This window comes from Mustela putorius, unplaced genomic scaffold (assembly GCF_011764305.1).
Source record: "Mustela putorius furo isolate JIRA1106 unplaced genomic scaffold, ASM1176430v1.1 tig00537350_pilon_pilon_pilon, whole genome shotgun sequence".
Classification (NCBI taxonomy): domain Eukaryota; kingdom Metazoa; phylum Chordata; class Mammalia; order Carnivora; family Mustelidae; genus Mustela; species Mustela putorius.
Genome location: NW_025422471.1, coordinates 5,420,271 through 5,492,359, shown reverse-complemented (window position 1 = coordinate 5,492,359; position 72,089 = coordinate 5,420,271). Strand labels below are relative to the sequence as shown.

The window sequence follows — 72,089 nt, the reverse complement described above, 5'->3', positions numbered from 1 at the left end:
AGTTAGGCTGCTTCCATATATTGGCTATTGTAAATAATGGTGCAATAAACATAGGAGTGCACATACCTTTTTGAATTAGTATTTTTTTTCCTTTGAGTTAATATCCAGTAGTGGAATTACTGGGTTATATGGTATTTCTATTTTTAATTTTTTTGAGGAAACTCCATACTGTTTTCCATAGATGCTGCACTAGTTTGCTTTCCCACCAACAGTGCCCAAAGCTTTCCTTTTCTCTACATCCTCACCAACATTTGTTATTTCTTGTCTTTTTGATATTGGCCACAGGACAATTTCTTTTTCTTTTTTTTTTTTTTTAAGATTTTATTTATTTATTTAACAGAAGGAGAGAGAGAGAGAGCAAGCGAGAGCACAGGCAGAGGGAGTGGCAGGCAGAGGGAGAAGCAGAATCCCCACTGAGCAGGGAGCCCAACGTGGGGCTTGATCCCAGAACTCTGAGATTATGACCTGAGACAAAGGCAGAGGCTTAACTGACTGAGCCACCCAGGAGCCCCCTAGACAGAGTTTCTTAACCTGAAATTCATATACCCCAAGGAACCCATAATTAAAATTTAGAGTGTCCACAAATTTAGAAGGGAAAAAATGCATTTTTATTTTCAGTTATTTCCAACTAAACCTCAGCATTAAAAAAATTGTAAATGTAAGCAAGGAGCCATAGAAATAAGAGTGGTTCCTCTAACCTTATCATCAGTAGAAAACATATATTTTCATATCACATTAGAATTGTTGCAAATATCTTGAAATAATTGTTTATAACCATCACTACTCTGAAATTATGGTAGTTATTAGATTGCCATTAGATCTTATTTGATGAAGAAAAATACATACTACTCTAAAATTAAATTAAAAAAACATTTTGATAACTATGCCTCAATAAAATTTGGTTCTTTCAAGATTTTACATATTTTTAATGCATTTAAAAATTATTATGAGAGAAATTCCATAATTACACTAAAATGTGAAAAAGTGCATGGCACAAAATTTAAGAACCTTAGTGTACGGAAGTCTGCTTATTGAGACATAGTAGAGGTATATTGCTCAATTCTGTGAAGAAGAAAAGTGCACAAGTACTTACACAATAAGAGACTCTTGGCCCAGCCCCCACACCTCATTTTCACCTAAGTATTTCTTCTCATTTTCTCCACATGTCTGATTTGTTTACTACTCCTTAATGATTGAATGACTCTATTTTCCATCAAGGAAAACAGATTTTAATCTCAGATCTCAAGCCCATTATGAACATTAATTAATGCCTGACATCTCTTAATTAAGTAGGTAGAAACTACAATCATTTCATAGATGGGAAAATCGGGTCTAGGCAAGTTTGTTGACTCTATCTTAGGCCATCCAAGGAATTGCTGCTAATTTCTAGAATCATTGATTCTTCTTCTCATATGCAAACTGTTTTTTTACTCATCATATACCAATATGTTGTAGAATCAAACAATGTATTTTGTAAAATATTTCATTGATATAGGTATAGAAATAATCTTAAGGTAGAAACATTTGCTGGTATCAGTCATACTATACCAATACCAATAATTTATTTGTTGGGTTGTTTTTTGAAAACTAATAGATGGGGGCACCTGGGTGGCTCAGTGGGTTAAAGCCTCTGCCTTCGGCTCAGGTCATGATCCCAGGGTTCTTGGATCGAGCCCCACATTGGGCTTTTTGCTCAGCAGGGAGCCTGCTTCCTCCTCTCTCTCTGCCTGCTTCTCTGCCTACTTGTGATCTCTGTCTGTCAAATAAATAAAATCTTAAAAAAAAAGAAAACTAATAGATGTCCTGGTAGGAAAGAAAAAAGTCCCAACCCCAAAAAACTGTTAAGAACTACTATCCATTTTGTAATGAAACAGTTTGTTTTTTCTTCTGTCTAGAAGTTTAGCAGTAAGAGAAACAGAGAAAAACAAAATGAACATCAGTCAACAAAAAGCATTAACTTGGGGCCCTTGGGCATCCAACTCTTGGATTTGGCTCAGGTCAGGATCTCTTGGGTTATGAGATTGAGCCCCGCATTGGGATCTGTGCTCAGCAGGGAGTTTGCTTGAAGTTTCTCTCCCTCTGCCCTTCCCCTCACCCCAAGTAAGTAAATAAATCATTTTAAAAAATGCATTGACTTAACTTTTGCTCTTAAGACACCACACACTCGGTGAGTAAGGACATTTTTTTTTTGTCTTTTCGTGGTCAATTCTTTTCTTGTGGATTCATGTTGCTTTGATCAATGGTGTTTGCATGTCTGATCTTAATCTAACCTTTTTGTTGTTTGACTAGTCCTTCTGGTTTGACAGGATACTGTAAAAAGTTTGGAGATTCTTTGTGAATCATCTTTTTTTAAGTGATACTTAGTTTTATCTTTTGCTTTCCTAAATTCCTCTTGGCCTGGCAAGGAAGGGAAACAGAAGGACATACAAGTGAAAATGAAGGACACAGGTCAATTCATAAATAACTGAGAGAGAAGAGATAGTTTCTCCTTATTAAAAAAAATTCCCTTTTTTGTATGTGTAGAGGGAATGAGGTTAAATCTAATATCTTTATTAAAACAAACACCTTAGTGCTAATTATCATAGCCAAAAAACATTGAAGGATGCTAAAATTAGTGGACAAAATTTGAGAAACAGGATATTTGCATGATCTTCAAACTATCTCCCCTAAGACATTTATTAATGACAAGAGAAAGGGAATGATTACATAGAGAAATTTGGCAGATACCAACCACAACATCTCCTGGTATGTACTAAGAAGGGCACAATGCTGTTTCTGTCCTATTCCTGCCCAAAATGCAAAACCTTGATATAAAGCATCAGACAAACCCAAATTGAGGGATATCTGATAAAATAAGTTCTCCAGGACTCTTCCAGAGTGTCAAAGTCATGAAAGTTAAGGAAAGACCAAGGAACTGTGACAGATTGAATACTGAGTAGACATGACAACTAAATGCACTGTGGATCCTGGATTAGATATGGAGCAGAAAATGGACTATAGTAGAAAAATGGTCACCAGTTTAAAATCTATAGTTTAGTCCCAGTAGTGTACCAGTATTAACTACCTGGTTTTGATGACTATACTATAGTATGCAAAATGTTAACATGGAGGAAGCTGGATGAATAATTTGGTCATTTTCTGTCATTCTGAAATTATTTTATTTTAAGATTTTATTTATTTATTTATTTGACAGAGAGAGAGACACAGCGAGAGAGGGAACACAAGCAGGGGGAGTGGGAGAGGGAGAAGCAGGTTTCCTGCTGAGCAGGGAGCCCGATGTAGGGCTGGATTCCAGGACCCACTTAATGACTGAGCCACCCAGGTGCCCCTGAAATTATTTTAAATTAAAATTTTAAAAATCAAGAAGTCTTGTGTGGTAGTTTTCTAAATAACTCTCCTTTGGTGATGGGGAAAAAAGAAGATTGTGGTACCCTTGAAATATCTGGGTGTCTCCACAACTTAGTCCTGGGTTAGATAGGCAGTAACGCCTTTTCTGTGCATATACAGTTTGATAACTTTACTTCCTTCATTGCATAGAAGATTATAGCTCTTTCCTCTATGAAGTCCTCTACTTTTTTCTTGAATGGCACTCAAAAAATAGTTATATAAGATGGGAATAATGATTGTTGTCCTGTTTACCGTGCTGAACTTACAGGGTTGTCATAAAGCATAAAAACAGATAAAGGAAATGGAAAGTATTTGCTAAGTCGTAAACATTATATAAATGTAAGATGTTATTTTGATTATTGATGGAAAATTGTCTAAGGTATTCTTATGATTTGTATATACATTGAGTCAGTTTCTACTCTTGCCTTCCCTGTACTCTAATGATATCCTACTTGTTTATCAGGCTTATGAATTCAAAATTGCCCTTGAAAATGAGAACTGAAGGAGAGGGAGATGGGTATCAGTTACCCATGACTCCAGCTAGCATCTTAAAACATGTTCTTCACTTTTGTACCAGGCTTTTATTTTTTGTTTAAGATTATTTATTTATTTTAAAGAGAATGTGTGTGAGCTGGGGGAAGGGCAGAAGAAGAGAGAGAAAGAGAATCCTCAAGAATCCTCAAGCAGCCCCCCAGCTGAGCACAAAGCCTGACATGGGGCTTGATTCCTGGACCCTGAGATCATGACCTGAGCCAAAATCTAGAGCCTGCTGCTTGACTGGGCCACCCAGGTCTACATGTCCCACACTTTTATTCTCTTCTATGACATATGAAATTGTAGACCAAAAAAGAGGAAATTTTAGAGCAGAATTTATTTTTAAAGGTTTTATTTATTTATTTGCCAGAAAGAGAAAGAGAGAGAGAGAGCGAGTGTACTAGCAGGGACAGCAGCAGACAGACAGAGAAGCAGGCTCCTCATGGAGCCAGAATTCTGACAGATGGACTTGATCCCAGGATCCTGGGATCGTGACCTGAGCTTAAGAGATGCTGAACAGATGCTTAACTGATGCTATACAGACTGAGCCATGCAGGTGTCCCTAGAATCTCTCTCTATATATTTTTTAAGATTTTATTTATTTATTTGACAGAGATCACAAGTAGGCAGAGAGACGGGGAGAGAGAGAGAGGAGGAAGTAGGCACTCTGCTGAGCAGAGAGCCCGATGTGGGGCTCGATCCCAGGATTCTGAGATCATGACCTGAGCTAAAGTCAGAGGTTTAACCCACTGAGCCACCCAGGCGCCCCACTAGAATCTATATTTTAAATATGCATTTCACCCGGTTATTATTGACAGGCAAATTTAGAAGCACTCTTTCTTTATAGATGAATTGAGAGAAAATGAACAAATTTACGTAAAAAATTTATACCCTATCTTTGGTAAATATTGATTTGGGGGATATAGTCTAGAATAGGAAGCAATGATATAAACATTGTGGTATATACTTTATTAGGGGACTAAACAAAGCTGAATCAGGGAGATTACATCAAAATCAACATATTATCTCTCATGTACTAGGATAGACATTATATATATAAATATTATATATATATATAAAAGACAAGTGATGATGAGGATGTGGAAAAATTGGAACATTTGTACACTATTGATGGGAGTGTAAAATGGTCCAGCCACTATTGAATGCAGGATGGAGTTCCTCAGAAGAATTAAAAGTATAATCTATTATGACCCAGCAATCCCACTTATTTATCCAAAAGAATTAAAAACAGGATCTCCAAGAGATGTTTTCATTCCTGTGTTCTTTGCAGTTATTCTCAGCAGCCAAGAGGTGAAAACAACCTGAATGTCCATTGATGAATGAGTGGGTAAAGAGAATGTAATACACACACACAAACACACACACATATGCAGAGGACTTTTTTTTCAGCTTTAGAAGAGAAGTAAATAGTATGATATCCTGTAATATGGATAAACCTTAAAAAATTATGCTCACTGAAGTGACTCAGTCACAGGACAAATACTGCAGTATTCCACTCATATAAGGTATCTAAAGTAATCAAACTCAGAGAAACAGAAAGTGGAATGCTGTTTGCCAGGGGACAAAGAAGGGGAAGTGGGAGTTGCTATTCAATCCTGTATTTTCTATTTCCATTTAAATGATAACAATTAGCCACTTTATTGAACTTAAACTCAGAATAATCTTTGACCTATTCTTCAAGATTTTCCCTTCCTTCCTTCTTTTCTTTCTTCCTTCCTACTTTCCCATAATTATTGCCAGGCATTGTATTAGTCATTGACAGTACTAGTGAGAAAGCTGGCACAGCTCCCATCTCTCATGGAGCTTATAATATAGTGGGGAATACATATAATAAACATAATAAATGAATAAATAATTAACCAAGTAATGTGATAAAAATTTACTGAGATAGAGGGGTTGGAGGAGCCAATTCAGCTAGGCCTCCTGAAACTGAGACCCAAAGGATGAGAAAGTCAATGTCAAATTCTGCTAAAAGGTGAGCATTTATAAACATTAAAGTGTTTCATTCTGTAGCAGTCATTTTTAGGAGATGGGAGGCAAGTCCACTGACTGAGCCACCCAGACACCCCTCAGTTACACTTCTTTTTAAAACTATTTTTAGTTGTTGCCCTAGAATTTAAAATATAAATTAACAACTAATCCAAGTCCATTTTTAAATAACATTATACTGCTGTATGGGTAGTATGAATACCTTATAATAACAAAGTAATCCTAATTCCTTCCTCCCATTCCTCCTATCATTGCTGCCATTCATTTCACATATATAAGCAAACATAAGATATATTCATAGGAATACATAATAAAATTCATTGTTACTATTATTATTTTGAATTAACATTTATCTGCCTAAACATTTAGGAATAAGAATAATGAGAGGCACCTGGGTGGCTCAACTAGTTAAGCAGCCAACCCTTGATAGGTCATGATCTCAAGGTTGTGAGATTGAGCCCTCTGTTGTTGACTCTACCTCAAGCATGGATCTCTACTAAAAAAAAGAAAGAAAGAAAGAATAAGAGAAATGAATTTTTATTTTACCTTCACTTATTTCTTCTTCAGAACTTTTCCTTTCTTTACGTGGATCTGAGATTCTGACCCATATTATTTACCTTCTCTCTAAAAAACTTTTTAACATTTCTTGCAAATCAGGTCTACTGACAACATAATATCTTAGTTTTTGTTTGCCTGAGAAAGTGTTTATTTCTCTTTAATATTTGAAGGATAATTTAACAAGGTATAGAATTCTAGGTTGGTGGTTTTTTCCCCTTTGAACACTTAAATAAATATTTTACTCTAGTCTCTTTTTGCTTGTATGGTTTCCAAGAGGTTGGATATAATTCTTATCTTGGCTCCTGTATAGGTAAGGTGTTTTAATGATCTGGCTTTTTTCAGGATTTTTCCTCTATCTCTGATTTTCTATAATCTGACTATGATAGACTAAGTGTAGTGATTGATTGATTGATTGATTGATTTAATACTGCTTGGTATTCTCTGAGCTCTCTAGATCTGTGGTTTTGGGTCTGACATTAATTTGGGAAAATTAATTTGGGGAAATTCTCGATCATTATTGTTTCAAATATTTCTTCTGTTCCTTTCTCTTTCTACTCTTTCTGGTACTCCTATTATGTGTATGTTACACCTTTTGTAGTTAGGTCATAGTCCTTGGATATTCTGTTCCTTCCCCTGCCCTACCCCCACTCCACTCCCCCACCCCCATCTTTGTTCTTTTTCAAAGATTCTGTTGATATAGCCTCTGGCTCAGAGATTCTTTTCCTTAGCTATGTCCAGGGTACTAATCAGTCACCAAAGATGTTCTTCATTTCTGTACAGTGATTTTCATCTCTAGCATTTCCTTTGATCCTTACTTATAATTTCCATCTATCTGTTATATTATCCATCTGTTCTTCTTGCATTCTATCTCCTTTATCCATTAGATCCCTTAGTCTATTAGTCATAATAGTTTTACATCCTCAGTCTGATAATTCTAATATTCCATTGTCTGGTTTTGATATTTGCTCTGTCCCTTCAAATATGCTTTTTGCCTTTTACTTTTATGCCTGGTAATTTTTCTTGATATTTGGACATAATGTACTCGATAAAATGAACTGTTATAAATAGGCCTTTAGTGATGTGGTGTTGAGGTGTGGGCAGAGGAAAAACATTCTATAGTCCTGTGATTAAGTCTCAATCTTTTGGTGAGATTGTGTTTCTGGACTATGAACTTCTCAAGATTTTCTCAGTTTTTAATCAGCCCCCTTAGGTGAGTCAAGACAGCTAGAGTGGGCAGGAGTTGGGTATTTCCCTTCCCATAGGTCAGTTAGGAGGTTCTGCTAATACTCCAACAGACTAAGCTCTGTTCAACTAGTTTCCCCTAAGGGCAGGCTCTGTTTAAAAGAACAGAATGCTCTAGAGTTACTTAAAAATGGTTCTTTTTTCCCTTTCCCTGCCAGAAACACAAGGGGATTTTAATCAGATACTTAGTGTGAGAAACGAGATAAATCTCACAATATTTGTTTTTAACTCTCAGAGTTGTCCATTTTGGGCCTCTAGCAATTTGTCAGTTGCAGTTCAGAGATTCTTTCCTGTTCTTTCAATGGTTCCCAGGCAGTTTCTTCTCTTGAGTTTCTGGCCTACTAAGGAGCTGCGCCCTACATTCACCTGTCTCTCTCATCTTGGGGGCAGCAATTTGCTCTGTGTTCTCTCTTCTCTATATAGCCAAAAAGAGTTGTCAGTTTTTCAGTTTGTTGAGCTTTTTATTGTCATTAAGATGGAGTGGCAACTTCTAAGCTCCTTACATGCAGAATTGGAAATTTGAAGTAAAACCATGTAAATTTTTTAAAAACCAAAAAAGATAAGTGTCAACACAAAGCTTTTGGATTTTTTAGCTTATATATATCATTAGTGACTGAGAAGTTTTGATAAAGTCTGGCTCATTGAATCCAAATTACTTTATGTTTAAGAGGAAATGAGGTGAGTAAATATAAAATGTCATGTGGATAACATAAGAAGCTGTGTTATAAAGGGGAAAAAGAAGGTAGCTGGATGAGAATATGAGTCCATAAAAGTTTTAAATTTATTATGTGAGACCAATTAGAAATAAAACTAATAAAAATGTATAAGTCTTCTCCTGATAAAATTATAGAATTTAATAAAAGATATAAAATATCCAAATAAGTAGCTATATCATGTTCACTGATGTGATAACTTGATGTCATATAAAAGTTTCAATGTTCCCTGAATTAATTTATAAATCCAAACAATCTCAATAATAATGCTAATAGATTTTTTGTATGTGGGCTTTGCAAAATGGATTCCAAAATTCATTAAGACAAGCAAATGTATAAGACTGCCAAAATAATCTCTGAAGAAATTGGGAATTGCCTCATTAGTTTTCAAGACACATTATGAAACTGTATTGATAGAAACAGTTTGGTACCGGTGTAGAAATAGAAATTGGCCTGAGTGGTAGAGGAATTTTATAAACTTAATCAGGTGGTGAATCCTAAATGCTGCTACTTTTATCAATATAGTCTCCTTACTGAAGCAAACATCACAATTTCTGACAAGTGGTATGTAGCTAGTACACTGGCAAATGTTTTGTTCTCTCTGTATCAATCAAGAAGCAATTTGCTTTTGATGGCTGCATAGTATTCCATTGTGTATATAAACCACATCTTCTTCTTTTTTTTTTTTATTAAAGATTTTATTTTTTTAACAGAGAGATTAAAGGAGGCAGAGAGGGGAGGAAGCAGGCTCCCTGCCGAGCAGAGAGCCCAATGTGGGGCTCGATCCCAGGACCCTGAGATCATGACCTGAGCCGAAGGCAGAGGCTTAACCCATTGAGCCACCCAGGTGCCCCACCACATCTTCTTTATCCATTCATCTGTTGATGGAAATCTAGGTTCTTTCCATAGTTTGGCTATTGTGGACATTGCTGCTAGAAATCTTGCCATTTGCGACAACGTGGATGGAACTAGAGCGTATCATGCTTAGCGAAATAAGTCAAGCGGAGAAAGACAACTATCATATGATCTCCCTGATATGAGAAAGTGGTGATGCAACATGGGGGCTTAAGTGGGTAGGAGAAGAATAAATGAAACAAGATGGGATTGGGAGGGAGACAAACCATAAGAGACTCTTAATCTCACAAAACAAACTGAGGGTTGCTGGGGTAGGGGGTTTGGGAGAAGAGGGGTGGGGTTATGGACATTGGGGAGGGTATGTGCTTTGGTGAGTGCTGTAAAGTGTGTAAACCTGGTGATTCACAGACCTGTACCCCTGGGGATAAAAATATATATTTATAAAAAATAAAAAATTAAAAAAAAAAGCAATTTTTGCTTTCACATGGTCAAATCAACAAAAAATACTCACTTTTTTGCTTTCAGCACTAGCGCTCTCTGTCATAATCAGACTACAGCATCTATGAAATCTTGCTAAGAGATCTATTGGACAGGATGTAGCAAATTTTTGCACCAGAAGGTAAGAGATAAATCCCATGGAAACTTGGGGGGGGGTGGTTCTAGGTCTCTAGAGATTCCAAATGTATTGAGATCTTTCCTTTAAAGTAAAAGTTAAGTTGATCTATCTCCTACCAACTAATGGTAAGAAAGAGATCTAATGCTTTGTGGGCTTCCTTGGGTTCTGGGGCCAGTATGTGCTTTATCTGAATGACTTAATTTGCATATTTACTGAGTTTCACATGGGGCTCAGAGAAAAAGAAGGCTCTGAAACTGGTCTAGGGCACAGTACATGCTCATCTACCAATTAGACCATATGAATTAGCAGGTCTATGGCTTTGAGACCTGTTCAATGAAGCTTCTGGCAAACCTTGTAAGAGAATGACAATGCATGCACATAGAAGGAAAAACCAGCAGATATCCATTGTCTTTTTGAGAAATGGTACCTTTCTTACTACTAGTACCACTTCGTACTAGCTGGGACTAAATACCTAATCATGCATGGGATACCAAGTGACCAGGCAATCAGAGATGACTGTTATGAGCTGGATATTATCTAATCCACAAAGCCCTAAAGCTGAATATGAACAGCAGTACTCCATCATAGTGGTGAGAGACCAAATTCGAAGAAATACGAAATACGTAATTTGCATCAGCTGAGGTTCAGACCCTCATGGCACTTTCTCCTACTGCTCCTTCAACTCACATCTGTGACGTCTTTGGAAGTTCCCTGAGACCAGATGACTGAGGAAGAAGAAATTCAGGCCCAGTTTACAGATGATTCTTCATGATATAGTACCATAGATGGAAGTGAATTACAGCATAATTATGGCCCAGTTCAGGGGTGGTCTGAACAGAGAGTAAGGAAATGAAATACTTTCACTGAGCAGAGCTTCAGGCTGTATATATGCTTACCCACTGTGCCTGAAAGAAGAGATGGCCAGAAGTGTGGATCACATGAATAGTGTGGCTCATGCTTGGTGGTGGGTATTCAACAACTTGTGAAATACAAGATCAGAGGATTGGAGACAAAGATATCTGGGCAAGAAGAATGTAGATGTACCCTTTAGAATGAGGACAGAATAGGAAGGTTTGTCACATGTGAATTCCTATGTAAAGTCACAAACTGGAGTCTGGCAATTGCTAGCTAGGCATAATGATTGATTATGTGGATAACTCTTAGCTACTATCTTCAGCCACCCAGCGCTTACTTAAGAACTTACAAACAAAGTGGCCTGATAGCAGGGATGGGAATTATACATGGGCTCAACATCATAATCTTTTTTTTTTTTTTAAAGATTTTATTTATTTATCAGAGAGAGAGAGAGGGAGAGCGAGCGAGCACAGGCAGACAGAATGGCAGACAGAGGCAGAGGGAGAAGCAGGCTTCCTGCCGAGCAAGGAGCTCAAAGTGGGTCTCGATCCCAGGACGCTGGGATCATGACCCGAGCCAAAGGCAGCTGCTTAACCAACTGAGCTACTCAGGCGTCCCTCAACATCATAATCTTACTCTCATCAAAGCTCATCTGCGTACCACGATTGCTGAGTGCTTGACTGGCCAATAGCATAGATCATCACCAAACCTCTGAAATGGCAAAGTTCCCAGGGAAGAGCAGCTAGAAATTTCATAGCAGGTTGATTACCTTAAATATACCCTTATTTGGGATAAATTTGGTTAAATTTCCAAAAGTTACCTTCCCTACCTGAAATCTCTCTGTCAGCAGCACAATCAATGAACCTAGTAATATTATATTCACTATTGCAGTACAAGAGGATTTCTGAAGGTGTAGCCCATGGAAACTTAGGTATCTCCAAGACTCCTTCCAGAAGACTGTGAGATCAAACCTGTATTTTAATAGAACAAAGACATAATTTGTCATTTTTTTCATGTTCATTTATACTGATAGTGCAAAAGCAATAGTTGGCAAAACCTTTGGCCCCTTCGCATACATCAGGAAAGGGGCATCAAATAGGACTAAGAGTCTAAGATAATTCACTATGAGGCACTCCCAGAAAAAAATTTTCACAGAATGTATTGAGGAGGTAGTAAAAATAATTCAGTGTATTAAAACTTGACCCTTTAGGTTATGTCTTTTTAATATTCTGTGTGCCAAACAAGAAGTCTTGCATATAGCACTTCTGCTACATATCAAAATACTATGTTTGTCTTGTGTGATTGTATACGTTGCAAGCTGAACTAGTTGCTTTTTCTCATGGAGACACCATTTTCACTTGAAAGAGCTGGTGACAGACATATTGGGGTTATTCAGATTTGCCTATTGGGCAGATATTTTCTCAAAAATGAATGAAGTGAGCTGGTCACTTCAAGGAAAATAATTGGCAGTCCTTTGTTTCCTATGAAAAAACTGAAGCTTCCAACTAAATTAGAATTTTGGAAAACATCCACCCCGTGAGCTTAAAAGCTTTGTAATAAACATTCAAAAAATGCTATGAATGGTGATATTAATGAATGTGATTTTTTAAAATATTGTATAATGAAATGTGTCACTGTTTGGAAGGTCTGAGTTACTTAGTGAACCAACAGTTTCCAAATGATCAAAGCATGAAGTTACAAAATCATGCATGGTCAAAATTTGCTTAAAGTGCAAGATAGACCAATAGTTTTAATATAACACAGTATATTAAATAACAAATTCAAATAAAAGGCAAAAGACAAATTGAGAAAACTATTTCCAATACATATTAACACTGTCAGAAGTAAAAAGTACTTTATACTAATGAGTATAACAGATCATTGATCCATCTCTACTTGTTTGGATATAAAAATGAAGATGTTTTAAAAAATTATTGCTTGGAGGTGTGCTGTGTGGAATTTTCTTTTTCATCCCTTAACACTTTCTTAAACAGATTCCGAAACCTTCTAGCCACTTTGTTATCAAACAGGTCCTAAGTAGTTAAAAACCACATCTTCATATCCCCATCTTTAGTACCACCAGAAGCTGTTTCTCTGGCTAGTGGGAATGACTTCAGGAATGGGTGTAAGGGTTTGAGGAAATACTACGAACACTGTACAGTGTCCAAATAATCAAAAATGATTATTTTGAATCCTGTTCTGTGCTCTCTGGTGCTGGGTTTTTTTGTTTTGATTTGTTTTGTTTTTAAGATTTATTTATTTGTTAGGGAGAGAGAAAGAGCAAGCACAAGCAGAGGGAGAAGCAGTCTCCCCACTTAGCAAGGAACCTGATGTGGGACTTGATCCCAGGACTTGATCCCAGGACCCTGGGATCATGACCCAAGCTGAAGGCAGATGCCTAACTGACTGATTCACCCAAGCATCCCTCCAGTGTCATGTTTTATCTGGGTTGGCAGATAGGGAGTGTGAGGAGGCTGGGAGAAATAAGGTGGTTTTTGGCTGCCTCTTTGTAAACTTTGCAAATATGGGAACGGTCTGGTCACAATTTTTGGTGGCATTTTGATGTTTCTCTTTAGCATGTAGGATGCTTTGCATCTCTGAAACTCAACTTTAAACCTGAGCCTAGATTCTAGATAGTAAGCATCTTATTCTAGAAGAAACGTACTGGGGTTCCCGGGTGTTTCAGTCCGTGAAGTGTCTGACTTTTCATCCCAGCTCAGGTCCTAATCTCAGGGTTGTGAGATTGAGTCCCACATTGGGCTTTGTGCTGAGCATGGAATCTGCTTGAAAGTCTCTCTCTCTCTCCCTCTGCCCCTACCTCCCACCCTGCTTGCATTCTCTCTCTAAAGAAAAAAAATAAAGAAAAATGCTAATGCCACAATAGAAACATGACCAAGAACTTAAACAGAAAATTCATAGGAATATAAATGAACAATAACACTTTTTGTCTAATAACAATTTTACATATTATATTATCATTAAAAATTATAATACCAACATGTTTCAAGGTTGTGATGTGATAGTGCTTTTCATACACTGCTGATGAGACTTTAAACCAGAATAGCAGGTCTAAAGAACAATTTAATGATTTGTGTTGAGAATCACAGATGTCTTCATACTCACTGATCTACAAGTTCTTTTTCCAGTAATGTGCACAAGAAAATGATTTTAGATGCTATCAAAGATATATGAGCAAAAATAATCTCCATGAAATTATGAGAGTAAAACTACAACCATTTAATTAGCCATAAAGAGGAAAATTGTTAAAAATGATGTAACTATACGACTGTAATATTATATAACTATATTAGGGTTTTCCAGAGAAACAGAGAAAATTTTATATACACACATATTCCTCATACCTGATGCTCTTTTTCTCTTTGTAAATATATATATTTGTGTAATAAAATCATATATATGAATATAATAAATTCATTATGAATTATGAATAAATTAATATATGAATTTATTATAGGGATTGGCTCATGCAGTTTTGGGGTAAAGAAGTCCCATGATCTGCCATCTGCAAGACAGAGAATGAAGAAAGTTGGTGGTATGATTCAGTATGAAACCAAAGGCCTGACAACTAGGAGCCTGTAGTGTGAGTCCCAGAGTCTGAAGGTCCAAGACCAAGAGCTGGATTCCCAGCTCAAGGAGAGAGAATTAGCCATTTTAGAGCCTTTTTGTTCTATTCAACCCCCTCAAAAGAGTGGATGATACGGTCATGGTAGGAGACCCACGCACATTGGCTGAGCGTTTGTGGTCTTCCCTGCTCGAGTTTTTCGGTCACTTTGTACTCAAAGGGTACAAATGAGATCAAGCACGTTGACTAATCTCTCAGAAGTCCAGAAAGGACATCTCTCTAGGATAAGGACAGAGCTGGGTACCCACGAAATAATATCTTACCAGCCTACTAGGCACTCTCACAGACATACCCAGAAATAATATCTTACCAGCTATCTAGGCATCCCTTAGCCTGGTCAAGTTAACACATAAAATTAACCATCACAATAACCAAATAAAAATAATAAAATAATATTATTTTATAATATAAAAATATAAAAATAACGCTTTTAAATAATCTTAGAGTACAATATTAAATAAATTAAGTTGGAATTAAAGAATGAGTGCACATTACGATTCTAAGTTTAGGTTTTAAACAGCATATGTGTATAAAAATGGAGGGACAAAGTTTTATGATCGTATATTAAATGAATATTAAGTAAAGTGAAATATAAATTTGAATATATATAAGTGAGTCTAAGTTTGCTTTTTAACAACACAAAAATATAAAAATGATGGGAAGAAAAATAATACACCACTGGGTGTATTATTTATGTAACTAAAGTACATGAAAATCATTCTTTGAATGATATAGTCATTTGTGTTCGCCGTATTTCACTGAGTTAGTTAAGTGTATAAACATCATGTCACTAAAAATATTCATTGAGTCCTTTTATATAAATCATTACTATGTAAGAAATACCAAAAGATGAGGCATAGTCACTGTTCAGAGTCTAGTATAAGGAAAAGAACATATACATCCAAGTTAAATACCGATAGAAGTAATAACTTTCCAGTGTTAAGAACACAGGAAATGGTCCAGGAGTTCTACTTCCAAGGAATGATTATTTTTACAAGGGACAGTGGCAATAGATGAAGTAAGATATAGTTAGGCTTCTATAAAACGATATAATTTTTTAAAGAAGAAGAAAGAAATAGAAGCAAAATAAATAATATTAAGAGAAACTTGAAATTGCTTGACAGTTTTAGTAGTTTCCTAGGGCTCTCATAACAAAGTACTAAAAACTGGTGGCTTAAAACAATACAAGTTTATTATCTCACAGTTTTGGAAGCTAAAAATCTGAAATTGTTGTTGTTGGCAGGGCCATACTCTCTCCGAAACCTCGAGGGGAACCCATCCTTGCCTCTTCTTAGCTTCTGGTGGTTTGCCAGCGATCCTTAGTATTCTTTTGCCTGTAGACACATTACTTCAATCTTCCATCTTTATGTGGTGTTCTGCCTGTGTCTTCATATCATCTTCCTTCTGTTCATGTCTGTCTCTGTGTCTAAAGTTCACCCTTTTATAAGGACACCCATCATATTGGGTTGGGCCCATCATAATTTTAAGTTGATTCCTCTGTAAAAACTGTATTTCCAAATAAGATCACATTCTGAGGTAGGTTCAGACTGTGACGTATCTTTTGGGAGGACACAACTGAACTCATACCAGCAGTTTTATGGAATGATTTGGAATTGGCATAGTAAGTTTGTAGAGAGGGGCAGGAATACTAGACTGAGGAAACGAATTTTGTTTTAAGTAGATAATAAAGGGCCCCTGAAAATGTTCAAGACCTCGCTTCCCTGTCAAGCTCCCACTGAAATGACAGGAAACTTTAATTTGTTTATTTGTTTTGTTTTGTTTTATTGGTTTGTTTGTTTTGGTCATGAAACCATAGCATCACTCTTCAGTAAGTAAGATAGGAAGGATACATGGAAGGTGGATAGCAAATGATGTCAGATGAACAACAACAACAAAGAAACCAGAAGGAACAGCAACCTGGGATGGTGGAGGGAAGCTATTCTCCCTAAGAGAGTTCTGGACAAGCTCTGCACTGAATCCATGCAGAACAAAACAAAACAAAACATGTGGGACATGGAAAAATCTGAAATGTCTTATGTATAAAAGTTGCCAAAATTTCTATGAACTGGAAAGTCTATTCAAAATTTGCACTGTTGACACTGTTCAGTGACTAACTGTGGTGAGTCATCGCATAAAATCTATAATGAGTTTAATTTTCACAGACCACATGTTGAGTAATTGTTCTTGATATATGTATGGCTTTATTGTGACATCATTCTCATTTAAAAACAACTTTATTTCTGGAAAACTTCACTGTAAAAATCATTTATCTATGTCCATTTTGCATTAAATGAGTGCAAAAGTCCCTCATGAAAATATTAAAAGCTTTGTTAGAGACTCTATCACTGCAAATCCAACTTAACGTTCTCAAAGTTTGAATTCCGGCTGCAAGCTCACACTTGAGAGGGCAAGGTACAGAGTTGAGTTTTTATAGTCTTAACAGTTCTCCCACAGGAGACGTAAACAGTCAGGATTCCAACTTTCTACACTTATCTCTGAAGCAGATAGCGTAAGTTGACTTTCAAGGGTCAACTTATAACTAAAACTAACTTAAATGTGATATTGGATACATTTTTATTTATTGGAAAAAATCCCTCTCCTTCCCTTTTGGTCTCAAGAACTTCAGATTATTCATTAGAAATATCACAAAATTTGGGGGGGGGGAACAGGCATTGAGGAAAATATTCAATTTGTAGTCAATTGCTGAGATCTTATACAAACAGAAAACTGCTATGTATGTCCTTACTCTTTGCCTTGGGATTTATTTCTCTGTAGTAACTTAATTTCAGGAAAGGAAGACTTACTCAGATGCATATTTATTTGGCAGTCTGTCAGTAGCGGAAAGAAGGAAAATCTGTTTGAGTAATTAATTGTTGTGACTCATATTTGCTTTCAGGTTTTAATTGAATCTGAATTTAGCTGTCCTTTCTTCCCCTCCTCATCCCTCCCGTCAACTGAAAGCTTGAGCATCGGGGTGCCTGGGTGGCACAGTTGGTTAAGTGTCCAGTTCTTGGTTTTGACTCAGGTGGTGATCTCACAGTCTTGAGATCGAGCCCTGTGCTGGGCTCCATGCTCAGTGGGGAGTCTGCTTGAGTTTCTCCCTCCTTCTCCTTCTGCCCTTCCCCCTATGCTGTCCCCTGCTCTCTAAAATAAATGAATACTTTTTTTTTTTCAAAGAAAGCTTGAAGAGAGTAAATATAATTCTGTTTTATTCTAGATCATTTCAAAGTCATGAAGAGAATGGATTCAATGACAGATCAGCATTGAAGAGATTAATATATGGCAAAAATCTCAAGATAGTGGGCCTCAGGTCCAGGCTAGATGTATTTCCAGAAATAATTCTATAGTAAAAGGGCCCAGCGGACAGCTGAGGATTCTTGATAGTCTGCTTCATATATGACAATTTAAATATTCTCTAGATTGGCCTAATTGATCTAGGACCTGATCTGTTATTTGGATACAATCTAAAGAAGACCTAATCTACTTGTAAATTTCAGAATTTACAGAAATTTCCTCCCTAGGCAGCAGCCTAAGCTATTGAGAAAATCAAAGCCAAAGAGATGTGGTTTTTTCCCCCCACTGTGAATTAAAAAAGAAAGAATTATGCATTTCCTTTCCCCAAACAGGAGAGGAGTAGCCAGCAACTTATTTCTCAAGACCTGAGTTAGAACTTCGCTTCCTGCCCATATTTTGTCAGGAAGAGAGTAAGGTGAATCATGGTAAAAGTTCTCCACGTCCATAATTACCATGAAGGGAGAGGGTTGCTGGTCTTTAGAGGACATCACAGATTTAGACAATGACAGAATGCAAAGTAGAGTACTTTTCCAAGTTATATGGGTGGCATCAACCTACCTCAGGGGTTGAACTTGAAGAATATATACACCTCAGGGAGGACTTTCTCACTTGCCTCCCAGTGATAACTAATACCTGCTGATTTTATTTCCTATTCAAGTAGGGGATGACCACAAAGTTAATTTGGTTTAGGAAAATAAAGCAATGTGATGCTTTCCACACCTGGATATGTAGAAGACATTTGCCTCCCAGAAGTCCAGGAAGGTTGTCCTAAGATTAGATCCCCATCTAGAGCTGCCCCCCAAATTTTCAAAGTTATTCTGGGATGTTCATGCGAGAGGCATTAAGTGAAGTCAATGCTGGATTAAGTTTGTGCAAATAATCTGATGATAAAATTCTAGGAGGATGGGTGATCACTCAGGAGAGCCTAAAATTTGCTGTCATGAACTATATTAATACACCTTTCTTCTATGTTCACCTACCATTCTCTTTTATCTACTGCATTTATTTTGTTACTTTGTTTTCTTTTTTATTATTAATCTTTCTCTATTCTGGTTGAAAAGTCAAGTATCTAAAGCCAGAAAAGTAATATAAAATAGTGAATGGGCTGTGTTGAAAGATGATAAAGGGTAATTGGCTCTTGAATTCAGTGTTAGGGAAGAATATGGACTTGCGTGTTTGGAGTGGGGGGGCACAATATTGAGTACACATGCCCTGTGTAAGGAGACTAGTCACCAGTCAGTTGTTAACCATCTGGGAATTGTCAGATTTCAGAATTTTTAAAAGAGAAATTGGAAATCCTGCCTTTCTTTCATGAAATAACCTGCATTTAAAAATGCTGGATATCCAACAAAGACTCTATACTCCACCTAGAGATTGTCCAAAGTCAAATGATGTCAAATAGGGGGGCACCTGGGTGGCTCAGTGGGTTAAGCCTCTGGCTTCGGCTCAGGTCATGGTCTCAGAGTCCTGGGATCAAGCCCCGCATCGGGCTCTCTGCTCGGCACGGAGCCTGCTTCCCTTCCTCTCTCTCTCTGCCTCCCTCTCTGCCTACTTGTGATCTCTGTCTGTCAAATAAATAAAAATAAAATCTTAAAAAAAAATGATGTCAAATAAGGAAATAGATGCTCTCACATACTGCTGGGGAAAACAGGAGTTGAAACTACTACTATGTACAACATTTTAGCAGTGCTTGTCAAAATTAAGTATATGCAAATGCACCACATATCTTTGAGTCAGCAATTCTACTTTTATTTTTTTTAATTTTATTTATTTTTTTTTTTTTAAGATTTTTATTTATTTATTTGACAGGCAGAGATCACAAGTAGGCAGAGAGGTAGGCAGATAGAGACAGAGGTGGAAGCAGGCTCCCCGCTGAGCAGAGACCCTGATGTGGGGCTCGATCCTAGCACCCTGGGATCATGACCTGAGCTGAAGGCAGAGGCTTTAACCCACTGAGCCACCCAGGTGCCCCTTCTACTTTTATTTTTTAATTTTTATTTCATTTTTATATTTTTATTTTTATTTATTCATTTAAGAGAGAGGGAGAGGGAGAAAGTGTGCATGCATGGGTGCATGCAAGAGCTTGGGGAGGGACAGAGAAGGAGGGAGAGGCAGAGAATCTCAAGCAGACTCCAATACAGAGCCTGAGAGGGCCATCAATCCCCTGATTCTGAATCATCACCTCAGCCAAAACCAAGGGCCTGAAACTCAACCCCCTGAGCCAACAAGGTGCCCCTTAGCAATTCTACTTTTAGAAATTTGCCTTACAAAAAAATACTTGGACACTTGCAAAATGATAGGTGTGTAAGGATACTCACTGCAACACTTTTCTAATAGTAAAATATGGGAAACATCCTCAGTGTCCATCAAAAAATATCTGAAATAACTTATGGTACATGAATACAATGGAATGTTATGTAGCCATTTGGATGAATAAGGCAGCCCATAAGTACCAACATCATATGCATTCTTAGAAAGGAAAGAAGATGTAAAATAGTTTATATGCTGAATGCCACCATTTGTGTTTGTATTTTTTTTTAAATAACATGCATATATGTTATTAAAAGATTTTATTTATTTATTTGACAGAGAGAGACACAGCGAGGAAGGGAACACAAGCAGGGAGAGTGGAAGAGGAGGAAGCAGGCTTCCCGCTGAGCAGGGAGCCCAATGCTGGGTTCATTTCCAGGACCCTGGGATCATGACCTGAGCCGAAAGCAGAAGCTTAATGACTGAGCCACCCAGGTGCCCCAATAACATGTATATTCTTGAACTCGAAGAATATATACATCATATACTGCACATGCTTATATGATATATACAATACATATGTACGTATTATATATATTTAAAGAGTATCTGTGGAAGAATATGAAAAAAACTGAAAATGAGGCTTGTCTCAGTGATGGGGGAGGTGGTGGTTGGGAACAGAGAGAGCTGGAAAAGTTACTTACTTTTCACTGTACATCCTCTGTTACTTTTTGAAATTTGTTTCATGCACATATATCCTTTATCCTTTGAAAACAAATAATGGAAAAATTTAAAAAGCTGGTGAGCAGGCCAGAATTGGGTGGCCCACTGATTTGCAACCTGTCCTTGGCCTTCAGGTCTTCAAGCTTGCCATCTCTGCTCCCGCCTGAGCTCTTTGAGGCATTTGCCTTTTCCTTCCTGTGCCACGGTTTAGCACAGCGCCTTCCTCAAAGTGATCGCTCTGTCAACATTCTTACGTGAGTAGATCTTTGTCACCTGATGTTTCACTTTTCTTGCTTCATTATCTTTTTTTTCTGTTTCCGTCCACCACAGCCCCAAACCAGTCTCCCCGCGTCCTGCCCCCCGCCCCCCCCCCCCCGGATCTCTCGTTCTTAATTATCCACTCTCTTCCTGCCACCAGCCAGAGTAAGAATGTGCGGGAGCCAAATGGCGGCCTCAGCCTTGGTGTCTGACAGGGAGGTGTGAATTCAGAGGCCGACTAGCATATGTAGGTGGCATAAATGTTTCCTACCTTCTGAACCTGCTTTCCCTTCTGAAAACTACAGACAAGAATGGCTACTTGACAGGTTTACTAAGAGACTTTTAAAAAGTAATCTACCAGAGGTGCCTTTAAAAAAGTGTCCTGGGGGGCACCTGGGTGGTTTAGTGGGTTAAAACCACTGTCTTCAGCTCAGGTCAGGATCTCAGGGTCCTGGGATCGAGCCCCACATCAGGCTTTCTGCTTCAGGGGGAGCCTGCTTCCTCCTCTCTCTCTGTCTGCCTCTCTGCCTACTTGTGATCTCTCTCTCTCTCTCTCTCTCTCTCTGTCAAAAATAAATAAATAAATAGATAGATAAATAAATAAATAAATAAATAAAATAAAAGAGATAAAAAAGTGTCCTGGGGTGCCTGGGAAGCTCAGTGGGTTAAGCCTCTGCCAGGTCCCAGGGTCCTGGGATCGAGCCCCACATCGGGTGCTCTGCTCAGCAGGGAGCCTGCTTCCCACCCCCACCCCCACCTGCTTCTCTGCCTACTTGTGATCTCTGTCAAATAAATAAATAAATAAATAAATAAAAAAAAAAAACTCTGGAAAAAAAAATTGATGTCCAGATTCTTTCATTACAATAGAGTGTAAACATTAATAATAGTGCAAAAACCATTTTAATTTTAGTGGAAATTAAACCATGAAGCCAAAAGAATAAAGTTCAAATGAATAGCTTTTAAGTATTAACTAAAAGAGAGAGTGTGTTTGTTGTGTGGGAGAGAGGCTGGGTTAAGAGTTTGGAAAGAGAAGTAGTATTTCCAGGGAGTCCCCTTGTGCCTTCTGGCTCTCCTGGGAAAGGCATAAAAGCTGTGGCACTATGTGACTACTTAAGTTAAATATTGTTAATTAAGGCCATGCATCCCCAGGGGAAAAAACAATATGGACACAAAACTACCTCTAGAGAATTTCTGAAATACACTGAGGATTTCAGAACCAGTCCTGAGGATAGAATCTGAGAATCCCAGATTTTGAGATATCTCCCGTGCCTGCCAGTTGCTATCATTTTCATATAGGTAGAGGATATGTATTTATTTAGCATTTTTTAACATAGAGTCTATTATTTGTTTCAGGAGTACAGTCTGTGATTCATGAATCTTACACAATTCACAGTGCTCACCATAGCACATACCCTCCCCGGTGTCCATCACCCAGCCATCCCTTCCCTTCCACACCCCACCCCTCCAGGAACCCTCAGTTTGTTTCCTGAGACGAAGAGTCTCTTATGGTTTGTCTCCCTCTCTGGTTTCGTCTTGTTTCATTTTTCCCTCCCTTCCCTTATGATCCTCTGTTTTGTTTCTCAAATTAGGTAGAAGATATTTAAACACTATCTTTTCATTACAGGTAAAGCTACATTTAAGCCTTGAGGGAAACAGAACATTCCAGAAGATCCAGAGATGGCTTTACCTGAGTAGAGGGAGATCTTACTAAAATATATTGAGTTGGTGGAGAGAATGTAAGAGAGGGAAGAATTTGTGAGGATTAAAAAAATGACTTATTTTAACATAAGTTGGCAGTCAAAGGCTATAGAGCTAAAATCATTCTAACAAGTTTGCATTTTAGTGACTTCAGAATGAGAGGCCCAGAATACCCATCGTAAATTGTTGTGCCCTGCAAATGATTCTTCACCCATATATCACAGAGTTGGAGCAGGGTTCTAACAATGCCTTGCAAGTTGATGATTTTAGAGTACATCATTATCTTCCAAGATAATTAGAACACTTTTCAGGCATCGCTGAGTATACGACTTTGTACCACTTGGGAAAAAGTCAGTAGTCCTGAGATTTCCGTTTTCCAGGTATGAAATGAGAGGATCGGACTGCTAATTCCCGGCAGCTGAATTCTCGCTTCCGGTCTACTGAGTATTTTGTAGAGAAAGACCTTAACCCTGGAAAATAGAAGAAATGTGCCTAAATTTGCTTAGAAAGTGCTGACAGAGCGAGGAGTTTCACCGCATTTCCGGTCTCAAAAACAAGTTCTCACTTTAGTCTTCAATAAAGTAAAACAGGGATCAGAAACTGTTACTGTTTGTTCAAAAGCAGAAGCTACAATCATTTCAAAGAAAGGGAGAGCAAGATTGAAACTGAAACTCTACTTCAACCTATCTGCAGCGCTGGGGGAGTAGATCCGTCAGGGGTTTCTGCTCCCTTATTGCAAGAGAAATTATTAACCACAGAGGTGTCTTTCACTGAAGTCCTCAATCAGGACATATATGACTGTTTTCAGTAGTAACCAAGACATCTTATGGGTATCCCAAAATAGTTTTTTTGTGGCTTTATGAAAAGTCTTGCTTCTTTCCCTTTCTACAGCGTGTGTACTCATCGATCTCACTTCTGAGAGCTTTAGTCTGAATGGGTAATTAGAATAATTTCCACCATTAACCAAAATGCTCGTGAAATAACCCAAACCCCAGAGAAGAGAACTACACCGTATGCAGATGCTTACTTCTTCTTCTTTTTTTTTTTTTTTTTCCAAAACGATTCCAAATCTTGGCATCCAGAATCAGATTGAAGGAAGTGGTTAGCCCCCAGACAAGCTTTTATCGGGGGTTCCATTCATTCTTCATGACTGTGATAGGCCCCTCAATATTTTAATATATTTTGAAGTTTCAGAGGCAATCCAAAAAAAAAAAAAAAAAAAAAAAGGAAAAACAGGGAGAATTGTCACGGTGTCATGCATGTTAAGAGTTTATGTGAGGAGGTCTTACAGAGGAGGCTAAAAATGCCGAGAGGCTAATACGTAAAGGACTTGATAACTCCCTCAGCCATTTTTGCCTAAAGTGCTTTTTGTATTTCTAAGTGATCTTCTCCTTCATCAAGGCTCACTTCAAATAATATTTCCTGTCAGAAACTCTCTTCGATCTGTCCCCAAACCTCACATTTACTGGATTTCTTTCTTGTGCTCTGTAGACATTTCTTAATGCATCATATTATCAGTTTTTATTTTTGTAGCTTTATCCCGTGATAGACTCGGAGTTCCTCAAGCATAGAAGACATTTAACTTTGCAACTCTTGCAGTATGTACATTAGTTGGTAATTAGATAATAAAAATCTATTGAAAGGAAAAAATTGGGGAAAAGGGATTTAGTAGCAGAAAATGACCTAAAATGCTCTCTCCTTTCATTTTTGCCCACACATGCCTCCATTTCTCTGGATATGTCTGTCACTGCTTAGATGATGCATGATCAGACACCCCATCTATTAAGCCATCTTTTAAATGTCAAACTTCCATTTCTAACACGGCTACACAATTGTGTTATTTTAAGCTTTTCAAACCTCTTTTGCATGTTACCTTATTTAGTCCTTGCAACAATTCTACAAGGTTCCAGATGAGAAAACTCAAACTTAAGCATTGATGACTTGGATTAGAACTCAGATCTTTTGAGCCCTCCGTATATTCCATTTGATCCAGAGCAGAGCATAATTATTTTTAAAAAAAATTATAATAGTTTGAAATTTAAGAAAAATTTCAAGAATAGTGCAAAGAACACCTGTATACTTCACTTACATTCATTTAATGTTATTTAGCCACTTTTGATGTCTCTCCCTTATCTATTTATCCATATCTGTACCTACCTGATTTACTTTTTCTTTTTTTATGATGTTATTTATTTAGAGAGATAGAGAGAGAGAGAGCACAAGTGGGAGGGGCAGAGGGAGAAGGAGAGAGAGAATCTCAAGCAGACTCCATGCTGAGCACAGAGCCCAATGTGGGGCTTGATCCCAGCACCCTAAGATCATGACCTGAGTCAAAATCAAGAATCGGCATTTAATCAACTGCACCACCCAGATACCCTACTATCCACCTTATTTCCTAAACCACTTGAAAATAAGTTGCAAACATCATTATCTTTTACCCCCAAATATGTCAGTGTATATTTTTAAGAATATTCACTTACATACCATAGTAAAATTATCCAAATTAGAGAGCTTAGCATTGATATAATAGTTTAATCAACAGACTTATTAAAAGTTTGTAAATTTTTGTAGTTTTTTTTAATAACTTTTTTCTCTTTTAAGATTAAACAGGATCACATATTGTATTTGATATTTTAAAATCTTTTTGTCTTCCTCACTGTATTTCAAATTTAAGAGTTTAGGGCATTTATTTTGTAAAATGTACCTTAATTTCAGTTTGTCTGATGTTTCCTCATGATTAGATGTAGGTGACACATGTTGGCAGAATCCTACATAAGAGTAACAGTGTTTCCTTCTCAGTGTATCACACCAGGAGGTGTGTGATGTCATCTAGTCCCATTGTTGGTGGAGTCTGCCAGGTTCCCTTCTCTATAAAGTTTTCTTTATAAAGTTGTTATTTTTTTTCCATTTCTACTTCTGCCCAGGCTTTAAAAATTTTTTTAAATTCCTAGTAGGGTTAATTGCTGTAGAGGCAACTGGGGTGCCCCAACTCATAGTCTTATCCCAGCCATCACTGAGGCAGTCATCCTCAGCTAGGTGGAAACTGACATCAATCTCCTCAGCTCTCCACTGGAGTCCCATTGCTACTCTCTACCCAGCAGCAGGGATGCCTGTGGCAAATAACATACCTCCTTCACATGTTACACAGAGAGAATTAATGCATATTGGTGCTACTTGTGACCTAGGAAGTTAGACCCTGATGGATAAATGATACCCTCTTCTATCCGTTGGATTTGCAGTTCAGAGGCTCATTCTACATGGCTCCTTAGAGGGTCCCAGTGGTTCATGCCCTGGTTGCCTGGGGTCATGTCCAGCTTGAGAACATCTCATGCACTGTTTTCTTGTTTTCTGTTTTGTTCTCCTCAGTCTTTCCATCTCTGATCCCTGAGCTCATTTCTCAAATAATCCCTTGCATATAAGTCCTTGTCTCATATTCTTTTCTCTTTCTGAAGGGACCAAGACTAAAATGGTCATGCCCACAGGTTACTATAGTCCGTGGACTAAAGGGGTTATAAGTTAGAATACAGTGATACAAATAGAATTATGCCTCCTTCTTAGGTACTGTCATATCCACAACTTCCTTGCTTTCCCCAAAACAAAGCACACCCTCTTCCACATTAATGCCACTCTGTTTAGGATCTGATTATGCCATTGACATTCCTCTCCAGGCCAATGTTTCTCCCCTGCCCACTTCCCTAACCAGGGCCATGCCTTAATCCCTGAGGGCATTGCAAGAGAAGGAAAAGTGGACAGATGGCTCTGCTTAACTACACAGTGCTCTTCCACCTTCTTCTCAAGGTCCTGTCCTGCACCTTTGCTTTCTGTTTCCACTAATAATTTTCAGTTTTTTCTTGCTCATTTCTTTCTGATAGGCAACTGATCCTCCTGTGGAAAGAAAACAAAACAGAGAAAAGATAAGACTATTTTGTAATCCTGTTAGTAGGGAAAAAAAAAACCCACAATACTGTGTGTGTGTGTGTGTGTGTGTGTATGTGTATGATTTCTAGAAGAAAACAGCACCATGATGAAGCACACAGCAAATACTTTGGGATGTTAATTAAATCAAGGCAGACCCCATGATTGGTCTGTGGAATGAAAAGTTTTGAGAATTGGAGAATTCCCTGTCTTGGACATTAGGAAGACTGATAATTATTTCAATTCTGATTCAATTCTATGGCATAGATCAAAATTTAAAACTTTCATAATCAATTCCCTCTTTTTTCAATTAAAGAATGTAGTAGGTATATTTAGCTATCATAGAATTGAATAGAAATCAGAGATAGTGAGATAATATGATGATAACATGTTTTCAGGCAAATCAAGAATCATTCTCAATAGCATGGAAACAATTTTTCTTCTCTGCTTTCATAATCACGCAGGTCTGTGGCTTGCTTTATTTGTGTACTTGTTGTGTTATATTCTGTCACATCTCCCTTAAGATAATAAAGCTGGATTGTAGGTCTGGAGCATACTTTTGCCCTTGGATTGTTGACAAACACTGCAATTTGATTAAGTTGATATTTTGAACAGAAACCCTCAAAGCTGGAAGAGACCAAAGAGAATGCTTCACCCAACCTTCTGGCCAGTGTAGGAATTCTCCACAGCATACCTAACAAATGGCTTTTTCAGCCCAATGATTTCAACCACTGTGTGTGAGTTGTGAAGAATACACAAGTATTTTGTTGCAAAGCTATTAGTCTGACTACACTTTCTTACTCTTCTCACAGATGAAACTATGAACACCATGTAATACAGTCTTGTAGTTGAGTTGTCCTGTCAGTCATAGAGGTGAAAATGCAGCAATTCAACAACACTGTCCTTGCAGAGATAAGGCATATTTTTAGAGACTGAGCCCAGGAAAGGAGAATAAGTCTAGGGCACATGGTATGCAAGTAAGCTAACCAGCTCAGATACTTTCAAAGGAAAGTTGAACAGGAAGTCACAGCAGATAATGCCACTCTCTTTACTGGTAATTACTGGCCTTACAATTTTAATACATGGCTGCTACAGATTAAAAGGTAGGTGGCAATTTATGCAACAGATCATTGTTTCGGAATCAGCGGTAAAGAAGGGTGGCGCTAAGCAATAGAATTTTTTTAAACCTGTGAGGTAAGCTAGTAAAGATATTATTAATAGACTAAGATTAAAAGAGTGATGTCTTAATTATGGTCTCTTTTTTCTGATTCTCTCTTAAAGATGATTTTCTTGCCAGTGAAGGCCTAGAAAGAAAGAATTAGGGTTAGGCTGGTAATACAGGGAACAGTAATTGTTGAATTCAATCTAAGAAACTTCCAAGATCTTGGTTGCTCAGAGTAACAGTGGTCAGATATTTTTCCATGGAAACAATAGAGAATAGGTAGCTCAAAAAATGGAAGAAGAAAAACAAAAAAGGACGACTCAGGAAGTCCATGACTTAACAGACTAGGTTAAACTCAACTGCAGAATTCAACCAACAGGCTGACATTTTCTCTGCAAGAGCCCCACCAAGTGGTCACCCACCCTGTGGGTGAAAGTCACAGAGAAACAGATTAGAAATCCTTTTAAGGAAGAATAATAGGACAGAAGACGGATGAACACGAATCTTCCATTTGTAGAGAGATTCAGATTTAGGCTTCATGTTTAAGTAAGACATCTGCTTCTCTCCACCAGTCATGTCTGGTAACTTTCTTGCCCTTGCTTGAACTATGCTTGCTCTTTGGCCTCATGACCCCATGAGCTTTGAGTCCTCCGTTTCCCCCTAATCAATCAGCTCCCCCTCTGTCTTCCCATTTTCTCCCTTCCAGCCCCAGACACTGGTGACCACCACTTAAATCATGCTTTCAGTATTACTTTCAGCTCTAGTATAGCCATCCTGTCTCTTTGGCACTGGAACTGAGCAGGTGAGAGTTTCTGGAGAAAAATACGTAGTGACAATTGATGTCGCTACCTATCACTGCTTTCCAAGATTGAGGCCTCAGTTAGGGTCAGCGTGTGTCTGATCACCTGACACTAATTATTCTAAATCTTTTTTTGTTTTTTTTCCTCTCAAATCCCCTTCCTGCCATCAACACTTCTCAGACTCAGCAGATCATGGTTCTGCCATTTCTCTGAGAAAAACCAAAGGCATGAAATGAGATGTATCTTCCTCTTAATTATAAGCATATTGGCATCTCTACCTCCCCTTTGAGCCCAACTAAAGGCTCATTTCTCAACCTGGGGCTTGGACTCCGTCCCCTCCTACTCAGTAAATTCATTGTATCAATGCCCACTCACCCCCAACCCCTGCCCTCTGGCTTTATCTCAGGAAACAACACTTTATCTCACCAAAAAAAAACCATAAAGCAAGAGTACTTTATCAACTTGGGGTTTTTAACTATAAGCAAAAGAAACCAACTCAGAATAACTTAAAAGCATGGAATTCATTGGAAAGATACTGGTGTAATTTGTAGCAAAGAAGAAAATGCTAAACAACCAAGCCTCCTAAGGGCAGAAAGCTTAGGACCATAAAAAGTGGAATGTGGACCTTCATGGTTACATATGCATACAAACTCAGGTTCAACTGACTTCTCTCCCTGTGTGTCAAACTCAATATTCAGCTCCTAGGAAGGGATCACTTAATTAGCTTAGTGCACTAGAAACATGTGTAGAAGAGACATTATTGATACATTCATCATCGACCTCCATATGGTCAGTGGACATGATTTTCCCTGGTTTCCCTGGTTTCTCTGTGGCATATGACATGGACAAATATTTTCTCCTTCCCAAACCCTTCTTTTTCTTTAGTTTCTGTGACACTATTCTCTCTATGAAAAAAGTTGACGAACTTTCTAGTCTTTAACATAGGTTTCTTTTTTTCTACCTAAGCATTAAATATTGCGTTCACCACAGCTTTATGGCTCTTCTCAGATGCATGGCTTCAAATTCCACTACTGTTACAGCACAGACTATACCTCATGTCAAAACCTTCTCTTGAGTCGTGGACTGAATTATATACCTGAATATCCAGTAAAACTCAGCATATCTCAAAGAGAACTTCCTTCTCTGACCCACATCTGCTCTTCCATTTTATTGAATGGCACATATCTTATCAGTGTCCCAATTCATTTCCCTGGAGTCTTCCCAGGTCACTCACATCTAACAACTCCTAATCAGTCACTAATCAGTCACTAAACCCTGTGGCATTTACTTCCTAAATATTTCTTGTTCTCCTCTTTCCCTTACTTATAACCACTCTTTGGATGAAAGTCTTCACTATTTCTTACTGAGATTACCACATTAGCTGCCTCAAGACCCTTTTTTTCTCTCCCCCCATATCACACTCCATTTTCCCCAGGGTGTTTTTTCTGAAATGCTAATCTAATCTGCAAGATTGGATTCAGTCCTTTATCTTTCAGGGTAAAAGCTCGAAGCTTATTCCACTCATTCTGTCCTTGGCCACTTTCTAAGGCTTGTTGGTGGCCTGTTCCTTACCTCTTTACTTAAAACCACTGGGCTTCCAGTTGAAGAGACTAGAATTGTGTTTGTTTTTTTTTTTTAAAGATTTTATTTATTTATCTGATAGAGATCCCAAGTAGGCAGAGAGGCAGGCAGAGAAAAAGAGGGGAAGCAGGCTCTCTGCTGAGCAGAGAGCCCCATGCAGGGCTTGATCCCAAGCCCCTGAGATCACGATCTGTGCCAAAGGCAGAGTCTTAACCCACTGAGCCACCCAGGTGCCCCAAGGGACTAGGATTGTTTTGAAGCCTTAGTTGTAAGTAAGAGTTTCCTGAGGGTGCTGTTAACAGTAGATTTTTGGCTTGGTCCTACTCAGTGAATTGGAATCTCCAGGGTTGGGACTTAGGAATCCGATTCTTAGGAGGGAGCCAGTTTATGAAATACTACCTGAATGTTTTTAGGCAGTTGTTCTACTTAGGTTGTGTCTTCACTCTGCAATGCCCTTCCCTTTTGTCCTTCAGAACTGTAGTTAGTATCACTAAACCAGTGACCTTCATTTTGATTTAGCTATCCCTTTTCTTTCTTCCTTCCTTTCTTTTTTCCTTCCTTCCTAACTTTCTCTCTTTCTTCTTTCTTCGATATCCCTTTTCTGTGTTCCTATACTGCCTAGTATCTCTGTCATAGCACCTAGCATGCAGAAAAACAACATTTGGCTGACTTTTCCATATTGCGACCAGTCCAAGAACGTTTTGTTTACCTTTGTTTTCCTAGCACATAAGAAATAGTAGACATCTGACAAAAATGTCTTTGGTATGTAAAAATATATAAAAAGCTCAATGTGTTTTTTTTGTTGTTATAGATTTTTTTCTATTGCTTTACCTCTAAAGATAGGCATAAGTTGAACAGTGGCTACTTTCTTTCTTTTTTTTTTAAGATTTTATTTATTTATTTTATTATTATTATTTTATTATTTTTAAAAGATTATTATTATTTTATTATTTTTAAAAAAGATTTTATTTATTTATTTATTATTATTATTTTATTATTTATTTATTTATTTATTTTAGAGGGGGAGAAAAGGAAGCTGATTCCCCATTGAGCAGGGAGCCATCCCCAATGATGCTCCATCATCCCAGGATCCTGAGATCATGAACCGAGCAGAAGTCAGTTGCTTACCTACTACGCCACTGAGGTGCCCCAGATACTTTAAAATATATTACTGTGATACCTTTAGAATGATATGATAGGAAAATATTTTTTGATATGTGAAAGCATAATAATATATGGCTAGAGGAAAAACAAGCTAAGAAAATCTGCGTATTATATAAACTTTTTTGTTAAAAAAGGAGCAAATTAAATAAAAATATGTACATATGTAACATATTGGAAAGATATACAGATCAATTTCACTACTGTTATCTTCAGATCTTGGAAGATCTTCATCTGCTTTCTACCAGAAGTATATGAATTTCTAAATTAAAGTATTATCTAAAAAGCAAATACGCACCATCTTTCTCAGTCTCCTTGGAAGATAGTGTACACATGTGTGTGCATGTATACACAGATTCACTCCCCCCACTCCCCAACAAATAAACAAAAGAAAGTTTTGGATCTTTTAAGACTCGGCTTTTCTATAGAGAGCCAAAAACCATCCAGTAAAAATATAGTACTATACTGATCAGGAAGGCTTAGGAATACAATAAATATGTAACTATCATCTATTAATTAGAGAAAAAGGGCAGGTATGTTTGGAAACTTAATCATAATATACAATTCTTTGTGATTTGTGAGTGGATAGGACTCAGCAAAGCGAGAAACTTTTTCTAGGAGAATTGTTTTCTCATGGCGCGTGCTGGGTAGAGACTTGAATTTCTGGAGGGTTATAAACCAGTTAAGCACATGATATTCATCCTTGGGGCGATTTAGTCAACAGTGCAATTAACATCATCAGCTGCCAAAAGGAAGCAGTTTTCTGGAAGTAGATTAAAATAGGAAGGAAGAAGAGTCTAAAAAAAGAGTCAAGCTGAACAAAGTCTATTATCTACCTCTAAGTGGGTGATCTTGGAAGACTTTGCCTCCTTTTTTGTTTCTTGCCATAGTGTTTCATATTTATTAGTTTTCCTTAAATATTTCTGAAAATGTTAGGATTTGCTCTGTGGGGGAAAGAAACTTAGTAAAACAGGGATGATTGAATTGGTAGTGAGCCACTTTTGCTCTTTCTTAGCTCTGTCAAGGATATGTGGTCATTTCTCAAAGCATCATCCTTCACAGGAAGAAGCAGCAAGAATGGTAGTGATATTGGGTGAGAGGAGCTATATAAAGTTTTCTGCAGGTGGCCCAATCAATCCTCATTCTGCAAATGTTATAAGAAGAAACAAATGATTTTTCACTTGTAAATCTGACTCATAAGTCCACATAGAAGAGATAAGCAATACTAGTAAATTTAAATTCCCACTTGTTTGGCTGGAATAACAAGCCTTTTTAAAAGCTATGTACCGGGGCACCTGGGTGGCTCAGTGGGTTAAAAGCTATGTATCACCTTATTTAGAATTCCAGGTGCACTTGAAATATCCTTAAACATAAAGTAATATCTAAAAGCAAATACACGTTTAGTGTAAATGATTTTTCTTTTATATAAGATTTTTTTTCCAGTGTGTGTCTTAGATGCCATTATTTTAAGTAAGGGCTCTGGTGAAGTAATATATTCTACACATATTTGACGTTCATTCAGGCAACTTTTCAGGAGTAGGCCTATTACATGAAATGGGGTAAAAAAAAAAGTGTATTTAAACACCATGTAATTGGCTTCAAATTAAAATATGCAAAGTACAAACTATTTTATGCACAAAGGGTTAATGATAGAAAACATTAAAAGCCACAATGGTGGTTCTAATTATGACTAGGGGATTTTAAAACATGTCATCACTTTACTAGAAAGATGTGACATTTGACCTTTGATTTTTAAAATTATGTTGCTTACTCTGCAAGAGTGTCAAGTCCTGAAAGATCCAATAGTAAGCAGCTTCTTCCTTCTCTGCTTCCACAAAGCCGAGAATTATTGTGACAGGATTCAGTAACAGGAATGTGCTTTTGAACAAAAGACCTGAAATTTTTTTTTTCTTTTTTGGTCTTAGAGTTAGCATATAAATGACAAGCAATGATTTATGATCAATTAATTACATAGAACCAGAAATTCTATAAAACATTCATTGTTTTTTCACTTTGGTGGGAATTACAGGTTTAAATGGTTTCATGATTAGCTTCAGAGAACTAGCATAAATAAACTTTTGATGTTAAAAACGATAATCAGAATCTATTTTAGGGAGTATGATGTGCTTCGTAGGTAAAATAAAAAAAGCAAAGGATTTGTAATTTAACTAGTTGAAGTTAAACTAAGCACTAAACTTTCGATTGAAAGTAGATATCCAGATGTTATTTTATATTAAAAAACCAAATGAAAGAATAATCCATCATTTTTTGAAATTTCCTTTAAATTAGACAAAAGCAGAAGTTTTATGGTCTCAAGGTTTGTCTTTACATACTTTAAGATCATTGAGAATAATTCCTTGTCTGGTCAGTCCTTGCTTTTGTACTCAACACAGTGTTTACTGTGGGTAAACAGTGGGTAGCCGAAATTATTCTTTACTGCAGTCTATCAGACCCTATTTTCAGATTGACATAAGTTACATTGCTCCTTCACAATTCAGTTCTTTTGGTTGGTAGTTAACGACTTCCAATAGTTAAATGTGGGTGAAGACCATAGGTGTCTTTTCCTTCAACTCAGGTGTGAGGTGATACATTACAATATGAAAAATAAGGCAAGCCTCAGATTGAATTTTGACCTCAGCAAGCGCTGATTAACATCGACTAACCCCAACACAGTCACACCACCTGTATTTACAGTGAAGGCTAGCTCCTTTTGTGTTTGGGTCCTTGGCCCAGCAACTCACATAGGTTTACTGCAGGTTGATGCAACAGTAGTAGAGCAATAGAATTCAGAACCAGTGTGCCTATCAATATTTCTAGCCAATCCATGTTCATTGAACACCAGTCCCTTCTCTAATGCAAAAATAATTTTTAGCATCCATTATGTTTATTAATAAACACTTCGGTGACTGGAGAAAAAGACAGCTGAAGCTAGGAGCAGCAGCTACTTTTGAAGAGCTTTTGAATAGTCTTCCAAATGCTAACTAACTATACCTGGTAAATGTATTCTGCTTTTAGTTTGTACATTAAAGCTCATGGGTATGTGTCTATCTCATGGCCCTGATGTATTTTAATTTAAATAATGTAACATTCCATCCTAATTCTTCAATGTTTCTTTACAAATGAAAACATCTCACAGAGCTAAAATGACATGATCACAGCTAATAAAATTAATAATTCATTAATATCACCTAGAGACAATCCATATTTAAATCTCTTCTATTGTCCCTTTGCAGGTAGGTCTTTCTGAATTGAGATCTTATCCAAACACACCTTGGTAAATCCCTTGAGTCTCATTCGTTCTTCCACAGTACCTTTTGGGATACATTCTGACGTGCTGAAGTCTTTTGTCCGATGCCTGGTGGTGTTTTACTTGTTCTTTCATTCCCACTAATCTCTAATCTAGGAGTAAAATCTACAGGCTTTACCAAATTCAAGTTACACCTTTTTGTCAAAGTTAAAATCAGAGGGGATGTTCAGTATTTTCCGTTGGATCACACCAGGAATCACAAATGTCTGGTATTTCCACCAATGGTGATTTTAAATGTGGCCCTCAGATTGAGAGGTTTGAGAGGCTGATTCTTCTATTGAGAAGTTATATTTCTCAGCTTGTGACCAATTTTTATTTTTGGCTGGGACTGTGTAAATAGCCAGGTTACCAACAGTCACTTGCCTTTTAACACCAAATGATAGGACTTGGTTGCATCAGTAATCTCATTAGGGTTTACAGAGTAGTTATATTTATAATTCTCTCATTTATTTCACAGTTATTAGATGGCTTTCTTCTGGCAAGTAGACTTTCTGTCTTCAACTAGGGCTATTTAATTATTCTAGATGGCAGTTCTTTCTGGAAAGGTAGAATAAATGTTGACTTTTTCCTTTGCCTCTAAAATTTGGAGGTAATATACCAAACAGATACCTGCTGCGAGGAGTCTAAACAACACTGTATCCCATGGCCGCTTTCTAAAGCATAGTCTACTAATCTCTATATATTATACATATATGTATAATATATATTATATATAATACTAATACTATATAATAATGTATATATGTATACATTACGTATACATAATGTTTAATGTATGTACACATATGTATACATAATGTATAATATTAATACTATATATTATATATAGTATTACATATATTATATATATATTAGACTATATATATATATATATATTTATAAAATTCTCATTGTGCTTGTTCCTAAATGGCCATCTGAGAGCACTTTTTTTTTTTTTTTTTAAAGATTTATTTATTTATTTATTTGAGAGAATGACAGTGAGAGAGAGCATGAGTGAGGAGATGGTCAGAGGGAGAACCAGACTCCCCATGGAGCTGGGACCCTGATGCGGGACTCGATCCCGGAACTCCAGAATCATGACCCGAGCCGAAGGCAGTCGTCCAACCAACTGAAATATCCTGTTGAGATCTCCTCTCTTGGCAGAGATTCTGTATTTCCTGTAGGAAAGGGTATCAAAGCTCTTTTGACTTTTCTGAAGAAGTATTTTTTTGTTTTTATGTTTTTGTTTTTATTGTTGTTGTTTTGATTTTTTTTTTAGAGGTAGAGAGAAAGCACAAGTAAGCAGGGTGGCAGACAGAGTGAGAGAGGAGGAAGCAGGCTCCTTGCTGAGCAGAGAGCCCAAAGCGAGGCTCGATCCTAGGACCCTGGAATCATGACCTGAACCGAAGGCAGCCTCTTCACCAACTGAGCCACTCAGGCGTCCCTGAAGAAGTTTTATAACACTAAAAAAAGATCTGTTTCTCACTCTTCAACATCAGTTTCATACCAGTATTATTACTAAACTTCAAGGTCACTTTAGAAATAAATAAAATAAAAGCATTACTTTAAGAAGCATTCCTTTATCTACCATGCCTCAGGTTCTCTTTTTCATGTTCACATATCCAAATACTCAGAAACATAATTTTTCCTCATCACTAAGCATACTTAACCACGTACACTCACTAAAACTAGGAGAGACTGACGTATCAATCAGATTGTCAAGAGAAATATATCTGCCAAAGGAACAGAGTATTACTGAGGAGTCAATGTGGCTCCTTTCTCCCTTCCCCCAGCCAAAATCTACAGATTAGTTTTCATGAGCAGGACAACTAGATCATTTAAATGGCTTATGCCACCCTCATAAACTGGTACTCAATATATCCATTTCCAGAATGGCAGTTTAACTGTCAAATTAACACACTGTTCTATGGTTGTCAGAACCCTCTGTGCTAGAGAGAGTGCTAGAAACTGAGAAAACCAAAATAAGACCTTTGAACTTCCCTTTCATATATAATAAGCACACCATTTTTTTCTTATTTACATATTCTTTTCTTTAAAAAAGGTTAATGTCCAAAGAACTGATTGGATTTAAGCCTCCCACTTACTTAATCATTTAATCCTATCATCTTTGAGCTTTTATCTGGGTCACTTTATTTGAATATTAGCTCCCTACCAAAAGATGTCTAATCTTATTCTTTACTTTTTTCCTCCTGCTATATATACTGGGAGGAGGGGAGAAGAGTAAAATACTGTTTTTACAGCATTTTATTTTGAAAATAAAAAAAAAAATCACAGTAATGTTTAAAGAGTACAATAAATTCTTGTGTATCTCTTAGATTTATCAATTCTTAATAGTTTGTGAAACCAGCTTTATTTCCTCTCTTTCTCTTAATTTCTCTCTTTTCCTCCACTTTATAGACCATGACTTTTTTTTTTCAGTGCATAATAATTCATTAGCACTATTATTATTTTGATATTAAATTGTCTTAAATTTAGACTATTCCCTTCAGACTATTCCTTTATGCTTCTGACAAGATCATATTCATTTATTATATTTCAGTTCTGCTTGATTTCATGTCTCGGAAGATTTAACCTTCCAATTTGCTACTGTTTTGCTATCTGTCATGTGCATCTCCTACAGATATGAATGCTTCGGTAATCTGAAATAAGTACTTGATATATTCACTGTTTTTAGGGCAAGATTTAAAATATAAATATATGTATATATAGTTTGATATTCTTATATTCCATGATAAATTATATCTTTTTAAGAAAAAGTTCCTATATTAAGTTCAAAGACCAATGTTAGAGATGCGAAAAATATACCTTAAACTGGCATTTGCCTCTTGGTGTAACTTCATCTGCAACATTTTACTCAATATCCTTTTTTTTTTTAGTGTTTTCTGTCTTATGATATTGTTTATTATGAATTTTTACTTTAGATCATATGAAATCTAATATACCTTCAGAATTCTGAATTAAATTCAGAGATTAAATATTCAAAATACCACAGGGACTTTCAGATGAACAACCCAGTATTGTTCAGAACTGTTAAAATACAGGACTTCATTAGAGACTTTTCCTGATGGTGAAGAGTACTTTAAAGTGCATGCACCATCCAAGTTTTGCCATTCTTTATGGGGTGCCTGAATGTGTGTTACTTCTTGTGGAACCTATCACTTCTTTATAGTTCTTTCAAATATTTTCTATATGTGTCAGTAATACTTTCACTTTGAAATGGAGAAAAATATTCTCCAGATGTGGGTTATTCTCATGACATAAAGAATTTTTTAATTCTTTTATCCCATAGAATATAGTTTATTTCAGAGGCAAGATTTAGCTAAAACGTGCACTGTCACTCTGAGGTTTAAGTATGATTTCCCAAGATATCCAGGTTTTGCTCTCATATCGCTGAAGAAGTATTAAGTTTTTTTTTTTTTTAAGATTTTATTTATTTATTTGCCAGAGAGAGAGAGCACAAGTAGGTAGAGTAAGTAGCAGGCAGACATAAAGGGAGAAGCAGGCGCCCCACTGAGCAGAGAGCCAGATGTGGGACTTGATCCCAGGACCCATGACCTGAACCAAAGGCAGACATTAAACCAACTGAGCCACCCAGGTGCCCCAGAAGTTTTAGGTTTTATTTCTAGTCCCAGTTCTTTTGTTTACCAAGTCTATTGTGTTAGCTTAGTCAACTAAGGAACCACTATGGGTTTCCTTTCTCTATATGAAAAACGAGACTTCAACTATATGGTTTCTAAAACCATCTCCCATTCTAAATTTCTGAAAATCTCTGGTAACAGATTTAACATTTTATTAACTGAAGAAAAGTTCTAAAGGAAATACTTCCTTGTATTTGGGGGAAACTGCAGATTCCCTTTGGAAAAACCTTTTGCTAGAGATGGAGGTAAGAGACAGCCCCTGGGACCACAGGACAGATATAATGCCCTTCTGCTAGCTCTTTCCTTAGCCGTTTCTTACTCATATATTGCAAACACAGAGTACGGCATATGCACCGCTTTGCTGTGAAATCTACATACTCTGGTACAAATGTCGAGAAGAGGATGGATGGGTGGTCAGGCAACAGTTCTTTTTTTTCTTCCAAATTTTAAAACATGCATTAATGCTATTCATACCGCTCTCCACATAGTAGTGACATTAGGACAAATACATTCATTTGAGAGACATTACAGGTCCTGTATCGCTAAGAATCATCTCTGCGATCCTATCTTTCGACCTGTCAAGTTTTACCACATCCAATTACTTTCTAAAGCATTGTGAAGGATTCAATATACTAATGACAGTAAGCTATCTCCTTGGAGCAGTCTCATCTGCCTTCAATAAATTACTGGAGAAAATTTATTCCATTTAAAGGAGCAGTATTTCTTACAAACTTTCTGGAAGATAGTCCTCAAAATGTTCTAACTTAGACACCTACTTATTGCTGGCTTAATGATCAAAAGGATTTAGAGAGCACAAAGCATTTTGAAGCTGGAGTGATTTAAAGGCTGGTTTTGCCATATCCCTTGTTCCTGAATGTGTTCACTCACTTGCTGAATTTATAGAACCAATTTGGGAGAAGAACAATGTTTCTGCCTCCCCTAAGAAATTCCTCAAATTCCTTGCCAGGACAATCAAAAGAAAATCTGAGTTGCTCTTTGTGGGGACATTTCTTACATACTCAGCAGCAGTAAAAGTCTTGATTGTTCAGGTTTCAGAAAGAAAACCACGAAATTTCCTTATTCCTTCTACCTTTGAAAGCATAGAGTGCCACAATAGATCAAAAAAATAAATAAATAAATAAAACAGCAAAAACCAAAAACAAACAAAGACCCCATCATTAACTACAGGTAGGTTATGGACAGCATGAGCTTTATAATCAGACAGACTTGACTTCAAGTATTATTAGCTCAGACATTTGCCAGCTCTATGACTTTGTATATTCCTTTTAAGGAATCCGAATCTCACTTTTCTCTATAAAACAAGACCCGGTGTTTAGTGTTATAAATTTTAAACAAGATAATATATGCCATATACTTAGCACAGTCTTTGGGATATACAAAATGTGCAGTAAATACTAGCCATTATTAGCTGGTTACTAACATTTTAATTTTATTTCTTAAAGTTGAAGAGAATTTTAAACATGCAACTAAAATACTATTATAACTCTGCAAAGAAATGCAAGATTCCTTGCTATCATTAAATGCCCAGTCAGTGTTCACATTTCTCCAGTGGTTTTATTCAAATTAGGATCTTAAACAACACCAACATATTAAATTTGGGTGAACTTTTCCCTAACAGTGTTTAACCTATTGATTTCTCCCCATCTCTCTCTTTCTCTCTTTCTTTTGTCTTTTCTTTTCTCTCATGCTTTTTATTTGTTGAAGCCATCAGATCATTAGTTCTGTAGTCATACATTCTTAATTGCTTGGTTACATCTGCGGTAATATTAAGGAAAATGGTAACTTGAAAAAATTCAAACTTTAACATTTAACACTAACTGAAATTAGATAGGTAATTTAGCTAGACTTGACTAATTTGTAAATTCCATGAGGTCATGCTTTATTACTCTTTTGGATCTTTGTGGGGCCTGATGATATGGTAGTAGGCAAATAAATTCTTGTTGCTTGATCAATTACTGAGAGTAATAGCCTGCCTTTGACTCATTTATGTTGACATTTATATTAGGGAAGAAGTAAGAATTGGGAATTTAAGAATTAGGTCTCGCCTTACCATCCTTTTGCTGTTTGACACTGGAAAAAAAAAATCATTAACTATTTCTGAGCCTCAAAGGTGAGGGTCTCTAAAAGAGGGATGTTCCACCTTATGTATTTGTTGTGGAATAAGAAAATACATGAGTGGAAATATGAACGCTGGTTGAATAATAAATGTTATTCTTTTGGCATAAAAAGCATCACCACTGATATTTAATTTTAACATCAGCAGTTGAATAAAAGTCTGAATGGACTTACTGATTGAAAAGCCAGCCTTATATTTAAAAAATGGAAAATGATTTTTCCTACTTACCTTCCACTTCCCTCTTGGCCGTTATCATGCGGTTTTACATGCCATGTTACGAGTGGAAAATGAACTTTCTCTTGATCTTTTCATCAAGTGAAAACCCAGCTGAAATAATGATTGGCTTAGTTGGCAAATGAGACAAGAAAATTTGGTTTAGACAACCAGAGCTGCCAATTAACACCAGAGCTTCTCTGAAAGCAGTGAGGACAAATCTGTCTAAAAGGGCAATTGAAGAATCCTCAACTAATTTTTAACCAACGGCAAACTAAAGTGAAATATCCCATAGAAGTAAATAGTAATGCATGTGATTACAAATGTTATTACAAAAAGTATCTTTTCAATGACTATTAGATATATTTGCAATGAGGGTCATTTGAAGTAAAAACAGTGTCCACATTTCAGTTTTGATAAAGGCTCCCCAAATGCCAGTATCTGGGCACCTACTATGTTTAATCATTTAAAAAACAGCTTTTAAATTTAGTTAAGGTTGATTTATGAGAATTTTGACTCACAATTAAGATATGGATCGTGGTGGAGAACTATAGTGAATGACTAGGAAACAGGGTAGTTGCAGAACAACTGTGGGAACACTGAACGTACAAGGCTGACGCTCTGCTTGTAAATTTAACTGAAGGTTTGCATCTATCTGGTCTCTTTGGTTTGGATTGGAGATGTTTTTAGTAAAGGAATTACATGTCCCATATGCTATACAAACAAGCCAGAGTAGCAGTTTTCATCCAAGGAAGACCATTTAAAAATACTAATACCGGGATGCCTTGGGTGGCTGTGTCCTTAACCATCTGCCTTCAGCTCAGGTCATGATCCCAGAGTCCTGGGATCGAGCTGTACATCAGGCTCCCTGCTCAGCAGGAAGCTTATTCCTCCCTCTCCCATTCCCCCTGATTGTGTTCCCTCTCTCGCTGTGTCTCTCTCTGTCAAATAAATAAATAGAATCTTAAAAAAAAAAATACTAATACCAAGGTTCACTCAAATCAATTTCTGAAGGTAAGGCTGAGGCATTTACTGCTGCTAGGTCAAAAAGCTGGAACTGGCTCCTTTTAATTTTGTCCTCAGTTAAAAATGGGAAGCTGGTGATAAAATTAATTTTGGGAAAGTGTATAACATTCGAAAATTACAATAGGTCAGGAAGGAAGCAAAATGAGGTAGCTGTTATATTTGTGCCTTCTGTGAGCACAATTACAAACCCCAGATCGAGCTACTGTTTAGGGTTTCAGCTTCTTGAAATTATTTCCGGTACTTACTCTTCCTTTTCTCAGAGATTGATTATCTGCTCTCCAAGATTAGTCGACTTTAAACACGTATAGACAATTTAGGTTTTCTAACAAGGTTTCTTTCTCAAGACCTCTTTCATATGGGAAATAGCTTTCAAGAGTCATTTTCTCAACCTAAAAAGACTGATAAAAGATTTTTTCCATGACTCATCATAATGAATATGTTTTCATGTAAAAAATAATCTGGCCCAAAATATCCATATGTTTTTGACAGATATTTCCCCCCACTTAATAACTGTTGAAAGAGTTTTAATGTATAATTTGCTAGAGAGGAAGTTTTGTTTGGAAAATGTTTAATTTTCAATAATGATTTATATTTGGAGGTGAAAGAGAAGGAAAGGGTCTTTGTGAAACTTACTTCAAACTCCTCTAAGCTGCTATGGTTTTCTGGAAGTTGGAATGTTTTTCTATTTATCTCACAGCTTTCGTTGGTTTGACTGTTTTAAGTCTCTTATCTTACTGCCAGTTTTGAAGTGAAAGGATGAATCAGTTGATGAGGAAAAACAAGTTTTGAAGTTGCAAATTTTTGAACTTGTGAATTTTTGAAAAGACTTGCAAATAAATATTCTATTAGTTAATCCTTCTGTGTTATTAAGTCATCATTAATCTTCAATTACTCTCTGAATGTTTCTACAGCAGTTGGTCAGTTTTGCTTTCTATTTCATTTACATTATGCCCCCAACAGTTTTTCATTTATTGGTTTTGACTTCACATAGTCTGTTGGAGAGCAGACAGATGACTTCCCAAGGTCCTTTCAGACTTATATTTAATGAACCTATGACTGAAATTAATCTTGGCCTCGGCAATGAGTTTATTTCTTGATTTGCATGGCAAGGCTCTAAGCACAATGTTGTCAGTTTCATGCTGTTAAAAGTAACTATAAAAATGAAACATTTATTGACTGCTCTGAATTCAGTAGTATATGATCAGGTAATAGCTTTATTCTTCTATCACCATATGTCCCACCTGATTTTTAGGCTTTTCCTATTTTAGTATTTGATAGCATTTTAAGCAGATCTTATAGATTGTTGATCACTAACAGGTATTAAAAAGCCCCTTCTAAAGCAAAACTTTCTTCTTGCTTTCAATGTAAGGTTTTTTTGTTTGTTTTGTTTTGTTTTTCCTCATTAGCCCTGTGTTGTGACCTTGGTTATAATTTGATGGTTTCCTTATCTATGAAGGATTTTAACAACTTGATTTTCATAATAATTTATGGTTGTAAGGCTTACATATGTTAATATATATAAAGCATTTACTCAGTAATTGTTAGTTGTTCTGGATATTCCTGCTGGGTTTGTTAGTGTTTCGTATTGGTCTTCCTTCTGGGGCTGTGTTTTGAATGCTGATTGCTCTGGACCTTGGCAGGGAGGTTCTCCTCTGTGGGATGATTTGGGGGGCTCTGTGCCCTCCCTGCCCTCCACAGGGATCTCTGAACAGCAGTTTCCTGATGCTTGCAGTATACTTGCTGGCTGACACTTTGCAGTCCCTGGCCTGGCTTCTGCCCTAGCATTAGACTCACGAGGGTTTTTTTTTTTTTTTTTTTTTATCCTGGGCAGGGAGCTAAGATTGAACATGGGAGAATTTGTGCATCCAGGCCCAGCTGATCGCTGGACTCCTGCTGGCTTCTCTTTCTGCCCCGCCATTATGGGCTGCCCCAGCTGTCTCCTGTCTATAGATTCCTTTAGGGCCTGGGGCCTGGCCCTAGTTTGTAACTTCATATATGCCTCCAAACACTTGGAGACAGATGTTAGCCTCTGTGCTCAGCAGCGTAGAGTAGAACCTTTTGTGAAGGTGGGAGCGTTCTGCAGTATGGCCGTTGAACCCTTGAAATGTGAGGCTGAGGAACTGCATTTTTAATTATATTTAATTTTAATTCATGAAAATTTAAATTTAAATAGCTGCGTGTAACTAGTGGCTACTGTGTTGAACAACTCACTTCTATCTTTACACAGACTTGGTTAAGTCAAAACTAATAATTTAAGAAATTTTTTTTCCTTTTGTAAGACTGATTTTTTTCTTTAAAAATAAAAATAGAATTATTAAATAATGTAGAAATAAATATGGATTTCTCTGCCTTAGATTGCCTATTTTGTTGAATAGAATAGTTTAAAAGAGAAGGTCAGCACTGTCATTTCGCTGTCAAAATGATCCTAGGCAATCACATTTTAGTGTTATTGACAAGGAGGCAGCATTCCTTTAGGGATCTCCTGTGACTTGTATTTGTGTAGTGATGTAGACTTCACAGCATTTTTTTTTTTTTTTTGAGGATTTTATTTATTTATTTAGAGAGAGCATGAGCAGGAGCACAGGGAGAGGGAGAGAGAGTGTGTCAAGCAGACTCTGAGCTGAGTGCGGAGACTTTTGCCTGACTCCATCACACAACCCTGAGATCATGACCTGAGCCAAAATCAAGACTTGGTTGCTTAACCAACTGAGCCTCCCGGGCGCCCCTAGAGTATGCAGTGTATTATTTCTTTTTTTCTTTTTTTCTTTTTTTTCCGTCAGGAAGATTTCCTCATGTTCTTATCCTCCTCGTGTTAAGGGTGGGAGCGTCCAGGAGCTACACTGACCTGACAGATACCACAGCAGGAGGTCTGGGGGGGGGGGGGGGGTGGGGGGAGGTCGGGTTCACCTTACATAAAATGGCATTTCCTAAAGGATTCATGGCCTCTGACAGACCCTGTTACATGTGAGGAATTTAGAGAGGAATAACATAAAGCTCTCCTGTCTTGGATATTTTGGGCACCTTCCCCTCTGTCTTCTTGGAGGGGATTGGCAGGAGGAAGAAGCATAAGGCTGACCGTGAAAGATCATAGCTCCTTCCAGGACTCTGTTAACACTGTTCTCCAGCGGGGTGTCAGCAACCCATCCCTCTGTTGAGGCTGGCGGCTGCTCTACAAGTCCTAGTCCCTGTGATTTGCACCTTCTCTTAAGTCTTATCTCAACATCCTGCCATATCTTCAAAACTCGACCCTTTTATTTATTTATTTATTTATTAAAGTTTTTTTAAAAAAAAGATTTTATTTATTTATTTGACAGAGGGAGATCACAGGTAGGCAGAGAGGCAGGCAGAGAGAGAGGGGGAAGTAGGCTCCCTCCTGAGCAGAGAGCCCGATGCGGGGCTTGATTCCAGGACCCTGAGATTATGACCTGAGCTGAAGGCAGAGGCTTTAACCCACTGAACCACCCAGGCGCCCCTATTTATTTATTTTTAAACAAGATTTAGGGGCGCCTGGGTGGCTCAGTGGGTTAAGCCGCTGCCTTCGGCTCAGGTCATGATCTCAGGGTCCTGGGATCGAGTCCCGCATCGGGCTCTCTGCTCGGCAGGGAGCCTGCTTCCCTCTCTCTCTCTCTCTCTCTCTGCCTGTCTCTCTGCCTACTTGTGATTTCTCTCTGTCAAATAAATAAATAAAATCTTAAAAAAAAACCAAACAAACAAGATTTATTTATTTATTTGAGAGAGAGATAGAGATAGAGAGAGAGAGAGAGCAGGGGAAGGGGCAGAGGGAAAGGGAAAGAATCCTCAAGCAGACTCCCCACGGATTATGAGCCAGATGGGGGACTCCATTGCAGGACCTTGAGATCATGACCAGAGCTGAAATCAAGAGTTGGATGCTTAACTGACTAAACCACCCAGGTGCCTCTAGACTGGTCCCTTTTAAATTAAATCCCCTTTCTGAATTTCTGGTGAGTGTCTGCTGATTCTGGTTAGGACCAAGGCTAATATATCCCCTCTCTTTAAGTGTTCATTTCTGGTGGTGTCTCTCCTCTGTGGGTTGGGGGCTGGGGCATCACAGAAGGTGCACCTAGAATAGCAGCTGTGAGGCCTCTGTTCTTGGATACTCGCTGAGATACAGTGTGATACTGTAGTTTCCATCATTCCAATGCCCAGCATGCTTCCGGCTCAACCCCATCACAGATGATGTCTCTGTGTTGTGCTGTGGGTTGGTTGACGCAGCATTGTTTGGCAAATTATTCCATTATGGTACACCTAGCATACAAAATATTTAAATTCACCAGTGATCTCATAATAAATTCTGCCAACAGCTATAAATTTATTTATTGACCTACCATGGATGGCTTTCATTTATGGAACTGGTGCGCAATAAGTGATTTTGTGGAATACAAGGCTTGGATTTATTGTTAAGTTATGATGCACTATAAATACATACCAAGAAATATGAATTATATATATTTATTTATTTTTAAAATATTTATTTATTTATTTGAAAGAATGAGAGAGAGAGATAGAGAGAGAGAGAGCATACAGAGGGAGAGGAAGAAGTAAGCTCCCCACTGAGCAGGGAACCTGATGCAGGGCTCAACCCCAAGACTCTGGGATCATGACCTGAGCTGAAGGCAGATGCTTAACCAACTGAAACACCTAGGCTTTCCAGAGATATACTAGTTAATTAAGAGATCAGTATATTACCATTATTTAATATATTCTGTCTCAGGTCACACAATTCTATTTCAAGAGAGATTTATGAAACTTTTTTTAGACTATCATAGGAGACAATTTTAGGCTCTTAAATAATATCACTGAGGTGGCTGTTGTTTTACGCTAAACAATTATTAGAGTATCTTTTATCCACCACACACTGTGGCAGGTACTGGGATTAAAATAGTGAATAGGTAGATAATGTCTGATTTGGAAAACTTATATTTTATTAGGTGAGGTATATGTCAAAGGAATAATTTACAAATGATTTATGGATCGCAACTATTGCATGGTAATAGGGTTTTCGTTTTCTTTCTCCCTCCTCATCCTACCTGGAGCCCGACTCACATTGAGACCAAGAAAACAGGGTTTTAACTCAAGAAAGAGACAGATACTCTTTAGCATAATCCAGTGCAGGAAATCTACTAAGCGGTGTTAATCTTAATAAGATAGTTTGAAGAAGTTAATGGTTTTATACTGAGAATCTAAGACTGACCTCAGTGGAGACTTTTCCTCCTTCTCCCTTGCCCTCAGCAATGAAATCTTGGGAACAATTCAACAATGGAGCATAAAAGAGTTGAACAAGAGGCAATAGACTATGGGGGTATGGTTGAAGGAGGTGAGAGTGAAGAGAAAAAAACATATAGAGGAGCTTAGAGGCTGTGGAAGGAAGAAGATAGAAAGGGCCCTCGGCAGAGAGGTTTTCTGTCTACATCTCGGTTGGCTGTATGAGAATGCCATGAGTATCCAGAACACTGGACGAGCGGGGTGTGGAGCCAGCTTTCAAGAGCATTCTCAATGACTTTAGCCCCTAGTGTTCATATCCTTATGTTTTCTCCTCCCTCGTTGGAAAAGGCTAGCCTGGGTGACCAATAGGATGTGACTGAGTGTGACTTTCGAGTCTGGGTGCTAAAAGATATGTGGGTTCTTCCTTGCTCTCTTAGACCACTCAGTCTGGGAAAGCCGGCTGCCATGTTGTGAGGACCCTCAAGAAGTTAACTGAGAGTCCATAGGTGAGAAACTGAGGCCTCCTTCCGATAGCCAGGAGTGAGCAGTCCTGGAGCTGGATTTTCTAGCATTAGTCAGACCTTGAAGTGACAACAGCTTGAGTTGATGTCTTGATTCCTCTTGAGACCTGGAGCCAGAACCACCAGCTGACCTTCTGAATTCCTGACCTAAAGAAACTGCAAGTAATAAATCTGCTGTTTTAGGGTGCTATGTATTGGGGTAATTAATTATGTGGCAATAGATAATTAACACACTGAAAGATAATTTAAATAGAATCCACTCTGAATTTCCACTGCTGTGTGGACTCTGTAGGAGCAGAATGTGGTGCTCTAACCTCAGCTATTTGTTTATTCTTTTGAATTCTGCATCTCCTTGATTAGCTCAAAACAAGACTTTAGGACTATGGACTACAGTGGCCTATCCTTCCATAGTAAAGGGTGCAGTGCTCAGGTTACAATTTTAAGTGCTGAAAGGGGAAACACAGGGTACAGTGAAAGACTAGAACTTGTTAGTACTGTTCGGGTTTACGTGTAAGAGTAATACAGGCACGAGAGACTGAATAATCTGAATAAACCTATACTGGGTGTACCTGTTGCAAAAACCATCGAATTGATATTTTCCTGCTGGAAGTATCTGGCTCTGAGTTCCTTAGGACCACTGGCCTTTTTTTTTTTTCTCTTTTCAAAAACATTTGTTTAAATCCATTTCTACTGTAATCTGGATCACATTTCTGCTTCTCTCCCGCTTTTAAAAACAACCCTGTTGCTCTCTTTTGATAATAGGATATTCTAAAACCCTCCCTCTATATTCTACATTACAGCTTCATTGCAATACCCAAATCCTTAAAATTGTCATTGTTTAGCAAATTAAGAATGACTTATATCATAGTAGATACCTACTTGATGTAACAATTTAGCCATTGCATGAAAGGATATGTACCAATGATTCTAATAAATGAAACACCGTCCAGAGTTCTCTTTTAAGTAGAGAAAAGCCTATTAAAATTAATTCATTAACAAAAATCCCACAGTATTCATCAAGGCAAATTCAAGTTGAATGATAACATTATCTCTCTTGCTCAGATGTTGCTATTTACATTTTTAACGTCCTGAACCACTGTGGAGATTTCAATACTATTTAAGCAAGTATGTGAACCAGATACATCTGCCTATGACTTTTGTATATTTGACTACTTCCCTCTTATAACTTTGTCATCAAACTCCAAAATCTTCACTAGTTCTACTGAGATTGTCTTATTAAGGACTGCCGGCCTAATGGCGCCCTCTTGTGGAGAAACATTCCTGGTGTTCGTCTTACTGGCAGCTCACTTGTAGTTTGTTCAGGGAAATCTGAAAGGATGAATCATTTTTCCATTTATTTATGCAACATGATTTGAATTACTGAAACAATGTGACTCACTTCTTTCTCAGTTATAGGGCTGAGTAACTGAGATAAATTTCGACTAAAGCAAACAGGAGACATTAAAAAATTCTTGACATTAAAATTCCTTTTGATTGTTAGATGGGATCTTTTTATTCTCACTTGCACTGCTAATAGTTAATTTTCAAAATACAATGGGCTAAACTGGCTCAAGGGGAGCCTCTCCTTCAGCATTTATCCTCTTGGGTCTAGGGGCCAGGGGCCAGGGGCCAGGATCCACCAGTATTGTTAGGAGGTTTGTCCCTGCAAGATTGGTCATCAGACACAACACTGTAACTCATCCCAATGCCCATTCCTCCCCTGGTCTCTTCTACACAGGGGTCTCCTTCGGTCTGTTCTCCCCTGACATGTTAATTTTCTTTCCTGAGGTCCTAGCACTGAGCGTGAGCCAGAGTCTAAGTGATGGTAGTAGGCTTGCATGTGTATACTTCACACCTAGACCACACAAACTAGGAATAAAAGCAGGCTTACAGCATGGGAATTAATTCTCTGATTCTGTTTATACCTGCCTCTGTGGAAACTCCGGCTGCCTCCAGGTATTCCCCATCCCAACAATTTCTGGGAGTTTCCATAAGTGCTCACACCGAGCCCCTCCGCCACTATGTAGTGAGGCATTTTCCTTTCTTTAGCCAGACTCGGGGATGGGCAGGCTGCCTGATGTGGCCTGTGAGTGTGGGTGTAGGATGCTGGTGGGTGTGTGGCCATTAGGATGTCACCTCTATCAGACTAAGGATGGTCCAGGACCCTGGACTTTGTTCTGTGGCTGGAAATATGCACATGGCTGGTGTGCTACAGCTCTAGCTATCTCGTGATCCAAGGCTTCCCTCTGCACTTGGGTTTCTCAAATCCGCACTGGCTTCCTCTCCAAGTGGAGAACATGCTTTCCTACCTTGTTTTACCGTCTTTCAAAAATCCCACGGCAGGACTGATTCGGGTGCCTGGTATTCTGCAGACCTCGAAGCAGGCAGGTATCCTGTATTTCTGTGTTTTTTTTTTTTTTTTTTTAATTTGATTTAATTAATTTTTTTCCAGTCTCCTGTACTTCTGTTAATGGTCCGCCCCTCTTGCCTGGGCTTGGAGGGAGGGCAGGCAGCGACCTGGGACGAAGAGTGGAAATAGTAGGACACAATGGGGCACACTTCGCTAACAGCCCTCCTCTCACTCTCTACTTGGGACATTTTTATTAGGAGAAACAGTGAATTTCACCTCTCTTTCTTTCTTTGCCTAAAGGCTCCCCTGCTCCCAGATTCTTTGTGGCTCTGATTCATCTGTTAGCCAGAAATGCTCAGACATGTCTGAGTCTCGGAAGAATGTAACTCAGGCTCCAGTGGGGTTCTCTGCATATTCATTAGCGGTGATAAAAGCGATAGTGGATGGTGGTGCCAGGATCCAGAAAAGGAACAACTTTAAATGGAAAACACAGGAAGTGCTCACGCTTCTTAAATATTCTAGCAGTTGTTCTTGCGGGGAGACTACATCTCAGAGACTCTGAGTATGGTTCCAAGAGTTCTTGGACATATCATCACAGCATAAAAATGAGATGCTCTCACATTGTTCTGTTTCATAAAGTACTTCCACCTTGGGATGCCCTCAGCAAACTTTATACAAAATTATTGTAAAGCTTGTTTGCAAATACTGGGGTTACCAGAGACCGAATAGTCAAATCCCTAAGTAAGTCAGTAGGCATTTTTTAAAAGAGATTTTATTAATTTATTTATTTTAGAGAGAGTGTGCGTCAGTGTGTGTGTGTGTGTGTGTGTGTGTGTGCGCGTGCATGCACACGTAGAGGGGATGGGCAGGGGAGGGGAGGGGAAGGGGCAGAAACCAAGCAGATTCTGCCCTGAGCAGGGATCCGATGCTGGAGCTGGATCCCAGGACCCTGAGATTGTGACCTGAGCGGGAAGCAAGAGCTGGAGACTTAACCGACTGAGCCATCCAGGTTCCCCAGGAAGAAGGCATTCTTAAAAAGGAGATTACCTCGACCAGCCAGAAATCTGCATAAAGACTTTCACGTTTCTTCTATTTTTCCAGGTAATTATATCAAAACGGTCCTAGCGAGGCCTCCTCTCTGCCTCTAGCATTTTGTGTCACAATAGTACCAACCTACAAAAGAGTACACATCTCCGCCTACCCACAGTTAGGTGGTCGTGAAGACGGCATTGCTCTGCGGAGGCAGCCTGTCTAGTTTTGAATTTAGGTGCCCTCCCTTTCGAGGCCATTCACCCTGACAGTGACCTCGGCCTCTAAATACAGGCTTAAAGGCCTCTATTTCCTGATGTATAAAATGGGATTAATAATACTGCTGGTCCCTACCTCCTAGGTTGCAAGGCTTGGCTGAGATTATTGATACCAGCTAGGACAGGGCAGGACATGCAGTAAAAGTGTGATAAACTTTTGTCCTTACAAGAGAAAATAGAACTGTTCTCACTCAGGGTTTGAATGCCAATTATTCCTCGGTAAATCTGTTAGTGAAAGTGAGAGAAGAAAAATTTAAATGAAAATTGTCTTACTAAAATTAAATGCCAAGCTTGACTCCTGAAAAATCAGATTTTTTTTCCCCCAAGGAGGATAAAGTTCTGGGAAAGACAGAAGGGCTGTGTTTCCTGAAGCACTTTAAGAAAGAACAGTGTCTGGGGATGACATGAATTAAGGTCATAAAGTGTCTTTGGTTAGGAATTTGAATCACCACCTACTTTGCTCTGTTTTATCGAGGCCAGTACAACCTGAAAGGTAGTCACTAGCTACATGTGGCTATTAATCATTTGAAATGTGGCTAATCTGAATTAAGATGTGTCAGTATAAAATATACACCAGAAACTATAGTTAATAATACTGCATTGCATATTTGAAAGTTGTGAAGAGACTGAATCTAAAAGTACTCATTACATGGGTGCCTGGGGGGTTCAGTCGATTAAGCATCTGACTCTTGATTTTGGCTCAGGTCATGATCTCAAGATCCTGGGATTGAGCCCCGTGCAGAGTTCCACCCTCATCCGGGATTCTCTCCCTCCCCCACTCCCCTCCTGCCAACTTGCTCTCCCTCTCTCAAAAAAGATAGCAAGAATAAAATAAATAAAAGAAAAAAAATTTTTTGTAACCAAGTGTAGTGATAGATCAAATTGTGTTGTACACTTGGAACTAATATAATTTTTTTTAAGGTTTTTAAATTTATTTTAGAGGGAGAGAGCTAGTGAGTATGAAGAGAGGAACTGGCAGAGGGAGAGAGTCTCTGGCAGACTCCCTGTTGAGTATGGAGCCCAATGCAGGCTCGAAGCTGGGCTTGATCTCAAGACTCTGAGATCATGACCTGGGCCAAAATCAAGATTTGGACGCTTAACTGACTGAGCCACCCAGGCACTCCAGAATGAATATAATGTTCTGTGTCAATTATACCTCAATTAAAAAAAATACCAAATATTGAAGGTTTAGTATAAAAAGAATGTGAAGTAGTATATTTGATATTTAAAAAATATTGATTACATGTTGAAATAATATTTTGGATGTTTTTTAAAGGAAATGTATCATGAAAATTTATTTTACCTGTTAGGTGGCTGCTAGAAACCTTACAATGGTAGATTTTGCTTCACTTAGATTACTGTAGGACAGTGCTATGATCCAGATACTTTTATGCCTTTTCTTGGTGTCCCAAGGATACACAGAAAGGGTGCAACTTCTCAAAGAAATCATAGTGAAGGAGGTTATTTTTTTTTTTTTAGAAATTATTTATGTATTTATTTGACAGAGATATATATAGAGAGAGCATGAGCCAGGGTAGGAGGAGAAGGAGAGGGAGTAGCAGACTCCTTTCTGAGCAGGGAGCTTGATGTATGGCTCTATCCCAGGACCTGAACTGAAGGCAGCCGTTTAACCACCTGAGCCACCCAGGCATCCTGAAGGTTATCTTTTTAATGTCAGCCTATTCCCACTGCATCTATAGGGAAAAAAAATTATACACACACACACATTACTGAAAGAGTGAACTCTGACTTCAGATATTATGGCTACAAATCCTGACACCATCACTGGATATTTGATTGAACCTGGACAAGTCTCTGATCCTTCCAAACCTGAGATACGCGCCCCCCCGACACTGCTGCCCATCTGCCCTGCAAGAATGGTGATATTATTTCCTGGATCTACAAACTCGGATGTGCAAGAAATAGACATTTATTTTTCCATAACTGAAATGAGTTTCTATTATGGATGCCCAATCCATCTATTGCTGGGAGCAATCTGACTTTCAGGGTTCATGGTCCCTCATAAACGAAGTGTTTGCTTTCCTGTGTGTCATGCTTCCATATGGGGTGGGGATGAGCACGTAATTCTGCGTATCATGGTCCATCCCCGCTGGTGTCAGCTGGTCATCAAGGCTGCTGTTTCCTCCTCGTCCCAGTGGCAAGTCTGTTCAGGTAGCCCTGTTCTCTTCTCCATGTCATAACCCCTTTAGGGTTATGGAAAGCAGTCATCCAGTTACAAAACCTACCTCATCGGTGCATGAAGAGGAGTAAATAAGGTGATTCAAGTGAGGTGATTAGCACAGTGCCTGATACACATTTGCACCTAATAAATGTAATTGTTACCATTAAAGTAGTTGATGCTGACGGTCTTGTTCTCAGCTCATGCACTTTGTGTTTCCAGAGATCTGGTTGCCAGAAAAGAGGTTATTGTTTCTTTCCCTCCTTTTTTCAGTAGTTGAGAGTGGGGAGAGAAACGGGAGACCTTAGAGTGGAAACAAAACGAAACATTGGTTTTCGGTTACTTGTTAGTTCTGGTCAAGAGATTAGCATCTAGAACTGGTGCTGGGAAGTGATCGTGGGTGACCAGGTAGTGGGGAGACGGCTGCTAGATCTCTTAGCATTGTGAGTGCCATTTAATGATAGAAATAGCAATGTCATAAATTCTCACTAAGCATTTCTGAGATGTCAGCAAGGGTGTGGAGGAGACAGAAGTGCTGGTCATAGTCTATGCACGTGCAGAACTTACCACTGAATATATGTTGTAATGAAAATATATGTTGCATGTTTAAAATCAGAGATGGCTCTGGGTGGAAGACTGACTGTGTAGTCGCATATGGCAGCCGTACTTTGGTGGAAATGTCGAAGCTCAGGGTTAATACTAAAACTTCAGAGGAAAAAGAAATCTCAATTTGTGAGTGCACTTTGAGCTAATAGGGTCTTGGAAACTTACTCTTTCCCAAATTCAAAAGAATCTAATGGGTAATCAGAATATTGATATATTAATGCGCGGTAAGGGATAGTCCTTTCAAGTGAGGAGAATGCTCATGTAAAATTTAATGATGGCTAATAACCCACTAGAAGATAAAATGAATATGTTTTTCAGTTTTCATTAATATTCAATTATTAATGCATTCATTTTGTCATCTCGTGGGTATTAGCTAAAAACTAAAGTTTTACCTTAAATGAATAAAAGAATTTCTTTGGCATTGAAAATTTTACCCATGTTTTAAATGGAGATTGGGAAAAGACTTCCAATATTGAGATTTTCGTAATTAAAACATTTCAGACTAGCATGTGGGAAACAGTGTTTTGTAGGAGGATGGCTTGAACAGCACGGCTACACTTTTTTTTTTTTTTTTAAGATTTTATTTATTTATTTGACAGAGAGAGATCACAAGTAGGCAGAGAGGCAGGCAGAGAGAGAGGAGGAAGCAGGCTCCCTGCTGAGCAGATGCGGGACTCGATCCCAGGACCCCGAGATCATGACCTGAGCCAAAGGCAGAGGCTTAACCCACTGAGCCACTCAGGTGCCCTGGCTACACGTTTTGAATGCCTTCATATTTCGATGCTTCCCTTCTCCGCACTCACATTTATTAAAGGATTAAGACTTCACCTGGTCTTTGAATGAGGTTTTAGATTTGGATTAAGGTAAAGAAATAGGACATAGTAATCCAGTGTGGGAGGAAGATGTGCAGGCGGGCCTTTACTACAACGCAGACGGGGGTCAGTGGGAGCCCGGGAGCGGGGTGGGTAGTCTGGGAGCTGGATTAGAAGGCAATGTGACTTTACTGTGTTGTATGAAATTGCACAGTGGCAGGAAGAGTGTAGTATTTGTTGGAAGAGACCTGAACTAAAAGGCTCATAAATCCCTTAACAAGATTGCTGGAATTTGGAGTGATAATTTCCACTTAGCAACTGGGTGTTGCAAAGATGCTAAGGCTGACAGACATGTCCTCTAATAAGATTTTTAAAAAGTTTTTCTACCCCATGAACTGCAGTTTCAAAATGTTGAACTTTTGGATCATAAAGGAAGCTGACTTTGTGTTTAACTTCTGTCAGCACTTGTTAAAAGTCACTTTACAAGCAGTTCTTCAAAATACTGTTTAGAGAATCAGCCGTTCTGAACTATGATGTGAACTATAAATGTGTCTGATTTTAAACCCTTTTCCCTCTCAAAGCTGTCTTTTTGATGATAATTTAATAGGCTCTTTGAGACAAAAGGTAGGTAGCATATGTCACTAATACATCTAATGTCGAGTTATTATCAAATCTTCTTGTTTCAATATTTCCTCCCCCATTCCTTCTAAATCTCATTTAATAACATCAAATTGAGTTATAGAATATTAGAACTGCAAGGGATGATCTTGGGTCACATGGCTGCGATCTCTTTGTGGTTTTTTTGGAATTCTCTAAGGCATTGGAGGAAGTACAATTCTAAGTACTCTGTTTTTTCTAGGTAATTCCTGGGGACCGGGCCAACTGCATAACCTAGCCAAAATGTCAATGTTCTGCTCTGTATCTACTGCCAATATGTTTTTCTGACATCGTGCGTATGTGAAGCAAAACAAAATTTCTTTATCTGGTCTCTTTGTTGTTAAATTGGATACTCCGTTTCATAAAAGCTAACCTTCCACAAATGAATAGACATGGCATCGGTATCTTTCCATGTTATGACTTAGGTAACTGTAGCAATGCTTGTTCCGTGTCTTCACTCTGTGGTCATCAGGTGATGGTTAATTAGATGTGTCCCCTTGACTGAGCCACTGCGTCTCGCTTCTTACTTGATCAAACACTAGTCTAGATGTTGCCGTGAAGTTATTTTGTGATGACATTAGCATTTAGGCCGGTGGACGTTTAGTAAAGCAAATTGCTCTCCACAGTGTGGGTGGGCCTCACCCCATCCCCACTGAAGGCCTTGAAAGAGAGAAGGCCGACTTCCTTGAGAAAGAGGGAATTTCTTTCTTTCTTTCTTTTTTTTTTTTTTTTAAAAGATTTTATTCATTTGACAGACATAGATCACAAGTAGGCAGAGAGGCAGGCAGAGAGAGAGGGGGAAGCAGGCTCCCTGCTGAGCAGAGAGCCCGATGCGGGGCTCGATCCCAGGACCCTGAGATCATGACCTGAGCCAAAGGCAGAGGCTTAACCCACTGAGCCACCCAGGTGCCAAGAAAGAGGGAATTTCTGCTGGCCGTGTGCTTTCTGACTTGAGCTGCAACTTCAAACCTTCCCTGGGGCTTATCTGTAGGCCTAGACGGGCACAAAGACCCTCCACAGTGTCTGTGCCAATTCCCTAAAATAACTTCTCTCTCAATGTCTCTCTAGCTCTCTGTCTCTGTCCCCTCCCTCTCCCCACACTCATGTACACACACACACACACACACACACACACACAAGCACACACCCTGTTGATTCTTTGGAGAACGCTGACTAATACAATGAGGATTAATGATCTACCTTGGGCCAAACTTCATCTATAATCCTCCATGTTAGAGTTTAAAGTGAAAGCAAGGGATTAGAGTCACATTTGAGAGAGAAATGAATCTGTCTCAGGAGTAAAGAGAAGAAAAATGGAAATCCAAAAACAAGAAGGCATGATTTTATGATTGGCTAATAGCTAACCCCATAAATTGGAGATTTCACTGTACCACGGATCAGTTGCTGTTCGGAGCAGGTCTGAGTTTTGCTTGCGCCGTTTGGGATGCTTCCTTTGGAGGAATACAAAAATACTGCTACTAAATTAGGTGTGAAAGCAAATATTTATTTAGGTTGAGAAGAAGAATCACAACAATTTACAAGAGTTTAAAAGCTGACAAATACTGTAAACGTAACAAAATGCACAAAGAAAACCTACTTCTGATTAATTAATTGCCTGATATACATGCACTGTACTCCCCTTCATAGTTTTTTTGTGGGTTTGGGGGGCATATTTACTATTACCACTTCAGAAAAGAAAGACAATTTAGTCTGTAGATTTCAAACCCTTTTTCTTCTTCACTACGAACAAACTTTCGTGCCAAACACCATAACATTTGTTCCTGTGGAGGTGGGTCTTGTGCCTTCCCAGGATGGTGTGTGAGCATGCGTAGCCCTTACAGGAAAGATGCATTTCTCAAGCTTTTCCTAGAGTGGGATGACTGGCAAGAACTTAACTATACATTACTGAGACTGAAAACCACATAAACATATCCCACAAAATCCGGACTAAATGGCCCCGTGATTTGACTTTTCTTTACCAAAGCCTAAAAATGCCACAGCCGCCCCACTGTCACGCTCTATGAGGGGACATGTGCTAGAAGGGAATTCATCCTGGAAAGAGACACAGGTCTTAAGATAAAATACCCGCATTTTGTAAATTTTACAAAAACATATGATTATGTGAGCTGGGTAAACAGGGGAGGTCTCAAAGCATAAGCCTCTGGCTATCATAGTTCTATGTATGACATTCTTCTCTTTTCCTACTTCTAAATAATTTTTCAAAGATTCGCTTATTAATGTAAATTTATTAATATATTTTCATGCTACTGGGATAATGTGTGAAATTTTCCATAATTAAGTGTAAATATTTATACTGTGAGTATGGGAACTACACATGAATAGGAAATGAAATATCTTTAAATCATAAGTTTGCAATGAATATTTTAGAGCAGTGTAATTGAATCTTGCTTATAATTACGGTAGACATATAATAATAGCTGTTTTTTGTTTTTTTTTTTTGAAATAGCTTTTTCTTTTTCACCCCCAGAAGGGCAGAGGAAAAGAACAAGGCAAAAAGTGAAACAGACTAGCTTTTATCAGGGGAGGCTGACTTCAGAAATAAAACATGTACTGGAGCCATTCACAGTTAGAACTGATTTCAAAATGAAATTACCATTGGCTTTCAAATGGAAATTTCAGGGAGAAAATGTTAATAAAAATGTAATGGTTATAATGGCAACCGTAATGATGATGATGTTATGTGTGTGTTGTCAGATGAATGATTATCATAATCTCTGACACTTTTTTTTAGTCCGTAAAGAGGTAGATTAAAATTGGTACTTACAGGGATCATAATTTATTCACTTTTCCCTAGCTCATTAAAATGACTTTGCCATTATTTCTAAATTCTCCTTGTATGATGGGGCCATGCACATATGGCACAGACAATCAGACTGACAGGAACTTTTAGTCAGTTCCAATTCTGCTTTCATTATTCACAGGACTAAAGAGTCTCTCTATAAAATCAGTTACTTGGCATTTTCTCATTGATTCTGAAAGAGGTTTATGCATGAATATGCATAGGAATCTGTGGCTGGCTGGTGTATTGGTGCCCCCCCCCACCCCGGCCCCCATAAGAAAAAGACAGCTATGCCTCTCAATCCTAAAGCCCTTGTTTCGTCCCCTTCTGCAGAACTCTGGGCTTGACCGTGTAACTCACTGTGGTCAGTGGACATTAGCCAACAAGCGAGCTTGCACACTCAAGTTGTCCTGTTGGAAAACTTCATCTTGGAGCCCAGATACCATCCTATAGGGAAGTCGTGCTATCTTGCTAGAGAGAGATCACACGTGGAATGGCCCTGGTGGATGGGACATGACAAGGAGAAGGAGGCCACTTGGAAGAAAACCGAGGTCCTCCAGCCAAGTTTCTAATTGACTCTACAAGAGACCTCAGCTGTCAGATCAGCCCACAGAAATGGGATCAATAACACAACTATTGTGGTTTTAAACTGGTAAATTTTGGTTTGTCAAGCAGCAATAGATAATGGAAGCAGGATTACAGAAAGATTTTTTTAGAATTTATTTATTTATTTATTTGAGAGAGAGAAAGAGCGCATGAGCAGAGGGAGGGGTGGAGGGAGGGTCAGAGGGAGAAGCAGACTCCCTGCAGAGCAGGACCCTGGGCTCATGACCTGAGCCAAAGGTAGATGCTTAACCATCTGAGCCACCCAGGCTCCCTGTGGAAAGATTTTTTAACACCATCTCAGCTGTGTGTGAAAGTCTGAAAACGATTTAAGTGAAATTATAGAGACTTATTAAGTCAAAGGCCCACAACATTGTTTATTCAGTACTTTACAGGTATAGCCTTATGATTTTATGACTTTATCAGCTAACCTTTTAAAAGTATTTCCTGTATGTTAGTCATTATACTAAACAATTTGCATTTATTAATTAAAAAAAATGTATACAAGAATTCTGTGTAGCTGCTATATTTATCCCCCATCCTACAGGTGAAGAAGCTGAGTCATAAAGATGTGAATATTTTGCCTAAAGTCACACAGCTGTCTTAGAGTGTGTGGAAGAGATACTAAAGAATGAAAAAATGAAGTCTGCACGAGCAGTGGAATGTACAGCTTTTAGAAAGGTTTATGTCCATGAAATTATTGTAGGAAGAGATGATACTATTATAACATATTGAACAGTGTGGTGTTAGTAAAAGATCATAGGATTTTGAATCAGAATGACACCACCAGTTTAAATGGTGGCTCTGCCACCAGCTTTGTGACGTTTAAATGGTGGCTCTGCCACCGGCTTTGGGACGTTAAATAATTTATTTAAACTCTCTGAGCCTCAGTTTCCTTATCTATCTGACTGAGGTTTAAAAACATCTGTTCCGGGTGCCTGGGTGGCTCAGTCGGTTGAGCGTCTGCCTTTGGCTCAGGTCATGATCCCAGGGTCCTGGGATCAAGTCCCACATTGGGCTTCCTGTTCAGTGCGGGGTCTGTTGCTCCTTCTACCCTTCCTTCCTGCTCTCTCTCTCTCTTTCAAATAAATAAAATCTTTAAAAAAAAAAAATCTGTTCTATGGTTGTTGAGAGAGTAACCTGGGACATGGAGCTATCTTACATCTAATTCTGCTGATTGTTCTCATCTTTTCCCAAATCCATGTTCTTAGACATCCCATGGGTAGTTTAAAATCAACCTTAGTTGAGTATTAACACTTAGAGCCTGAAGTCTGACATAATCTGATTTGCTGATTGGCTCGAAGCACCTGAGTGCAGTGTCACCCAGACAAAAGCGAGAAGACGGTGTGTTGGTGTGTCAGTCAGTGCTGAGTTCCTGCCGGAGGATTCTGAGGAGTATCTAAGGGAAGAGGTGATCTGTTCTGGATTGGTTGCTGTTTCTGGGGTGCGATTATGGGAGGTAGGGATTAACCGGGGGTTGTGCGCGCCCCACTGGTAGAAGGGTTTAACAACTGGTCATCCAGAGGCTCCTGGGTGGCTCAGTGGGTTAAAGCCTCTGCCTTTAGCTCAGGTCATGATCCCAGGGTCCTGGGATCGAGTCCCACATCGAGCCCCACATGGGGCTCTCTACTCAACAGGGAGCCTGCTTCCCCTCCCCCACCGCCCCACCTGCCTCTCTGTCTACTTGTGATCTCTGTCTGTCAAATAAATAAAATCTTTAAAAAAACAAAAAAACTAAAAACAACTGGTCATCCGGTTGAGGCTAGCAAAGGGCATCCGGGAGTGTCACTGATGAGAAAGTAGCGATCACCCATGAAGGGAGTCATTAGGATGTCTGACAACCTTGTAAGGAAACAGTTTGTCCTGTTAACTTTGCCGCTGACACCACGTGCCCGTCCTTCTGGCCCGATGAATGGCAGGGCTGCTTTTTGGTCTTTTAAGATGATTTTGACTCTTACCGTCTCCGAATATCTTTCAGAGATTGGCAGACACCACAAATCAGGGTTTTAAAATTTCCTTCCTGGAAACCCTGGTCAGCATTTACCAGTATATCACTACCTGTTTGTTTTCATATTTCTGTCTTTCAGGAGAGACTCCTCTTTTAAGACTCAGTGAACACAGTCAAGTCCCATATGCATAACTAAATAAATGTGTAATAGCCTCCTTAGTGATTCTTAGAATCCCCAAGGAATCTTCACATTTTGCAGATCCAGTCTCAAGAGCCTACCTTTGAGTCATTTACCCATTTCAGGTTTTCTCTGAGAATGTGTCAAGATTTCTGTCATAACTACCTAACTAAAACAAATGTTTAAAAAAATTTTCTTCTCAGAACACAGGAAGCCTTTCCTCTAAGGGAAAAAAAAAGTTCTTTATTCCACCTTAGCCTGTCAAAGTTTCTCTAAATTACTAAAAAGAAATCCAGATTTTTTTTTTTTTTTTTTTTTTTTTTTTTTTTTTTTTTTTTTAGCTTCAACTACTTGGCATAGTGACCATATATATGAAAACACCAATTATTAGGCAAAAGACAAAGATCCACCAGGGAACTTTTCAAGTGTCATGTTTCCAAATGTGGATTTTTTTTTCTTTTAAAATCATATACATTTAGGGGGCCTCTGGGTGGTTCGGTCGCATGGGTGCCCAACTCTTGATTTCAGCTCAGATCATAGTATCAGGCTTGTGGGATCAAGTCCCACACTGGGTGCTGTGCTGGGTGTGGAGCCTGCTTAATATTATCTCTCTTTCTCCCTCTTTAAACAACAACAACAACAACAAACAAAATAGCCAAAATATTGTAGATTTTGAAAGGAAAACAAGTTGTCTCGATAATGGATAAAAAAGTGAGGAAGAACTATGACTCAGTATGAAAGATGCACTAGGTGCTGGAATTGACAGAGATCTTAGAGATCATCCTAAACTTTTTGGATTGTAGACTTGCCCAAGAATCTGAAGCCATGGATCTTCCTCCTGAAAAAATGCATACACCTTAGTATGGGTGCACATACCTGCCTCAGTCACAGAGTTTCCATGTTCTTTGGTCTCTTCAAGCTCATTACTATAGTCCAATCTAAGGGAAAAGTCTGGATCTTGTCTGTTGATTGTCCTTCACTTTATTTCTGAACTTACTGAACCAAGGTGACATACTGAACTCGGGGTGGATCTAGTATTACAAGTAACAACTCTTACCTTAATAGGCTGCTACCACCGTGTCTTCTCTCATCAACTCCCATTTTCCCCTACCCCCATGAGGTAGCCAACCTGATAGGTCCCAAGGCTTGTGACAGGAAGTAGTTTTGAATAAACCATACAGTGTGGTGTTTCAGGGCGCGGGGCTTGGAGGTGGGCCAGCCTAGGCTCAAGACGTGGCTTTGCTTCAAATTTGAATTACAGTTCAAATGTTCTAAGCTTCAATTTGGTCACTGTAATGTGGGGGAGAATTATGGAATTGAAGCATTGTAAGATGAAATGCGAATGATGTGTCCAAAGTACTTGGTGCTTGTGTCCTCCAACAGTGGAGAGCCAGACAAGCTGACACAGAGAATCACATCTTACTGGAGCTAGAAACCCCTGAGAAGAAACCTCCCTGAGAATCAATATCAGGGGAAGAAATCCTCAAGTGTAACCGACAAGTTGCTGGAGGCTCAGTGTGGATGCTCTGAGAGTTAGACTTCCAGGGAGGCCAGCTGAAGGGGGCACATGCTCACACTTTTGTGAGTTTACCATCAGGAGCTTGGCCAGGTTCTCATAGTGAAGATTGGAGAAAAATCCCATTTTGAACATTTGAAGCACATTAGAGCATTCTGTCCTTCTTTACAAGGCCTGCCCTTTGACATTAATTCTCTGATGGACCTAAAAAGGGTTGTTGATTTTCAGTTCAGATTCTTACTTGTTAGAGTAACAACTTCTAAGCTCTTATTTATTTATTTATTTATTTATTTGACAGACAGATCACAAGTAGGCAGAGAGAGAGAGAGAGAGAAGCAGGCTCCCCGCCGAGCAGAGAGCCCGATGCAGGACTCAATCCCAGGACCCCGGGATCATGACCCGAGCTGAAGGCAGTGGCTTAACCCACTGAGCCACCCAGGTGCCTGCAACTTCTAAGCTCTTAATATGCTGAGTTGGAAATCAGATAACCTGAGCAGGTCTTTTTATGGATATGTTTTTACTTCTCTTGGGTAAATATCTAGAAGTGAACTTGCTTAGTGAAGATTTTTAGTGCCCCTTTTGTTGGCAATGTAGAATTGTGACTTTAAGTGTTATATTTTGAAATTCACTAAGTAAATATGTATTTGGGCAATAGTTCTTTAAAAACTACATTATCAAATCATTGTTTTGCTCTCAGCTTTAAAATGCACTGTGGCAAATTTCATATTGAAAACAGAAGGTCTCACCAAAAAAAAAAAAAAATACTGAAATTTTTCTTTTCATATGCTTTATCAAGAAACACCTTGCCTGTCCTTGGGTGTTGGGCTAGTCATTAGGGAGGGTTGGAAGATATTCCTTTCTTATCTGCCCCTCCATGTCTCTGTCTTCCAATAAGCATAGAGGAGTTTTGGGGTTCTAAGGTCTGCACATAGATTGTGGAGTATCAAAGGGGTTGCCAGGAGCAGATCCTGAACCCATCTAGCACATCAGTCCAGAGTTGATGACTAGGTGTCCACCTTCACATGGGATAAGTGTAGCTTCTTGCCTAAACACCACATAGGGATATTCCTGGGAGCTCGGTAAAACTCTAGAGAGTGAGTAAAAACTGATGGGGATGGGAAAGGTCTACTCCTCTATGCTTTAGGGATACGATTGAAACCTATCTGCATACCAAGCTGGTGACAAAGGGGAGTTGTGCCTATTATATAACTAGTTACTATAAAAGAAACAAATGTAGCAAATTATTTTCATTAGAAAAGTTATCTTTTTTTTTTACGTTTAAAGTAAATTTATTTGTTTGTTTATTTATAGCTATCTATTTGTAAGAGGAGGGGAGGGGCAGAGGGAGAAGGAGAGAGATCATCTTTTTTTTTTTTAATTTTTTATTTTTTATAAACATGTATTTTTATCCCCAGGGGTACAGGTCTGTGAATCGCCAGGTTTACACACTTCACAGCACTCACCAAAGCACATACCCTCCCCAATGTTAGAAAAGTTACCTTTATGTCAGCTTATTCACTTTATTTTTTTTTTTCAAAGACTTTATTTATTTATTTGACAGAGAGAGATCACAAGTAGGCAGAGAGGCAGGCAGAGAGAGAGGAGGAAGCAGGCTCCCCACTGAGCAGAGAGCTCAATGCGGGGCTTGATCCCAGGACCCTGGGATCATGACCTGAGCCAAAGGCAGAGGCTTAACCCACTGAGTCACCCAGGTGCCCAACATTATTCACTTTAATATCACTTTAGCTTATTTTTATTCTATTATTTTTGTGAAAAGAAGAGGTACATATCTCAGTGTCTTTGGGGATCATTTTGAATATTTATTAATGAGAACTTTTATATCTTGCAGTTTAGTTTATAAAATAATTGAAAATTTTAATAAAGGATTAACAAGTATATTATATATCATCTGTTAGAACATTTACAACTGAGAATGGTCCCATGACTTCATGTTTTTGACTTACTTATTACACTATACGGGCCCAATGACATCATGATATGCTGTTATGAATTAGATTTTCAGAGTAATTTGAGTTGAGAAAAGTGATTGGGGAATTGAATCTTTCGTGTGATAGTATCTTATTAACATTGCAAAAAGTCATATAGCAAGAATCTCAATTCACCTCCCAACTTCGAGAATTCGCTTAGTACTAAGAGTAATAGTAAATACGAAAAAGACTTTTTAATTAAATAGAAATTTTTACTTTTCAGTGTTGGATGTTAGCAGTAGGTAACCAACTGATTCATCAAAAAGTGATTGATAATTTGAAAGAAATAAACTATTAAAAAATAATGACAGGGCACAGAGGATTTTTTAGGGCAGTGAAAATAATGTGTATGATATTATAATGATAGATACATGTTATTATGCCTCTGTCTAAACCCTATCTAAAAACCAGCCTGAACTTAAGCAATGGACTTTAGGTGATGAGGATGTGTCAAGGTAGGTTCATCCTTGGTGAAAACGGTACCATTCTGGTAAGTAATGGTGGTAATGGAAGAGGCTAGGCATGTGTGAGGGCAGGAGGTATGGGAGAAATTTCTGTACCTCCCTCTCAGTTTTATTGTAAACCTAAAAACTATTTAAAAAAATAACGTCTTTAAACAGAAATTGAAAACCTCTCCCTCCACCAAATGACAATAATAACAATTCAAATGAGATCATCATACGTAAAATGAAAAGAATCAAGTTGAACAGTAGTTCTCTGTTGCTACATAGCAAATGACCACAAACTTAGTAGTTTCAAACAATCCACATTTATGATCTCACAGTTTCTGTGGGAATTCGAGCATGTCTTCTTTTGTGTCCTCGGCTTAGGATTTCAAAAGGTTTTAGTCAAGGCTATCACTTGCCTATGTTCTCATCTGGAATTCTCCGCTTCCAGGCTCACTCAGATTGTTCCAGAGTTCGTTTATTTACAGGATAATAAGTAGGATTCATGGCAATTTGCTTCTTCAAGGCCAGCTGGAGAGAGTCCCTAGCAAGTCAGAATCCAGGATGACATACTGTAATTGTGGGAGTGGCATCTTATCATCTTTGCCATATTTTGTTGGTTAGAAGGTCACAGTTCCCACAGTACTCAAGGGGAGGGGATAATGCAAGGGTATAAGCAGTAGGACGTAGATATCTGAGGTTGTATATAAGTCTGTCTACCCCACAATAAACGAAGTGTAAACCTTGCAAATAGTATACTATTAACCCCAGGAGTTGTCATTTATGTTCAGCAAGGCAATACCATGTGCTACCTAAAACTAAAATAATTAATAACGCAAATAGTTTAACACTGATAATATATGAGTACTTTTTTCTTTAAAGAAGGATCTATAGGGGGCACCAGGGTGGCTCAGTGGGTTAAAGCCTCTGCCTTCGGCTCCGGTTGTGATACCAGGGTCCTGGGATCGAGCCCCCAGTAGGGCTCTCTGCTTAGCAGGGAGCCTGCTTCCTCTCTGCCTGCCTCTCAGCCTACTTGTGATCTCTGTCAAGTAAATAAGTAAAATCTTAAAAAAAAAAGAAGAAGAAGAAGAAGAAGGATCTATATATTAGCCAGCTTAATCTGATTGTTTTCTTCAGAAGAAAAATATTCTATAATGGGGTGATATCACTAAGTGTTCTTTAAATAAGCACCTATCAAAAAATTTTCATTTCCTAGGGCTTGCTATAACAAAGTATGACAAACCTGGTGGCTTAAAACAACAGAAATTTATTCTCTCAAACTTCTGGAAGCTAACTAAACATATGAAAGCAAGGTGTTAGCAGGTGTTAACATGCTCTCTTTTAAAGCTCTAAGGTGGGATGCTTCTTTGTGTTTTCCTGGATTCTGGTGCTTGCTGAAAATCCTTGGTATCACTTGGCTTGTAGATGCATTGCTCTGGGTTTTCCATCTGTTATCACCTGCATTCTCCTTGTGTATTTCTGTGTGTCTTCTTCTTCTTTTTTTTTTTTTTTTTAATAAGGACACTAGTCATGTTGGATTAATGGGCCACTGTACTCAGGTATGATCTAAGTGTAATTTAACTTATTACCTCTGCAGTGAACTTGTTTCCAGATAAGGTCATATTCTGAGATGCTGAGATGGACGTGAAAATTGGGGGAACACTATTCAACTCAGACAACCTCTAAAATTTAGTAGTAGTAGCACCATAAGGTAGACCACTTTTGAAATAACTCTAAAGGAGTCCCACCTCCTGCTATTCACCTCTTTTATTATCTTCTCAGATTTGGTGTGTGAGGGATCTAGTGGCTTTCTTCTAATAAATAGAAAAGGCAAAAGAGATGGGATGTCACTTTGAGATTAAACCGTAAAAGTCTGATTTTAGTTCTGCCCGCAGATCTGGTCTTTGGCGCTTCTTACTTGCTTGCACCGATGAAGCAAGTTGTCATGTTGTGAGCTGTATTATGAAGATGTCCACATGGTAGAGAAGTGAGGGCAGCATCTGGCCCATAGTCAGTGAGAAAATAGGGTCCTTAATCCAGCAGTCAGAGAGTGAATGCATCCTGCAAACAGCCAATGGTGTAAGCTTGGAAAGAGATCCACTACTAGTGATGTTTTAGGATGACTGTGGACCCAGCTGAGAGGTTGATTGCAGCCTTCCCAGGTCCTTGTGAGAAATCCTAGAGCTAGAGGATCCTGCTAAATTGTACCTAAATTCCTGATTTACAGAAACAGTGAGGTAATAATGTTGCTTTATGGCATTCAATTTATTACACTTCAATAGATAACTAATATTCACTATGTCTCCTGTATCATTCTCAGCAAATATTATGGAACTTGAGAACATGCTTTACATTTTCCTTTTATTTAAAAAAAGTCAAGAAAGTACAGTCTCTTATAGCTTAATATAGCATAGCTTCTCACAGTGTCACTATAAGCTTTCTGTGGGTGATTTAATCATGTCAGATGAAATTCTTGCCTCTTACGAACTCTGTAGAAAATCCCAGAGATTTAATCATTAAGGTTTAATTAGAATTTGATAGGATTAATTATATAGTCATATCAACAACATAATTATGCTATGTGCTTGCTTTTAACTAAAACACTGGTGTTTTTTTCCTGGACATTGGAAATAAAAAAAATTATTTTGGTTTGGCAGTTTAGATTAGTTGGGCATGGTTTTATTATTGTCTTCTGAATGTTCAGTTTCTAATGACATTTGACATACCATTGTCCTATTTCTGTTTATTGTAAAAGAACTGGAAAAGCTAATTTCCTGTTCTGTATTTTCATTGTTAGTGTATGAGAAAGCAACTGATTTCTGTACATTGACTTTATATCCTGCCACATTGCTGAATTGCTGTATGAGTTCTAGTAGTTTGGGGGTGGAGTCCTTTGTGTTTTCCATATAAAGTATCATGTCATCTGCAAAGAGAGAGAGTCTGACTTCTTCATTGCCAATTTGAATACCTTTTATTTCTCTTTGTTGCCTGGTTGCTGTTGCTGGGACTTCTGGTACTATGATGAACAAGAGTGGTGAGAGTGGGCATCCTTGTTGTGTTCCTGATCTCAAAGGGAAGGCTGTCAGCTTTTCCCCATTAAGGATGATATTCGCTGTGGGTTTTTCATAGATTTTATGAAGTTGAGGAATGTTCCCTCTATCCCTATACATTGAAGTTTTTCAGTCAGGAACGGATGGTGTATCTTGCCAAATGCTTCTTCTGCATCAATTGAGAGGACCATGTGGTTCTTCTGTCTTCTCTTATTGATTTGTTCTATCACATTGATTGATTTGTGAATATTGAACCACCCTTGCATCCCATGGATAAATCCCACCTGGTTATGGTGGATAATCTTTTTAATGTACTGTTGGATAAGCTAATTTTTCAAAAGTCAAGAACAAATTGTTTTTCTGGTTTCCATCCAAAGGCTACATAAACCTACAACCTAAAACCTTGGCAAAGGAGAATTGGGTATAAGTGATTCCATTTTGATTCTTTCTAATTAGTCCATTGATATTAATACCTTCAAAAGTAAGGACAGTGGGAGTAAGTCTAGTGGTACACTAGGATGTTTAAAACAATTTTAAAGAAATTGCATTATAATTTTCTATTAATTGAATCATTAAAACTCTTCCTGTGCTATCACTTTTTCCTTTAAGTAATAGAGTGCTAATTGCTTAATTTTGAAAAAAAAAATTAACCATTTCTCTGGTCAGTGAACTCAGATTTTTATGAGTAGTTTATCTTGAACATCTCTTTTAATAAGTCTATGTTGCATTATTAGTTGAACTACCTGGTTTGATATTGAAGTTGGATAGATTCTCAACCCATGGGTTGGGGTCAAATATAAATGGGTTTAGAAGTCCTGTAGACTTGGGAGGAGAAAACTGAGGATGATTTCTTGAATTTGTATGGTTAGGATTTGTTAATTCAAAGAATTTTTTTCCTATTTAATTTTTGCGAAGCAATTATTATCATATAACTGGTTTATTATTAAAGCTATTTAAAGGGCGCCTGGGTGGCTCAGTGGGTTAAAGCCTCTGCTTTCGGCTCAGGTCATGATCCCAGGGTCCTGGGATCGAGTCCTGCATCAGGCTCTCTGCTCAGCAGGGAGCCTGCTTCCTCCTCTTCTCTCTCTGCCTGCCTCTCTGCCTACTTGTGATCTCTGTCTGTCAAATAAATAAATAAAATCTTAAAAAAAAAAAGCTATTTAATATAAGAAGTGAAACTAAACTGCAGACATTACATAACTCAGAATCGGTTATGACCATGATAGCAGTTATCACATTTTTCATTCTATTAGAGCCTTCACAAGAGCTCCTATGACCTTTGATGTTACATTTCAATTTTGCACCCATTACAACAAAATAAACAAAAATGTTATTCTATTAATATTTATATCTTTAAGACAGAATATTCTGGATATTTTAATTTCAGTAAGATGGAAATTTCAGGGACACTACGATACAGAATTAAGCCACTATTACATAGTTTTTGAATTTCTTAATAACTGCCCAAATAGCAGTTGCCTATGTTGTTTTGTGACCAAAGACAGGCCACTTCTACTTGTGTAAGAGGTGGTGGGTTATATGGTAATGGTGCTGACAAGAATGACTACTCTGTGTGCGTGCGTGCTTTATGTCTGGTGTGTTTGGTGTCCACAGCCTCCAGCTGAACCTCTTTAGAGAATTTCTAGAGTGATAATCCAAGGAGGGAAGGAGTGTTTTTTCCCACATGTTCCTCTCACCTAACCAAGTAAGCTCCATCCTAAATTTAACTGAAATCTCAGCTCATGGCCTAGTAAGATCTGAATATATGAATTACAGAGCCATATATTGATTTGGGTGAGTCAGCGGGATCTCTAAGCAAAAGGTAATTCAAGAGACACCTGGGTGGTGCAGCCAGTTAAGTGGCTGCCTTCATTCAACTCAGGTCTTGATCCTAAGGTTCTGGGATCCAGCCCCGCATCGGGCTCCTTGCGCAGCGGGGAGACTGCTTCTCTCTCTGCCTGCTGCTCCTCCTGCTTGTGCTCTCTCCCTCTCTGATTAAAAAATAATAATAAAATAAAAGGATTAATCTTAAACAAAAAAAGAAGGTAATTCAGACAAGGGGCTGGTATACGCTATTGTAGTCACCGGCTGGCAAAATGGCCCACGATCCTTGCCTCCTAGAATCCACATTCTTATGTAGTTTCTTCCAATATGATTCAGAGCTGGTATGTGTGAATAGTCGGTCAGTGGAAGTGATGGTATGTGACTTCCACGTCTGGGTCATATAAGGTATTAAAGCTTCTGCCTTGTTCTTTTGGGTCTCTCATTCAGGGAAAGCCAAGCATGAGGGCCCACAGGCAGGCCTGTGAGGAGGCCCATGTAGAGAACAACTGAAGTCTTCTGCAACTTTCCAGATAAAGGAGCGAGCCCCTTTGGAAGCAGCACTTGCGGCCCTAATCACGCCTTCTACTGATAAAAGCACCTGTTAAAACCTGATTGTACTCTCATCAAAGACCCTGAAATAGAACTATCCAATCAAGCTACTTTAAAATTGCCAACCCACAGAAACCATGAAAGGTATTTTTTTCTTGCTTTGAGCCTCCAGGTTTTGGGATGATTTGTCACAAAGCTTTAGGCGCTTACTATAGTAACCTATTCCCCTTCAGTAGGAAGCTGCAGATGTTTGACTTGAAAAGCTGACCTTTGGTATACCTAGCATATAGCAGGTACTAAGAAAGTATTAATTGGATATGTTAATAAATATAGAAATGGAAACAGTTAAAAATATAGGACTGGAGGGGCACCTGGATGGCTCAGTGGGTTAAAGCCTCTGCCTTTGGCTCAGGTCATGATCCCAGGGTCCTGGGATCGAGCCCCGCATTGGGCTCTCTGCTCAGTGGGGAGCTTGCTTCCTCCTCTCTCTCTCTCTGCCTGCCTCTCTGCCTACTTGTGATCTGTCTGTCAGATAAATAAATAAATAAATAATCTTTAAAAAAATATAGGACTGGAACCTAGCTAAGATTAAAGAAATGAATTAGCATTCTAGTAATCAGGGAAATATTTTTATATTATTACAGCATTTAGCCTCCTGGCATGGGAGAAGCTGCGTAGAAATGTTGAACAATAGGACATGAACTGTAATCTCTCAACATATAGCAGAGATATTTATTTCCATTATAATATTATAAGAAGAAAATTATAAGGGCATTTTTAAAAAAAATTTTATTTATTTATATGACAGAGAGAGATCATAAGTAGGCCGAGAGGCAGGCAGAGAAAGAGGAAGGGAAGCAGGCTCCCTGCTGAGCAGAGAGCCTGATGTGGGGCTCAATCCCAGGACCCTGAGATCATGACCTGAGCTGAAGGCAGAGGCTTAACCCACTGAGCCACCCAGGTGCCCCTTGTAAGGGCATTTAATGTGTGGCAGATTTAGTGGGATGTGAATTTTATGCATCAAATTGGTGAGGCTAGTATATGGTTTTTTAATCAATCCCTAATCTAGGTATTTCTATGAAGGTATTTTGTATGTGTGGTTAACATCTATAATCAGTTGACTTCTATGTGATGTTGGTAGGCCTCATCCAATTAATTAAAGGCCTTCAGAGCAGAAACTGAGGACTTCTCAAGAAGAATTTCTACGTCAAGGCTGTAGTATCAACTTCTGCCTGTTTCTAGCCTGTCGGTCTACAGATTTCAAATTCACGGGCCAAAATTGTGTGAGTCAATTCCTTAAAATTTCTTAAAGTTTCTTAAAAAGTCAGTTCCTTAAAATTTCTTTCTCTCCACACACACACATGCACACACACAGACACACACGCCCTGTTTTTTCTTTTTCTCTGGAGAACCCTGAGTAATATAGACAGTTATTTCCAGTGAATAATGGATATACTCCCTTACATTTTTCTGTCTTCTTCAATTAGGTGATGCTGAGTGGTCAGATTGGACACCAGCCTGTGAGCAGTAGTGACCTGTGTCATATTTAGGACAAGCCACTGAGGAGCCAGGATGTTTTCTCCTTCTTTCCCTTCTAGACTGGAAGTATCTTAGACACTATCTGCCACTAAAAATACCATTGCCATTAAAAAAAAAAAAAGAAAAAAAAAAAAGACAGCCCAACTAGTAGTGGACTGATATGAACAAAATAAAATCTTTTTTATGTTAAGTAACTGAGATTTCAAATTTCATCATTTTACCAGTTTATCCTATCTTGAATAATACATTATCTAAATGGAAAAGAATCAGGTCATGGACTTATTAATCAGAGGTCTTCTGGTTGTATGCAAATGAAAAGCCGTCTCAATCCATTTTTAAAAATAGAATGGTTTATATAAATTGAGTGGTCCAAGAGTAGATTTTGTATTTATTCACAGCTGAATCCAGAGAGTCAAA

General features: G+C 38.3%; 1 long non-coding RNA gene across 1 annotated transcript; it reads left to right on the top strand.

The window, feature by feature from the left end:
* Positions 1-50,585: 50,585 nt before the first annotated feature.
* On the top strand, positions 50,586-71,822 carry LOC101670494. Its single transcript, XR_006605016.1, has 4 exons — positions 50,586-50,771; positions 70,032-70,277; positions 71,275-71,416; positions 71,621-71,822. It is a non-coding gene; the product is annotated as an uncharacterized LOC101670494 (long non-coding RNA).
* Positions 71,823-72,089: the final 267 nt, after the last annotated feature.